This window comes from Manacus vitellinus, unplaced genomic scaffold (genome assembly GCF_001715985.3).
Source record: "Manacus vitellinus isolate BGI_N305 unplaced genomic scaffold, ASM171598v3 scaffold_25_pilon, whole genome shotgun sequence".
NCBI lineage: Eukaryota > Metazoa > Chordata > Aves > Passeriformes > Pipridae > Manacus > Manacus vitellinus.
This window is the reverse complement of record NW_021939882.1, coordinates 1,360,595-1,425,553: the sequence shown is the minus strand read 5'-3', so window position 1 is coordinate 1,425,553 and position 64,959 is coordinate 1,360,595. Positions and strand designations below refer to the sequence as shown.

The following is a 64,959-nucleotide window of genomic DNA, read 5'->3' as shown; positions in this document are numbered from 1 at the left end:
GAACAAGGCTGGGGGCAGCTGCTGCAGCCCCTCGGAGGTCTGGTGCTGGCAGAACGGGTTTGGGTCCCTGAGGAGGCAGGACCCGGCTGGGTTCCCCCATCTCCCTGCTGCTGTGTTTGCTGGGTATCGGGTGTTCAGCCACTCTGCCCCTCGGAGGACCATTGTTAAGTTTAACCTACCATCTTAACAAACATGCCGTTTGCAGAATACATGTAGGTATAGAATACATATGGAGCCTCGGATGACTGAGAATGTTGGGGGCCAAAACCAGAAGGCAGTGCCTTTGCTCGGAGTGCCAATCCACTTCTGAGTCAGCACCACATCCAAAAGGTCTTCCTTTTGGCATTTTTGGCATCTGGCTTTTCTTCAGGGACAGGTTTCCAGTCCTTCTGCTCATATTTCTTTTTAAAGCTCTAATACAGCCCTTCTGATCTACTGTGAAATCCAAACTGGACCTCTCACAGCTTCCAGAGGAACACTGCCTCGTGGTGACTGACACAAGCCCTGTATAGAACTATCTTGTTGAAAGACACTGGTGGATACCCTAGGACTGATGGAGGTCTAGATACAGGTCTAGATGTACCTCCTTGGTGGCCCTGGCAGTGTTCCTTTCCTGAGCATCAGCCTATGCTAAAACTGGACTATCTTGCCCCTCCTGGATTAGTGACCCCTCTGATTCCTTAGAGACTGCTACTGTTGCCTATGCTAGTGAGGGGCTGAGCTTGCTCCCTGTGGGTGTATGTTGACTCCGCAGGGAAGCTTGGACACCAGTTTACTCTGCAGTTCTGCTACTGTGATTCGAACGGATGCAATGGGCTTAAAGGCACCAGGGCCTGTAAACTAGAAAAGCAGCAGGACAGTCTTAGGAACTATCTTTGTTTTACAGGAGAGGACTACACCTGAAAAAATGTATTAATATCCTCTCTGGGAGTAGACCCTTCTCTCTCCTCTGAATAGCATTTCTTCTTTAGAGGTGGGACTAGATGACCTTTAAAGGTCCTTTCCAACCCAAACTATTCTATGATTCTGTGATATCTATGACTCTATCTCACCTTTGACTGGAACATTTTGTAGCCATCATTCCTCTTTTTACTATTTAATTCTTGGCAGAAAAATTCAGTAAGTGAGCACTGGTACTGCAGACACAAAGGATTTTACAGCTAATATTGCTCTGAGGCCATGGGTGAAACCAGGTCAGTTCAAGAAAACTGTGGCAACAAAGACTTCTGTGGACTGTTTTTTTGCACAGTTTAATCTGGTCCCATTATCAGCCAGGCTCAGGGTGATGGGAATTCCATTAATGTTAGGATAATATTTTAATTTTCTGCTCCGTGTTGTCTTAGCTTGTAGAATAATAGAATGAGCTTCTCTGCATTTGTCCTGCAGATCTCTCTGGAGGCTGGGAAGTATGACAGCAAGGAGCAGCCCCATGCAGCTACAGACTCAGGAGTGTGTGCATCAGCTGGCTCTGTGTGGAGGGGTGGAGGGGAGAGATAACTCGATAGTGGGAGGAGCTGAACAGAAGAATACACACGGATTTGAAGTGGCTGCCAAGTGAGATTTAGCAGAGCCATTCACCTGAATCCGTCCGCGCTGACAAGTGCAGCGTTCAGAGAGGGACAAAGCCAAACATCACATAAAAACATGTTCATTAAAAAATGTTTCAGGAAATTCTAGACTTTTATCAGGCCTGATTTTAAGGTAATTGTGTATTGACAACCCCCACTTCCACGGGGTGACTAACACATGCCCAGGAAAGAGGTTTTCATGGCTAATTCTGCCACTCTCCAGCCCCTGGTCTCCACTGAGAAGCATCAGCTGCTCCTTCTAGATGAGGTTACTGCTTGACTGCCTTTTCCTAGCAGGGACGCCAGCCTGGCTGTGCCTGTGCCTGGCCATCGCAGCAGCAGGTTGGGGACACGCTGGGATAGAGCTCTGGGCCTTGGCTCCAGCCAAGTGTGCAGCGTCAGCAGAGCCGTGCACCCAGCGGGAAAATAGGGACAAGCACAACCTCCCACCTTGCTGAAACACTTTTCCATCGGGTAAAGGTGGAGTGGCTTAAACATTCAGCAGATTGCAAATGCTTTTTAAGGAGACAGGGAAGGGGTATTCAGAGAAAGGTTACTCACTTTGCAGCAGGAGACTGGTATTCTGACCTCTACTTGGTGGGGAACGTATCCAGTGAAGCCACATGAAGGGCACCCACCTGAACTCGCCATAGGCACTGCTCTGGTGGGAGAGAACTGGGTTACAGTGCACTGACATCATGCAGTTATCCCAGTAAGGCACTAACCTTTTGAGATTTCTGAAGATCCCTGTAAATTATCATGGGGAAACACCCTCTGGGAGCACTCAAATAATACTACCCCCATTTTATGAAGATTAGGAGAATTTAAAGCCACCATAATGGATGTTTAGACCTAAAAATCTGGTGTCCATATAGTAAATTATGTAGTAAATTAATGAATTTGCAGAGATTCTGAATACTTCATAGTAATCTAATCCCAGAACACAGCCATAGTTCTGGGGAACAGAGATATTTCAGAAAGCCAGATAAAGCCTGTTTGCTTCTTGGTGGGAGGGATTTGGAGGAACAGCAAACTGTATGATTATAGTTGCATGAGGATGGTTTTTACATTTTTGCTAACATATAGTGAACCCCACTGTTGGGACTCAGCAATTTTATTGTTTGTAAAAACGAACATAAAACATCACAATATCGTTTTGTGCAACACACTCTAGCTAATAAATATTACACATATACAAATATAAATATAACCTCAGTAAGATCACCTAGCAGAGCAATATTGCTGCTACTAAATAGCAATGCCCTCAAGCTCAACAGACCCCTGGTTCCTCCAAGGATGATGAGGGCAGCAAGCCAGAAGCTTAACTTTGTGAGCCTGCAGAAACCCCTGCCCCAGTGTGTGAAGATGTATAAGGCAGGAACTGATGCCTTGCCCATATCCACATACCTGAAAAGATATTATGGCTCCTAAAAGCTACCCTAGAACCATGGGTCTGAAAAATACCAAAAATAAAGTTGCCTTCTGTGAAGAAATAGTTCAACACAGGATATGTTAGATCATGGGATTACATTATTTCCTTGTTCCATTTTTGTTGGCAAACATATTTGAACCTGACTTCTGTAATTGGAGATTCTGTAAAAGGAGATTGCTGCTGGAAGTTTGCACCTTAGAGTTTTTGTAAGCTGCTGTCACATAAGGTTTCCTTGTGTTCTCACCTGCCCAAAACAGAGAAGCATAAAAAATACATCCTGCATATATGCACATATCATCCATGAACCCTCTTGACTTCCCTAGTTATTGTTAATGCTTAACAGAAAGTCCTGCACTTTACAAATTTACAAATTCTGCAGGACACCAACACCCAGACATTTGGTTTTGGGGTCAGTTGTGCCAAAACAGTCTCTGTCTTGCAGTGGAAATACAGATTTTAGTTTAAATACCAGGAGATGGATTTTGTTTATACCTTCTTCTGCCATCACCACATAATGGAGAACTCCTTGTGGAGAAAGAACCCAGGCAGTCCATTTGCATTGGACTTTTTCTTTGATCAGTCCCTTTGTTCACAGAGGAGATGGAAAGGTCTTTACTTTTGATGATTCAGTTACTCTTTGAAGTATGAGAAAACTCTTCTCATTATCACCGGTGCACTGAGCATGTGCTCTGCATGTTTTTCCTCGTGGCTCTCTTGTGAGCCCTCCAGCTCCTTTTTTCCAAACACACCAGTTCAGCAGTAGATTCCTGTACCTTTCACAGGTAATCAGATCCCAGAACTCTGTCTTGTCCTGGACTGGAAACACAGAGCACTCTGCACTGCTCAGTCCTCCATGCTTTGTTCAAATGAACTGGATAGAAGTCATGTATTAATCTTCTGATGTAGAAAGACTGAAGAAAAAACAATATAAACGTTCAGCTTTGACTTCCCCCCCTCCAAGAATGTCTCCATTTGCATCAGAGTCCCTTTTTCTCATTCACTATGCAGTGCAATCTGAGACAATTTCAAAACTCTTCAGCACGTTGCTTTTTCTCTTCCTCTCTTACAAACTCTTGTGCACACACAGACACCTCTTCAGTTTACCAGGTATCTGAATCCTGTTCCTGTTATGCCACAGCTGCAGAAAAAATCATGCAAAGGAAAACAAAACCACCTTAAAATATCGGTGTCAGAAATGCAGTCACTGTTCCTATGTTTCCCAGGCTTATTCATGTTCAGAGCTTTCAGGTCCAGCCCACTCTGTATTAGAGAGCTGTGGAGATGTCTAAATGTTCCTCCTCAGTTAAAGACAGGTTTTTCTTTTCCCCAGGGAAGACCTTCATTTGGGAGTTCACAAAACTGGAACAGCAATGTCAGATCTCTTAGTTTTGAGGCTGTATCTTCAGGAGAAATACCTTTGCTGGATTGTGTGGTTCAGGACTCTGTGCTCAATTGCTGCTTCTGCTTTTAAGATGCAAACCACATTCTTGGCCAAACCAAAGCCTGTGTCTGTCTAGGCTCTGGAAGACCCGGGGATATCTTGTCTGTCTGGAAGTACCAGCCTCTGCCCTCTCTTCTCCCCAGGCATATGGCAAGTGTTTATGGTGAGAGGATTCCTGTTAATGCTTTGTGTGGGGAAAATCCAGTCTTCTCTTCTCTCAGGACTCTCAGCTGTGCTGAGTGAACAGTGCCATGATTACAGATCATACTCGGAGATTTCACTCAGCTGGAACAGCAGAAGAGAAAAGGGTGGCCGCTCGTCTTTCCTCTGAGCAGGGAAGAGAAGAGAGAGGAAGAACATTTTTGTCAGCTTGCGAGGAATGGCAAGGTTAGCAAGGAAAATCTTGTGAAGAAACTGAGTATTAACAAAAATACAATCTATCTCTATAGAGAAAAAGCCAATGGAAGAACCAGCTTCCTTCTGTGCAGTTTTTCTTTTTTATTAGCAGTGAATTTTGTCTCGTGGACACTAAGTACCTTCTAATGGCTTGGCTGTTATTTTTACCATCACTGTTAGAACTCAGCCCCACAGATCTGCAGCTTTCTTAGGAAGGAAACTTTTGAATTAACTAGAGTTAGGTGCACTACATGGGCTCCTTAGAGAAGTCAATGCACTCTATAGAAACAGCAGATTAAATTAAAGGCAGAGAGACCAGAGTTTGCTTGCTGGTGCAGATGAAAGCTACAGTGCTTCACATCCAGGATTTTATCTTGTGTTAGCATGTGATGTGTACACCTCTGTCTCCTCCTTTAAGCCAAGGGAAAGAGAGCTCTTGTCTTTGGGAACTAGGACTCTCCCATGACAATACTAACCATCCTCCAGCAGTGGCTCATGACATCATAAATTGCCTTGGAGGCCAGCTTGGGTTTGTAAAGCCGAAATCCTGCATTGATTTCTTCCACTACTTCTGCATTGGTGCGATTCTCGTAGGGGATTTTACCTTCACTGAAGACCTCCCACATCAGCACTCCTAAAGCAAAGAAATGAGAAAAATCACAAAGAAGCAAATAAAATCCTCAGCAGACCTGTGGCCACCTTCCACCTGTTCTTCTCTGCAGCTCAACCTTGGTGTCAGCTACTTGGAAAAGCGTTTTCACTTGGATTCTCAGTACACATCTGAAAAACCAGGCAGGCCCTAACACAGCTGTACAGTTCTACGATGCCAGCCAGGATCTCTGCTGTGCACTGGAATGTGTGGAAGTACCAGTTTGACTTCTCTGCATCCTACTTTGTCATAGTCTAGCACACAGGGATGTCTTTCCCCATGAGTCAGATGCTGTGTTATGTGTCAGAAAGCAGAGTATGTCTTCTCCAAAACTGTGAAGAGGGAATGCTGTGCATGTGCTCCATCCAGATGTGTAATCTGGGAAAGAGAACCTGCTTTTTGTCACTGATTCAGTTTATCTATTTTTGCTTCCAGTTAATCACATACAAGAGACATGTCACTGATGTTCCTGCCTGCAGTGTGTCCTGTACCCAAAGCTGTTAATTTTGGTGAGACTCAGTAGCAGTAAAGCAATATGAACTGCTCCATTCCTGTTAGCCAGCTTAGTGCAGGGAACTCCTCGCCTGAAAAATGTCCTGGGTGGTGTGATTTGCTGGGATGAATTCACATGCACTCATAGTGGAATTTCAAAGGATTGAGGCACATTTTTCCTCTTTTCCTAAATGTTTTTCAATGATTGCTGTTCAGAGCAGTACAGAAACTCATGCTTCTCTAGTGTGGTGGAAGAGAGAGAGGCAAAGACAAAAAGACTGAATACACTGCAGCTGGCCTCCAGGTCAGAGAGGGTCTGCAAACTGAGTGAATACAAGGCATCTGGGTTGTTATTAGCTTTAATTTCTTTGGTCACCTATTATGCCTCACTGAGTAAACTGTGTTAGAAAAGAGAGACAGACTATATATAGACTGTTCTGAAATAAAGTTGTGCAACTCCATAGTTGCACAGTTGCACACTCAGCTTTGCTCAATTACTCCTGCTTCCATCTTTGACATCTTCAAACAGGAAGATGCAAAGAGACTGATACTGGCCCTACTGAAGAAAAAGCAAAATAGTTGTACTCCCCAAGTGTGCAGATTCCTGCACTGGGAGCTTCTCACACCCATTTTGTTGTCCTGGGCACAGCAGGATTTCAGACCTGGCAGAAGAGATGAATGGGCTGCGGAGTAGCAGAGCAGAAAGCTGCTCACAGCCATGAGACCATGAGGAATCCTCTTATGCAAACCCCACTAGATGGGGAGATAACGAGTCTGACAGATGTACAACCCACCGTCTGCACATCTCACAAAGAAGGACTGACCAACACAAGCAAAGTTCACCTATATTTCATTCAGATCTGAAACTGGAGTAAGCCAACTTCACCAGGCTTGGCTTGACTGTAAATCAATCTGAGCACCTTCTCTGGAAGCATCTGGCTTTCAGTGTACAGGCCAGTTTCTGATTTGTGAAGCAGAAGAACATTCCTACCAAAGTAGCACCTCTCCCCATGTCACTGCCACTTCGCTGTGAGGTGTCAGCAATAGCTCCACTGACAAAAGCTGTCCCTTGTCATTACATGGTGAGTGCTGACAGCCTCCTCCACATGCCAGGGAACATGGAAAGAGGAATGGTGCTCTCTGAAGCATCTCCCTGCTGAGTTTGTGAAGGAGGCTGTGTGTGTCTGAGCACCCAGTGCCCGCCACGCTGCTCGTAGCCCACCCCAGGAGTGCACAGCTTCAGGCACAGCAGAAGAGATGGGAGCCACAGCAAAAAGCAAGGAAAGCACAGCATTCACAAGCACAGACTAGGAAAGGTTATAATCCTGCATTATTTACTGCTGGGCCTGGAGCTGAGTGGCACCCCATTGACTGTGTGCTGTGCACAGCACACTGCCCCGATTCACTGCGGTAACAGAGATTTGCATGTTGGCTGGAGAGGGGCCAGGGCCATGAGTGTGCCAGATCTACAGCCCAGGGGATAGCCTTTGTTATGGCTTTGGGGAGAAAATATACAGCGGTGTTCTTATCTGTGAGGGTCCAGAAGGGAGACCAAAGAATGGACGCAAATCATAAAACAATGCATTGGGGAGCAGGAAATGAGGTGAGAAATGGGAGCAGTGAAATTATATTTTCAGATCAGCATAAAGCAAATGGACTCAGCAGAGCAAACTTGGAAAGGCAGAGGGTTTGAGTGAGGAATCAGTGCCTAGGATTGACATGCAAAGAGATGGACTGCCTAAATATTATCCCTTTCCTCTGCTCTGTTCTCCTCTCCTCTGTAATCTTGTCAGTGGCTCTCTAACTTTTTCTTGGACACTCCTGCTATGTCAGCAGAAAACACAGTTCATTTTTTGATATGATATAGCATTGCACAGCTGTAGAACACCCTAAGAATCCAGAGGATATAGTGTTTAGAAGAGTTTACTTAAGGACTGAGCCCTTAAGTTTTCTAAGCTGGGATTTGTTGAATTTCTTCCATTTTGACAAGTTTCTTACCGAATGACCAAACGTCAGATTTGGTGCTATAGTTGCTGTAGGAGAAAACCTCTGGAGCAGACCACTTGACTGGAAACTTGGTACCCGTGGAGCTGGTATACTGATCATCAAGGACAATCCTGGAACAGGAAAAGAAGGGAGAATGCTGAGTAACTCCCCATCCCATGACAACCCTGCAGGGACCGTGCACGGCCTTAGTGGTATTACCTTGACATCCCGAAGTCGGACACTTTGACCACCTGGGATTCCCCCACCAGGCAGTTCCTGGCAGCCTACAAGGAAAGAAGGTGCAAAGGCAGCAGGTCAGAGCTGAAAGACTGACCTGTGGTGGCTTTTATCCTGGCAGAGCAGATAGTGCTTAAAAAAGAGCATCAAAGTGACATTGTGCCATACAAAGAGGACAAAACCCTGAGCTTCTCATGCTTTCAGTACATTTTACAGCATGTCCCTGTTGCCAGAAAAGTTGTTCAACCATCAATCTGACTTTCAGGCCCTTATTGCCCAGAAAGGGCAGAGAAAGACCCTAAAATATCCACAGCTATTCACAGTCCTTGCTCCCTAGTGAAACAGCCACAGTGACCAATGGAGCTTGATTGAACACCACCTAATTAAAAGTATTTGATCATCAATGCATGTTTATACATGAATTATGCAAAAACAGGTCTTTTTTTTTCCCCACTGATTTTAGACATGAAGACGAGTCAGTACCCAGGAACTGTGGCTCTTGGGAAGCAAAAGAGTCCACTCAGGAAGGAAGAAAAACTTTATAGCCTTGTTTCTTCTCTCCCAAACACAATTAAGGGAAATAGATTAATCAGCAATCCAGGGGTTGGGGGTTTTTTTCCCCCAAAGTATTGGTACTGCTTCTGCAATAAGGGCAGATACAGGATCCCCTGTAAATACGTAGGAGGAGTGTGGAAGCTGAAATTAAGGAAGGAAGAAAGCACAGGAAAACATCCACCCAGAGCAAAGAAAAAGTCTATGTGGGACCAACATACCAGGTCTCTGTGGATGACAGAGTTTTGTTCCAGATAAGTCATTCCTTCACACACATCTTGGCACATCCCCAGCAGGGTTTCCTTTGAAAAAGTGCCCCGCTGGCTCCTGAGGTAGTCGGACAAGCAGCCATTCTCCATGAACTCAAACACCAGGCATATGGGAGTGTTCTCAAAGCACACACCATAAAGCTGGACTAGCTTGGGGTGAGACAGCTTCCTGTGGGATAGGGAGGGAAGGTGGAAAAGAATAGACTCAGTGCCTTCTATTCTTACAGCAACTGGTTAATACACAGCTCCATGTGCCACCGTGCTGCACCCTGCTCTCTGCAAAGAGAGCTCTGCACATGGGTAGACCAAGTCTAATGTTAAGTAGGTCTAAGTATCATCCCTTTTCAATGGTAATGGTCACCAAAAGACTTTTCTGCATGGAAAAATCATACAATCAAACAAAAACAAAATCAATTTCTGTTTGCTTTGAAGGGAGGGAAATGCAACAAATACAAATAAAGTCAATAAAACCAAAGAGGATATAGTCAGTTGTGCAAAGCAAAAAAATTTTTACAGGTAAAGATTTTCAATAAAATTTCCCTCAAATTGTAAGATATTTCTCCATCTAATTATTTTTGACAAAAACCACTTTGCTTTCCAAAATGCACTATCAATGAACCCTGCCTTCTTCAGCAGCAGAGATCTGGAAGAACATTCTGGATATTGATAGACTTTGAAGCACAATAATTCACCTACACTTTGAATTGCCTTCCTTTGTAGCTGCCAGAGCTCACCTGCCTCTACTATTTAGATACATAGCAGATAATCAAAGTTTGAATTCCCCATTCATATTCCTGGCAACACTTTAGTTCAATCTTACAAATCCCACAGTGGCTGATTTTCTTGGTGAATCTGCTACTTACATCAAGACTTTAGCTTCCTCAATGAAATCCTCTTCAGACATTGCTCCCTCACGGATGGTCTTTATGGCTACTTTTGTCTTGTCCAGCAAGTAGCCAAGGTAGACCACCCCAAACTGACCACTGCCAATCTCCTGCACACGGGTGAGCTCAGAGGCATTAATGACCAATTTTCCTGTTGATTGTAAGGGGGAAAGAGTAAGGATTGAGCAGTAGGATGTCAAACAAAAAGCTTTTGTGGGAGATGGGACGTGGTGTGAGACTTTCTGTCTCTCCCTCAAATTGCCTGTCTGACCTTTGATAGCTCATTTGATTAGCCCATGCTGCAGGTCATGTTCAAGAGTAGGAACAACAGCATCCCCTTTTACCCCTCCTTTGTCTTGTCTATCCAGTTCTTCAGGAAGGATTGTTTCTGCCATACATATGTGCACTACTGAGCACAACATGGGGTTTGAGTTTCTTTGATGTCTCCAAGAATTACAATAAGGATGATACCAGCAAAAATTCTGTTGACAACAATACTCAAATGGAGGCATCTTTCAGGAGAGACTCAGCTTTCATCAAATTGTGCTGTGATCCCACTCTCATCCCCTTTGTTCAGCATTCATTTTAGTATTTAATGTTGACTTCATTGAGACCCTGGGATTCTCCCTCAAGGCCCTGCATTGTCGGGTCAGTCAGTTACCAATGGTAATGGCAAAGATGATAATCTAGTGAACAGTGCAGTTCTGGAGAAAGCTATTTATTATGGCTATGGTCACATGAATATTCATCAACATCCACGGGGATATGCAGGATCAGCCAGCTAACCAGGGAGGAATGTGATTCCCATGCAGTCATGAGGGTACCATACCATAGCTCAGCCCTGCAGTGATCGGGGCCTTCTTTCTCCACGAAGACACTGCATACCTGAGCCGAGTGACGAGACCTGGGGGACAGAGGGAAAGGGGGGTCCCAGTTATTGTCACAGCCATGGGCAGTGTGGCTGTCACTACCCCAGGAGGCAGTTTGGATACTCAAAGAAGGTTTATTGTATTGAGTTCTCAGCTCCACTTGAGGGCAGCTGAACTTCTGCTCAGACTGATTTCCTGCCTGTGAGAAGGAAGCCAATTCTGAGCAGTTTCAGCTTATTTTTCATTTTCGCTCTGTCAGCAAATGTGAGCTGTGAGTCTCTATTAATTCTGATGAATTTCCAAATTATACCTTTTATTTTTAGGGTATTTTTGAAGTCTAGGGTTTCCTGTAGTACTCCTGCACTGTAGGGATGGGAGTCTTTGGTGACTCCCATGTCTGGCTGTGGATCCTGGCCATGTCCCTGACTTTGTGTCAAATCAAGGTCCAGGGATATATCACCTCCAGGGCAAGAAGGCCCTGCTGTGTAATTCAAACAGGTAGCTTGGCCTGGCAGTGGTGATCCACTTCCAGGGCTCTCCATGGTATGTCATTATGGCATCTGTGTTGGCCACAGTCAGCCTTAGAAGGACAACTAGAGTGAAGATGTAATGCTAGAAGTGGAAACTGGCCTGAAATGGTCATTTTTCTGCCATCCAAGTGCCAGGATAAGTGGAAGAAGAGGTGATGCCATTTAGCACTTCATTGTGAGGACAGAGGGCTTGGGAGCCTTCCTTCACTCAAAACAGCCACCTGGCTGCACGGGGTAACCCAACAACTTCCCTGGTCAGCTTTGGCCTTCACTCACCTCCTGCGTTGTGCTGGTGGTAGTTGATGAGGTCAGGGATGCAGTCAAACACGTGCTTTTCTGCCAAGTAATACCGCTTGGGAAAGTCAGTTGTCTCATTGATGTGATAATGCTTTATAACAGGATTGTTGTCTGTGCTGAAAAGAGAGGAGGTTTTCTTTGAGGAAAACTAGGTTGCAGCACAAAGACAGGAATCTGGGGTATAAACAGAAGAGTAGTAAGTGAGAAAAGGGGAAAACCTTCCCCCGGAATGAATGGGAGAGGAGCAAGGAGTGAGTGCAGTTGCTAATTAAGTCTGTGTACTTGTATGTTTTCCTTTTCACTCATAGATGGTCTCATCTCTAGAAAGGCTGAGGTTTCCTGATAAGACAAGGTTAAGTATAAGTTTCTCCGCCTCTTCTTTGTGAAACAAAAGCTTCTGCCCCATTACTGAAACCCTTTCACTAATCTTGTGCTACCCACCTCTGATGAGTCCAGCACACAGTCCATGTTGATCCCATGGACACTTCAGCTGCAGGGACAATCTCATCAGAATTACAACCCCAGTGATGTCTAAGGCACTATTTATAGGCACATATTTAGATGCAGGGAGAAGTGGAGCCTTTAAAACACTTTGCAACTGGCAGCTGACTCTCTGCCTTTTTTGGAAGTGTTTTCCTCTATCATTTTCATGAGCCTTCTGCTCTCTCGTTATAATGCCAAAACAACTATACAGAGATTACACACTCACAGAAGCCGTTTCATTGATGTAATTGATGTGAAAAGCTGCTGAGCTCAGCTGTACCTTAATGCTTTGGTGAAAACAGAGACTGTGTACATGCCAGGCTGCCTCGAATCTCTCACCATGAAGGCGCCTTCCCTACCCTGGAACAGGAGCAAAGGAGAGAAAACCGGTTAGAGACATAATGGAAAAAAAGAAGCAGGCTGGGGGCAAAGCTGTGCTAATTTCAGCCCTGTCTACTGCTCAGTCATGAGGATGTGCTAAATGTGTAGGGAAAAAAAGAGCCTCAGCCCACTGACAGAGCTTGGGGTGTCCCACGCACAGCTCTGGTGGCTGCCCAGGGCCTGCAGGTAACCCCACTGGTGTCTCTTGGGTGCTCTGTGCTTTTAGCTCAGTTTCCTCTCAGAGCTCTCAGAGGAAATGAGACTCAGGCACTTATGTTGAGTTCATGTGGCCACTCCTAGAAATTCTGAACCCATTGATTGCCTTCAACCCTATTTCACAGAACATGTGTTCAATGAAATGTGCATCCGAGTGGAAAGGCAAACCCCTCTGAGTGCTCTCTGTTGAGCAGCTACAGAATGAGAGCACAGTTTATCCAACACCAGAGAATCCATATGGGCGTGTATGAAAGATAATTTACCAACGTACCACAAATGGGAAAAGCTTGGACATGATGCTGCCCTTTCATAGGTACACCAGTCATCCAGTATCTAAACATAAATGTGTAGGAAAGCTTCCTGCACTCTGGCACTCACAGAATAATTTTCCTTTTTAGCTTTTTGTTATGATTGTTTTCTACTCATCTCAATGCTAACATGTCTCAGGCCATGGTCCCTCAGGGCCAGACACTGATGGATCCAATGGCAGTGGAGGAGGTTTAACATAGTTTTGATAGAACTTGCTGCACTGGCCTATATATTGATAATAAAAACATGTTTTACTTCCGTTTGCAGATAAAGATGCTTTTCATCTGGCATCCCAAGTGCCTGATTATTTCATTCCCTCCTTTGCTTTACATGGTAGGTTTCCTCCATTTTATATGCCTTCTACTCACCCACAACACTTCATGGAAACCTAATGCACCAAGTGCACCCTCCCTTGGACCTCTTCCCACCTCCCCAGAGGACTGATCAGCTCCAGGATCTGCACAATGCAATATCCAGCATAGGGAAGATCTGAAAAGGGTCTCTGTGCTGCACAGTGAGGGCTTCAGGACTCATTTCCCTGGCAAGTATCGAAGGTAGGCAAGTTTTGGTGACAGCATCCTGCCTGAGTTTCTTTAAGCTATATTTTTGTCCTTCTTTCTCACTTGACACCAAGCCTGGCCAAAGATCACTCTCAAGCTTGACCACATTTTTTGGGGGAGCTGTGAGGGTTGCAAAGCTTTGAACCAGAAGCCTCTGCAGCCACATGGGGGTAGTTGCCATAGAAAAGTTGTGCTGGTAGGACCAAGAGGAAAAATAAGATTATTAAACCGTGTGTGGACATGTCCTGTAGTAGTTTATAGGAGCTAGAAGAATTTTTAAAACCACACAAAACTACTTTTATTTCCATAAAATACTGTCATTCCAAGCAACAACATCTATTTGGGGCACCTGTTAGCATAAGAGCTTGTTTAAAAACTGAGGTTGTGTTTGTGTGGAAAATCTGAACAAGAAGGTTATTCTTTATATTTTCAATACAGTTTTCACTGGAAAGCTCTGGCTCAACTGAAAAATTAAAGATGTGTGCTCACATGCACTCAGACATACAAAACTAAAAACAAACTCCAAACCCATACTTTTGGCTTTTATCCAAAATATTTCAGCATGATTTCGCTTAAATTTTCAGAGAACTAATGGCATCCACAGGCCTCCTGCAGAGACTGAAAAGATGAGCTAATATCACAGTTTTCAATTGACACAGTGTTCTGAAGCAGTGTTTTCTACTAGCCACAGCTATTGTGTGTGTTTGGCTAAAACAAGTTGGCACAGCTCTCTGCCCATGTTTGCTCAGCAAACATGGAGGTAAGGGGGTGGTGCTGGTGGTCCTTCATCTGACATCTCACACTAAGGCCAGTAATGCAGTAGGAACCCAGGGTTCAGCTCTCTTACACAGAGCAGCCCTTGCAGGCTTCATTTGTCATTAATTAATTAGTATTTCCCATCCACCTCATACATAACACTGGTTTACCTCATCCCTGAGGAGAGCTTCTGCTTTGCTTCTGCTGATGTTCTTGTTGTACCACCTGAAAACATCAGAAGACTCTGAGTCAGCGTTTCCAGGCTAGGAAGGTTTCTGCTGAAAAGCTGAATTGAGTGTCCCCAGGGCCAGTGCTGACATGTGGTCTGGAGTAGGGGCATTTGAGGCTTGGAGCTTCAAATCCAGGGCACTCAGAGGTACAAGAAAAACATAGGCACAACTTACTCATACATTTGCAGATTCTCGGGTGATTTTTCCACCAGGTAGCTGCTTGGCACGTAGCCTTCGTGCCTGTTGAGATGCAACACAGTGTGAGTGTGCTGACAGACAGGATTTTCTCTGCATCTGTAGGAGTCAGCCTTGAAAGATTTGCCTGCTCATTGCATGATAGCAGTGCTGGTTGTTATGTATTTAGCAGGGTTACTGGAGAAGAAAACAACTGATTGCACCTCTAAACTTCTGGGGAGTTTCACAATTTTTTCCCCTACGTGTATCACAGCAAATATCAGCCTGAGACAAGGACTGTTTATTTCTTTAAAATTCACTTTTCTCCAGCTGCCTGAACACAAGCAACATTAAAGGGAAGACAGTTAACCTAAATAACCTTCCATCATTTTTTCCCTGTATGTTAGAAGATGCTTCGCAAAAGTTGAACAGGGAGCCAGCATGTGTGTTAATGGAAGAACAAATTGGATTTAGAAAGGATTTGTAAACTGGCTGTTGAAAAGGGACTTACCCATTCTTATCTTGAATCAGCCACCAATGTTCCTCAGAGCTGTCAATCACATAATATTCCTCGTTATATTGTAAAGTCAGCTCCTGTGGATTCTGGGCTTCATAGTCATATATGGCTATGACCAAGGCTTCCTTGGGGTATAGAAACAATTCCTGCACAAACAAGGCAAAAGGCTCATCATATTCATAAAAACCAATGGCATACTCTCTAAAATTATATTTTCCTGGCAGCACTGGTGTCCTCTGGGCTCAAAAGCCTCAAGGCTAGGAAAGCACTCCAGAGCATCTAGTGGGGTATGGTGGCAATGTGAGAATCTTTACCACTTTCAAACAATGAATTTCATATAAAAATTTCAGTTGCACAGAAAATGCCCAGGGAATGTTATCACAGGTGAAATTCTAGGTCACTGCACTGTGGTGAACCTTAATGAGGACACATCCCCTACAGGTAGTTAATCACACAGGACAGGACACTAAGGACAGCTTAACATGCCTCACTGCACTCACCCAGTTATCTTCAGGAGTGGGAGGAAGAGGCTTCTTTGAGGCTGAAATTAAATCAAGAAAGATAATTTGAAGTTGATCAGGACAAAACCAGTGGCGAAACCATCAATGTAAAGAATGGATACAAGTGATACAAACCCAGTGAATAGCAAGCCTTGGACTTTTAGAGCAAGACATGGCAGCTGCACCTACACAGTGAATCTCAGCCACACAGCAGGGGTTTGAAACTGGGGTTCAGATTGCTTAAGGAATCACCCAGACACAAGGCAAAAGTTTATTGGGAGAGGAATGATTTACCACTTATATGTGTTTTCGAGAGACAAAGTCAGGATTACTCTTGGCCACTGAAGCCACAGAGGAAATATGGTTAGAACAAAATAGGATGTCCTGCAGCAACATGTTTCTTGATGGAAATGTAACACCGTATTTTTTGATGTTCTATACAAGACAGATTTGATCCTTCACTTTTGCTAGGAATAAGTATTTGCAAGGTCAGGATGGTCTTAACAAATCCCATACCATTTTTGGAGGGATCATACTCCACACAGCCAAGTGCCATCTTCTCTGTCTGAGCACAGCATCTCCACTTGCCATCTAACCAAAAATCTGGATGACACTTTGAAACCAAGCTGTTGTTGTTTCTAGTTTCTGGAAAACATTAGGGGAAGGAGAAGGGGGGAAATTAATTTATCTGCATCCACATCAGCCCTAAAAGACATCTAGAACTAAATGGAAATAATCTGTGCTTTAAAGAAACTTCTTATTCTTGTCAAACTAAGCTTTGGTGAACATTATCAACCTCCTCCATTAAAGTCTTCCTTTCTGCCAGAAGGAGTGAATGGCACCATTGATGTGGAGGAACAGCCTCCCAGGTGGTGGTGGAGCCCTTATCTCTCTACTGTGGTAGAACAGAATCCTACCAGTATGACTCTCTTTAAAATGATAAAACACCAAAACCAGAGAAGGAAGGTCACATAAAAAGAAATAAAACCTTTCAGGCCATATATTGATGATTCCCAGCACACTTGCTATTTTGTGTTGGTGTTCAGAAGGAGCTGTACAAGCTGGCATTCACCAGCACTAAACATTTTTTTGCACTTGTAAATACCAGTCTTGAATATCTGCACGAGTGATTAAAGTTCTCTTTTTAAACTCAGGCTCTCTATCTGTAATCATAACTTTCATGAACAGAAAAATTCTTCAGGCCTGTTTCAAGAGACTGTTCAAATTGTCCAAGGGAGGGAACAGTCTCAAAATGTTGAATGAGAAGAGGTGATGAAGTAGAAGCTTGGAGCAGGTTGCAAGAGTCAGTTGCATGAACTTCCTGACACCTCCGTCAGGCCCAATGTTTTCAGAGGGACCAATACAGCAGCTCATGCTATAAAGCAGGAAAAAGCTGTGACAGAAGCCTGGTGCAGTTTCATGTAACTAAGTAACACCACCCTTACATCAAGCACTGTGCTTCGTGTCTGCCTGCAGTGGTTCAGTGCTGTGCCTTCACTTCAGCACCACGGCAGCGAACCACAGCACAATTCAGGAGGGGAACAGGAAATGAAAGCTGCCCGCAAAAATGTTTCTTAATAGTCATGATTCTCTAAGAAGATTGTCATCAAACAAACAAACAAACAAATCTATTAATAAGAGGCAAAAAATCTTTCATGTAGAAAGGATTATTTAAAAAAATTAGCCGTAGTAAAATGCTTGTCTCTTGCTGAATAAGAAACCTCAAATTACAGAATCACAGGATGGTTCAGGTTGGAAAGGGACCACAGTGGCTCATCTGGGCAGGGTCATCCCAGAGCACAGGGCACAGGATTGTGTCCAGACTGTTCTGGAATTTCTCCTGTGAGGGAGATTCCACAGCCTCTCTGGGCAATCTGTTCCAGTGCTTGGTCACTGCACAGGAACGAAGCTCTTCCTCATGTTCAGGTGGAACTTCCCATGTATCAGTTCTGCCCATCACCTCTTGTCCTATTGTTGGGCACCACTGAGCAGAGCCTGGCTCCAGCCTCTTGTTACCCTCCCTTCAAACACTTACAGACATTGATAAGGCCCCCAAATAAAGCACTCCCTGTCCACATTTTCCTCTGCTGCTGAAAACACACCCACCAAATTTACAAGCAATTTGAGTTTATAACGCATTACCACTTTGCCTGCTCAGATACAAGACATTGACTCCTCTTGCACATTTTCTCTGCATTATAGCTTGTGAGAAAACCGGTCAGACAAAAGTAACTTCAATGAGTAGGTGTGCACAGGGGTTTTATTACCTTCCTTCAGCGTGAAGACCCATCTCTGCCGGCTCTCACGGTTGGGTGCAAACACGTAGAGTATGTAGCTATCGTGGACGATCTGGAGAGGGGAGTAAAGAAGGGAGCCAGCCATGAGAAGCAATCCCAGATACTCTGGGCACAATGGAGTCACCAAAGGAAACAGGCAGCAGCCCTCTTACCAACAAGTTACACACAAAATGATGATGTGGGGAAGTGGAGTGACAGGGCCTGTTCAGAAGCATCTCTTAAGCTCATCCACTTTTTGCTATTTAAAATGGAATGGAAATTCTTATCAAGAAAGAATTCTAGACAAGCACTGTTTTAGATCACTTTTATGCTGTTAAGAAATGCCTGTGAAATCAACAGAGATGGAGCAATTCCAGCCTGCAGAGGATTTAGCCCATTACTCACTGGCTGCAGTTTATCCTTCTAAAACTCCATTTCTCTGGGAAAATGGAGTTTTTTAGCAGTTCCTTATGAGATACCTTCACTTGAGATCTAAGAGCCAAATTTTTTTGTGTGTCAGTATAAATCTCAAGCAACTCCCTGGAGATTATTTGAATACTATTGTTTTTCAATGTATTTAATATCTTTCAGTAGGTTTATAGAGGGGAAGTAAGAAGCTGGAGCAGATGAACAATGAGCAATCCAGAAGCCATTTTCATCAACTTCGCTTAATTACAAACAAACAAATGAGAGAAATACAGAAAGCTTGTGAAGTTTCAGACCAGGGAGTAAAATCATCACAAGAACGGAAATGAATCAGAAACTGAATCAAATTACTATATTTGGGCCTAATATTTGATGTAATGCATAATCTACAGTTCTCTTTCAATGTTTACCTCAGCAATTTCATGCCAAATGGGACCTGGGCTCATTGATTCACAAATGCTTTGAAAAACTTTGACCACTGTCTTTAAACAGAGGCTTCTACAAGACAGTAGCTGATTTTTAAAGTTTCTGCAGAGGTGTAGATAAGGCAATATTGATTACTGTCTAAAGAACAGAAAACATTTTCTATCTCAGTCTGAAGTCCTTGAAGAGTGATGCAGTTGCTTTGCATGCTACAGAGCAATAAAATAGAAAAAAGGGAGAAATAACTCCCACCAAAGTTACTCCTATTGATATTATTGTCAGGTCTGTATAATGTTTTGACAATCAAAGGCAGATTTCAAAATATGCAGTAAGCAGGTCTCCCAAAGATGTAGCCATGAGCATGAGCAGCTGCCCAAAATCACTCATTTCATGTGTATTCAGTTTCAGTACCACACAGCTAAAATGAACAAAATCCTGAGTGAATTCCCCATGTGAAAGATGTTTTGTTTCTGAACATGAGTCGGTGGGACAGCTGAATGTTGTGTTAAACATGGGATAGCATTCTATCTGATGATCCTTTCCAATTTAAAGCCAATGAGTGTAAGGGTTTATGGATCTTGTAGTGACACTCTGACTCCCCTGTTCAATTCCAACCTCAATCTGCTTTTTCTCCCTTCGTTGTTATTCACCCTGGTGTTGGGTTCATTAACAACTGCACTGTGAGGGAGAATTTTATTGAAATATATAGAAGTGATATCTCTATCAGTATGGTCAACAGACAGACTCACCTGGAAAGGGTATTTATACTGACAGGGAATGATGATGTCACTTTTCACAATTTCCACACATTTAATCCTGGAAAGTTCCACAGAACCCTTCAAAGTCCTTTTTTTCTAAAAGACAGAGAAAAGCACTTGGTTGATGCTAATGATTGTGCATTAAGTGAATAATTAGACAAGACTGTCATGTCTGTGGGAGATTTAATTTTAATGGAGCAGAAGCAAATTAACTGATTATATAAGACATTTAAAAGTACAAAGCATCTCATATATGGCACCTTACATGTTTTGCTCATACTCATACATATATGCACATATATATACTTCACTTCAGTACAAGGATTCTTAGAGAACCAGTCAAAAACTTTGGTTGAAATTCAGCTTCTACTTTTTTTCTTCCAAAAAAATGAAGTGCTCTTTTAACCGAAAAGGTCTGTTTTCCTTACATGTTTAGTTTACTAACACTACTCTTTCATACTGAAAAAATAGAAAACAATAAATAATTTATTAAAAAAAGTTTGAGTAATGAGCATTTCAAAACTATGAATTTTATCAAAAATGTACATTTTTACTGCATCTGTTTTCCAAAGACCACAACACTTTTCTGTTTTTGTTTTGTCCAGCTTTTCAGCTAAGAAAAAAATAACAGGAAATTTTGAAATAAATAATATCCTCAAAAACTTTCTCACAAAGCTCTTTTTCTGGCAGCCTCTGCTGTGTTATTATTCACCATATGCCAGATACCTTGATCACAGTGTGGGCAGTTGGGAATGGGTATGAGAAGAAAAGACATCCAGATATCTCAGCTACCTCAGTACCTATTTCCTATGGGATTCTCACCCTACAGCTCCTTGGCCAGTGGCACTGAGCTTTTGCAAGAGAGGGGCGAGGTGATGCCTGCACACAGTGGGTGGGAACGGAGCTGAGGCTCAGTATCTGATGCTTCTGCAGAATTCACTACACATGCATTTGCTCTTCAGAGGCAAGCTAACCAGCTGGGTTTCCTGTTTTGATTCATTTTCAGTAGGGATTAAACACTAGCTGTCTCCCAGCTCACTTTGGGACACCGTGACGGAAATCGGTGAGACCTAAGAACACCAACACACTGCAAACCGTCTGTTTTTCAAACACAGGTGACTGTCAGTGAACTTCAGCTGCTCCACTGTACCTGTCACAGGTTAACACTCAGAGACAGCAAGACTTCAGCAACCTTCTTACCCTCCCTTGGACCCCAACCCTTTGTGTCTTTCACTCCCCAGCTCCCTCTTGCCTCTTGCTCCCTCCATCATCACGACCCTGCAGCTCTGCCCCGCTGGCAGCAGCCATCCCCATCACTGTGCCAACCCCCACTGCTGCTCCTTTGCTATTTTACATCATCACATTCAGCCTAAAATGGGGAAGCAGCTGATGCCTCTGGAGATGGGGTGAGGTTTGCCACAGTGTACTGTCAAACAGCCTCGAAACAGAGAGGCCTCAAGGCTCCTCAAACCTCATTCTTGCATGACTGGCTGGGTGTTTTGCTTTTGTATACTTGGCCTTGAGGCAAGAGAAGGAAATTATTACAGTGTGGTCTCACATTGCTCTTGCTGAACTTTGCTTGTGCATTTGGGTCTTTGTATTTGGTTTTGCTCACAGTTTAAGCAGTGTCTCTGGATTTACTGCCAGGACTGTCTCCTGCAGACAACAACTGCCTGTGTAGGTCTCTCTGGGTCTCTCTCTTTTATATCATAAACCCAAGGCTTTAAAGCTCCACAAAATGGAAATACCTATTAACTCTCAAGAGTATTGGCAAGCCTTAGAAGACCTTATTGCACCCCATTTTCACCATCCATTTCCTTTCATTCTTATCTATTCACTTTTTTCTTTCAGACTTGGCTTCCTCTGTCTCTTCTCCAAAACCTCCTCTATCATTTGTTCCGCCCCTGGGACTTCTACCCTTTTGATGAGACACAAAGCCATTTATATCCTATAAAAACCTTCAATTTTGCTAGCATTGAACCCTCCTTCATCTTATTCCTTTGAAGTCCCGGGGTTTAACCACATGCATTCCTCCTCTGAGGCTCTAGGAAGCGATGCTGTGCCAGCCACAGGCTCTGCTCTTTCCCTGCAGACTGGTTTTTGTTGATACCTTTCTGGACTCTGATTAAAGACAGGGTCCAGCATTCTCAAGGAGCTTTGTGTAGTTGTCCTGTAGCTCTCATCACCTACTGTGTTCCTTTTAATCACATACTTCAGGAATGGAACCTCCTCATAATCTGATGTTGCAGCACAATATCAGGGCATATCTCACAGCCAGGGCATTGCCCAGCAGATCCTCAGCAGATGGGACTCTGCTGATAAAAAGCAATTACAGTCCTGTAGAAGGACAAACAACTGGAATTACCACTCACAAATTAGAACCTGGGCTGGAAACTAAACATATCCCTGCTTTTGTAATGCTTGACTGCACTTTAATCCAACAAAAGTGACTGGGCCACTTGGAAGGGAAGGGAGAGGAAAAGCCTCTTAAAAATGGTTTCTGAAAAAACCTCAGAGACTTGTTCCTAAAAGGGTGAGACAAAACATGCTGACAGATCTCCATTTGTTGTTTTCAGTCTGCCCAGAGTGTAATTAGGTAGATGTTTTAGCTGGTTGGTCAGGAAAAACCTCAGTGGTCTTACTGCGTACCATGTGTAGAAAGATAACCAGGGCAGGCTGCTGTCCCATGAGGAGAAGCACATGTGCTGCAGATTAGCCCATCTCATTTTATTTCTTTTGGTCCATTATTTGCAATATGGCAATTCCAGGAAGGAGAGCTAACAGCTCTGAAGGGTTCACAAGCCATATTCATGGATGGCTTCACCTTTGGCACTTCATCTCCTCTTGCTACACAGCTCCAGCAGCTCCTTCACTGATTAATCCTTTAGTTTGTGTTTCCTGCAAAAACTAGATAACCCAAATGGTCCCTATTTGCCTTAGATACTGGGACAATTGGCCATGGGAAAATTGGCATAGCTCTGCCCTGCAACACAAGGAGGCATCTCACTGTGTTTGCTTGAGGAATAAGCTGCCTGGCATCTGTCACATGCTAAGACCAACCACCAATACTGCTACCCAACCATTCACAGCAGCTTTGCCTTCCAGCAAAATGTGTAACTTCTCACCAGCTCGTGGTTTGGGCAGGGGAAGGAGCGGGGACGTGGAGCTCATGGTGAGAGGGCAGGGGGCCGTCGGTGGCCGCTGCAGGTGACACAGATCGGCACATAATGCCACTTCCTGACCACGGCTTCACAAATGCACCAGATCTTGTAAGATATGGGGCTGTGCAGTCTGAGGAATTTGCTGCTTTCAGGCTAACACTTTGCTCTTGCTATTTGTGAAGGACATTCGTGAAATGTTCTTGACCGAGCATTGAGGCTGAAGGGCTCTCGGTGGGTGATTAAAGGTTTTGCTGAACCCCACTGTGTTTATCAAAGGGCCCTGCCAAAAAATGTAGCCATCAGTTTTGGGAGCAGAGGGAAGGGAGGAAGGCCAAATGCCAGGGAGAGTTAAGGCAGGGGAAGGCAGAGCCTTATCTCAAGGAGCACAGGAGGAGACCCAAGGCAGCATTTTCTGGCAGGAAGGCAGCATGCCATGATTCATAAAGCTGGCTTCATTCCAAAGTTGCGTAACAACTTGTATTTTGTTTCCTTTGTGCTGATGAGGGGAAAACAAAGAAATCAAGATTTATGTGGCCCTAACCTCCTCGTCAGCAGTCACTACCAAGGGCTGTCCATGTCTCAGTTTGGCTTTCCTTGCCTGGCACCACTGGTGTTTGCGTTCATCTCTGTCTCCCTGCACCTCATCCCCATCTCCTGCGTGTCCCTTCCTGTGCAATGCCAGCTGCTCCTCCCAGCCCAGCCTGGCACCTCACAGTAGAGAGGAGCACAGTCCCCTCTGCAACCCCACTGGGTCCCCACTGCATATGGAGTCCTTTTTCCCACCACGAGGCACATTCATGAGCCCATTGCTCCCCAGTTATAGCTGGACATTTTCCCTTGGTAGGAGGGTAGGGGAAAACTACTTTATAGATGTGGTGGAGCAAGGTAGGAAATTTCAGTCCTTGGTAAGCTCAACTGCAAAAACTTTTCCATCAATGAAAGCATTTAATTACCTTCTTTGTAGCATCTTTTTTTTTTTTTTAAAGAATCTAAGCCAAACTTCATTCTCTGTTTTCACTTATTGTCTTGACTAAAAGGAGCAATAATTAATTGGCAATTAAGTAGATGAAAGGTCTTTGCCTTGGACCTTGGCATGACCTGCTTGTCCTGTGTCACCTGCTCCCTGTCCCTTGGCTCCAGCTGGGCTCAGTGTGCAGCCTGGACAGAGGCAGCAGATGGTTTTCGGGGTTCTTAGTCTATGGACTTGAGGTGGTGAAACCAAACCAGGTTATTTTTTTTTTTTCAGTGCTCAGGAACAGTCCCTCCAGTGCTCAATCCCTCAGGAACAGACAGGGTTAAAAAAAAAAAGCAAAAGATTAGACTTCTGATTGCCACTAGAATAAAGGGTTTGTAAGTGTCAAAAGAACCTTGCATGCACAGTGGAGAATTTTTATAGCAATGGGAGACTGCTGTGCTGCGATAGCAGTGTCTTCAACACCTATGCAGGCACTGGCCTTAAGGGGACTAAAGTACCTCTGTAGAGGGTTTATACTGGCACAGGGAATATTCCCTGGGTCCCCATACACAGCTCTCACTAATGACATGGTAACTGCACACAGCAACAACAAATTAGCAATAACAATAATATGATTTAACCATGTCACTCTACTGTCCCATGTAGCTTTATCCTGCTGGTTTCTGTGCTGTGGTACAAATGCACTGTGGTGTGATTGAGAGGTCTAAATGGGCTCAGGACGGGGCATGAACTAGTTTCAGGGGGCAGAGGCAATGCAACTGCCCTTGGGCAGTAACTGAGTGAAGGTAGAACTTCACATATGTATTTTTACTATTTTTTTTTTTTTCATGAAAATCAACTCCCTTTCTAAAATTTGGAAACACGGTGCTTGGTATCTGCTGCCCTTTGGCTTCACTTCTGCATAGAAAAGTGGATTTACTGAACTTTAGTGCTGTAAATTCAACCTGGAATCTTCACACTTTTTTTTTCTCCTTCATGTATGTTATCGCCTGTCATGAAGACTGTGGAGTCAAGTTACACTGTCAGCCGTGCCTATGTAACCCCAATGCTTTTAAGACCAGAAACACCTGCACTGTTGATATACAGGCAGCAACAGGACAGAAAAAAACCAAGCAAAACAGAAATCCTTTCCACTCAGCTGATTAGGGCTGAGTGAACAGAAGTGAAAACAAGAGAGCGCTCTTGAGTTCCCAGCGCCCAGAGCTGTGGATGAAATGCCCACGGGGTGCACCTCTAAAGTAACAAAGCAACAATGTAATGATGTTGCTATTAAGAGCACAGTAACTTATTTTAAATATCCCCCTCAGCTCTGAAGAGCAAAGGGACAGTCACTGCTGGGAATTGGAGTGGGCTGCTCCTGTCTTAGCACATGTTCTCGGACAGCACCTGAGAACAACGAACTCAGGGTGACATAAAAACCCAGCAAATCCCAACGTAAAAATGCTCGTCTTCAGAATAATTCAGGGTGATTTCAAAATGATTTATAAAAAAAGAAAAGTTGAAGAGTCTCTGAGAAAGCTATCTCTCAGCTTAAAAAGGCTAAATAAGTTCAAATTATTCCCTATCAGCTTCCAGGAAAACATTTGAGCCTATTTTTGTAGTTTTACTCTAAAGGGCAGGTACTGACCACTCCTGGAGACAGGTCACTTGGCTTATGGACCTCTGATACAGTCTACAGGCACACTTTTATACTCTCATGTACTTAAATTAAACTCTAATAATAATATAGGAACACATATCCATTGCTTGCTGTGATTTCTCTCCACATAACTCCGTAAGAAAATGTTTACCCCAGACATAAAGTGTCAAAGTTCTACTTGAGCTATTAAAATATCATTTTATGGACAATACGAGTACAGGGCTTCAAGGCAAAGGGCACCATCACAGGTGTAACCACTGGTATGAAAAAAGGAGCCAATGAGCAGAGCACTTCAACAGGCCTGTCTGTCTCTCTGCAGACAGATGAAGATCCACGTGAAGTTGAACTGGTGTGAAGGTGTAACACCTTCCAATGGCAGAGAGCTCAGCTGGCACAGGCAACTTCATCTTAAATCAGTGACACCTTCCTGCCTTTCAGAGAGTTTTCTTCAGGCCTTGATGAGCTTCTGAGGTAATTTGGAAAAACAATTTCTTGATGTGCTGACAGTCCAAATTCTGCTTATGGCTCTGCTATTGCAGGGCCTCCAGACACTACGGGTGTCTCACAGCCCTCTGTTGGACCTCAGAAAACAATGGAGAATGACAGAGAAAATAGTAACCAAAAGCTTATGAGATATCACTGGAACAAGATGGAATTATTTTTAATGGTAATTCTCCTGCTAATGTATTTTTCCACTGATTAAAAGACTTCTGCTTGAACTTGAACCTCCTTGAACACTGTGTTGATACAATTACTTTCTATCTTTCTATCTTTCTTATCATATTCTGTATCTATACACTGTGGTATGTCCTGTTTTTCTCATAAATAGGGGATTAAGAACTGTTGATTGGTGGATTCTTAGCAACTTTGCCTGGTCACTAGCATCATTCAGTATTTTGGGAGTTTTCTCATTAGGAACACTGATAGTTTGAGGTTTTATGGGAAATAAAACAATTTAAACAATTTTTAAATTAAACTTGAAAACTAAATTGAGCAAATTGAATTTTAAAAGAAAGGTGTAAGGGATTTTGCATTTCCTGCCATGCTAAGTGCCCCAAAGGAAAACTGGAAAGAGGGGATAATTGATAATATTAGAATTTTCTGTAGATCTCAAGCTGTTGTGTTATATTTTAATACCTCCAATATAGTTCATCATATTTGATATTTAAATCTCTAAATGTATCTGCTTGTCTTAGCTCTCCATCATGAATATTTTGTCCTTCAACTTGAATTAAAAGAATAAATAAATTTGTTTTCTTGCCATTTTCACATCTAAGGAACATGAAGGTATTTTAGAGGTAGCCATGCCCTGGATGCAGAGTGCTCTGAATTGACTTAAATAACAAAACCATCTGCAATTTGTGCTTAAGATGCCTCCATTCAGTTGGGCATTAGAGATGGAGAAGCACATGTAGGAGGCTGGGGAAGCAGCTGAAGGGCTGTGAGCTGAAAACAGGAGACATGCAGGGAAAATCGAAACAACAGCCTTTCTGCAAGGTTTGTATGGTACAAAGTGTGCATTTTCACAGGGTGTGAGTATTTAAGGTTTAAGTAAAGAAATCTGGAGAAAAAACATGCTTGGCCATAAGGGTATTTTTCTCTTGGCCCATCACAGGCCTTCACACATCATTATTTTCACTGAACTCCCACTTTGAGATCGGACAAAGCTCATTCCAGTTCAAATTGCCTCAGGTCTCATCCGAGATGGTTATCAAGGTGCACATCCCTACTATCAGCACAAGTGGTTTGACAGGAAAATCAATGTCATCAAGAAACAGAAGGGGAAAAATGGGAATATTCTTGGCTTTCAAATGAGCTTTCTAATATGATGGAAATAAGTCTTTTATGTTACATAAAAGCACATGGAACTACTACTGAATACTGTATTAGTTTCTTCAGAGCTATTCTTGACTCCAGCAAAGACTGGGAGGAGTGGATTGCAGTGAATGAGAGATTCAGTGAAAGAAAGGAAGTTAAATTAACTATATGACAGGACTTTTTAATTAAAAATAGTATAAGCTTTAAGGTTAAAATTAAAAATCAGTCGGAAAGGATGAAAGAGTATAAAGCAATGGGCAGGCATTGCAGTAATATAAGTTATAATGTTGATTGCAATTTAAAGCAAAATCAAAGGCACTGGAAGCAAAAAATGACCACAATAGAAAAGTCTAATAAAAAGTAACTATTGGGAAACCACATATTTATTGTCATATATTCAAATTAGAAGTAATTTCTTCCTTCCTAAAGATATAAAAGAAAACACAGGTTGAAGATTTTGTTGTTGTTCTCCAACAGAAGAAAGATTTGAGCTTTGTAGCTTAAATAAAATGGAAGTATCTGACATTTGCTGTGAAAACATCTCTCAGAAGCAATTTTAAAAAAAAATTCTTCAAAAATTAAAGGACAATAAATACATAGACAAAGATCTAGTAGGAGCAGAACTGGACAAAAAGAAAACCGTTAAAATCATATTCTGAAAGATAAAATTAGTTATTCCAGCAAGAAGGAGATGTTTTTATTACCAGACTTTAACACACATTTGTAGAGTTAAAAAGGCCATAGACACCAGACAGACAACCTGCACTTTGCTTATGGCAATCCTGTCTAGACATTTTCACCACCCTGGGTCGTGCTGCAGCGGTGAACGAGAACCGCAATAGATGGGAAATATCCAGAAAAGCACTTGATAGGATGCATGGGAACAGGTTGCCAAAAGATGTGAAATCTCTGTCTTTGGCTTTGAAGCAGTGGCCAGTCAACATTACAGCCACCTTGTTCTGGTGTTGGCGACAGTCCTGCTCTGAGTGTTGATCTCATCCTGGCCCGGAGCAAGAAATCCAACTAAATCAATTTAAGAAGTGCTCTTCAACCAGTATTACCAAGATTCTGTGATTTCACGATAGAAATGAGGCTGATTGTGATAAACAATATCAACTTTATCCTCCCTCAGCACCAACAGTACCATTTGGGTTATTAAAAAATTAATTTTAAATTTACAGATATTTACTAGAGGATTCTGTTAGGATTCATTAGACACATGTTTGTACCTTGTCTCCTTCTTATTTAGAGTTGTATTGACTTTATTACATAAAAATTCATTGCAGGCAGATGCCAAGCCTGACTTCTTTGTGGATGATATGTCTATTGTTAATAAATTAGCTGGAGACACGCATCAGAAGACAAACGGTATTGCAAAATCTGGCAATCAAACAGTACTAGCTAATAAACACATGACAAGTTATGAAGAATGATGTATCTAGTCAGATGTATTTATTTGGAAGGTAGTCTTTTAAACCGTAATTAAATTCACTTTAGATGAGGATTGTAGCTTCGTGACTGCTCAGGTATTCTGAATACACAAAGCAGTGAGAAACAGTATGAATGGTCACTCTGACAAGAAGACCAGAATGGAAATCTTCAGAAGAAAAGTTTTAGTCTGTTTACATTAGAGTCTTAAGGAAAAAAACCAAGTCTTTCCAGGGCAGGATGGACAGGTTGGATTCTGTGTAGAATAATCAATGTAATAGGGTCAGCAGGACCAAGGAATAATGAGGGGCTTTTCTTCCCATGGGTGGCTGGACTGCTGCAAGCAAGCAAAGGTGTAGATAATGCAACAGAGGAATTTTTGGGATGCTGATAAAAGGCTTACCAGCCAAGTTTATTCGTTTGTTCTCCTGGAAAAGAGAGAGCAAATTTCAAGGCACACTAAAGTGACGTCTTTATATCTCAGTATCAAAGATGTGAATGAAAGAGCCCAGGACAAGGCTGACTCATGCTATATGACCTCCTGAGCATCTGACCACTGTAGGAAGAATAGTGCTGATGTAAATGAAAAGAGAACTTGGTCTTTTCTGTGGGGACCTTTCATTGCTGCCTTTAAAAGTTGGACTAATAATAATCCACAAGTGCATGAAGATATAAAACTTAAAAATATTTATGTCCCTGACTTTTCCAGGTGTTAGGTGAAATTTTCCCAGCCCTGAAATACTCCTCAGAATGCCTGTATGTGGCAAGATGCCCATTTTTGAAGAGGAAAAACTGTGGTGTAGGGACATGGAGCACTTCTCCAGAGTTGATGCAGACAGACCCAAGCACTCTGCCGGTCTGAGCTGTGCCAAGATGAGCAGCTCTGATGCAGAGATCATGTAATGGCAGAGTACTGGTGTGGTACCAGCTCAGCAGACAGTGGCCTATTCACTGAATGTGGCATCAGCCTCAGACATCTATGCCACTTTTAGACTTCAGCCAGCTTGAAACACAGGGAGAGATGCTGATTACTGACTGTCTCATGTGACATGCTGAACACTATGGAAGAACCTCTATTTAGTGTCTGAAATACTAAACTACCTCTCTTCACTCTCCTGTCTGCTATCCTGAAAAGTTTACCAAACACCACAGGCTGTTGGGTGAATGGGATACAGGGAACTCAACAGCTTAAGTGCTTTTGCTAAGTCTAAGTAAGGACACTGGAATTCTGTCCTAGACAACTTTCCAAAGGGATTGACTTCTCTGCTTCTTTTGCAGTATGGCAAGTGTACCAGGACCTCAAGAGTGTCAGTGTCTGCATTATCCATTATTCTAGTGAGGATCAAACTCATTGGAATAGTTAAAATTATTAGTCCCATGTGCTGGTTTACTCATATGAACAGTAGCTATAAAACCAGGCCCTGGAAACAAATAATTTTTGCCTTTGGAATTGATTTGCATGCTATAATAGAGGCAGTTCTGATGAATTTTAGTAGAGGCGGGGGTTGAATACATGTGCCTGTTATCAGGGCTTTGCTTTATGTTAAGACAGCCCTGCATTGTGCAGTGCATAATGAATTCCAGAAAACACAGCTTCTTATTGTTGTCAGTTATTGGGGGCTCATTCTCCTAATGAGACATGTAAATATCTTTCATTAATGTTAAGGGTGACTGTGTGCTTGGCCCCTGAGGAGAACAGTGCTCTCTGTCAGCTACAGCAGAAAGATGAAAATTACAACAAAAATGCCATTATAATTATTGCAAAAATTTGCCTTTATGACATCAGTAGCCTTGACAGCTTTTGGTATCATTTGCAGAATTATCCCTCTACCCTTTTGGCCTGTTTACTTCCTTGTTTTGGACTGCTACGATAAACTCTTAAATGTCTTTTTATACCCACAATTTCAAAATGCAGAGGAAGGGACTGTTTGATAAACCCTGTTAAATATAGGCACAACATGTAAACCTGGGCTTAATGCATAAGCATATGCTGTACTTTAGGTCACCCAACTGAAATCAATGGGACTTCTCAAACTGTTAAGCAGTTCAGTACTTGTTTTACCTGACCTTTTGATCAGGGATTGGAGAGGTGGGTACTGTATAGTATTGAACTTTGAGTACAGTAATCCACTGGACAGGCTGGTAAGGGGTTCTTAAAGAAACTCATTGAGAACTCTCAGAGCAAACATCCACAGAGATTTGCCTTGAAAAATACATACGTTAAAAGCCCAGACACCTGCTGGCCCCATCAGTCCACATGCTTGAGGATCCTCTCCATCACTGCAGCTGACAGTTTGCTGACAGAGAACAGTGATGTCCCTACTGCTCTGCCTAAACCTCCAGAGCAGAGGACCATACACAAGCTGCCTGCTGGCAATGGTGGCAGCCTGTGCTGACCCCTGCCAGCCCCATAAATCATCTGAGAGTCCCCGTGGAGCAGAGACAAACCTGTGCCAGGGCCTGCACCTGAAAACGAGCACTACAGGTCATTGATTTGAACACCTGCACATGGGCCCTGGCCCTGGTACACTCCTGGGGATGGGCACAGCCCATGTGCTGGACAGGGCTGATCTGAATCTTCCTGGCACTAGCAGTGACCTCAAGTGCTGTGGGTTCACGCTGTTCTCAGCACAAAATAAGATGGTGCATGCACAGGCTGCCCTAAGCTTTCCTCTCCAGAACAGCAATGACCTGACCATGCAGGGGTCTCATTGGGATGGTCTAATTTTAGGGAAGAGGCTAAGGATCAGTTCTGCGATTATTTCATAGGACAAATTCTTTTCTCCCTATTTCATGTGAAGTTCTATTCATGTAACAAGCTGATTTTGAAAGTTTGTGTCAGAAAAAAATTAGCATTTAATGCAAAATCAGCCCTGTGATTACAAATAGACCCACCATCCCTTAAATGTGCATGAGGTTCTAAAGTTACATGTGTGTTTACATACACATGTCCACACATGTATAATATGTGCATGTTTAAAATACATAATATATAACATAAAGTGGATAATACACCAAACTCTCATCTCACCTAGCTGACCTTTTGAAAGACTGGAAGGGAGAATTTCCAGAGACACTCATATAGTGTGTGAAATCTGTGCCCCACAGAGTCAGATTTTCCAAACTATTTCAGTGCCTAAAGATGCTGACAGACACCTACTGTGACTCCACAAAAGTATCTAGGCAGAGTGTATGGTGAATTCATCTCAAGTCCACCAAGAATCAGAAAGCACCAAAGAAAACCAGTTATGAAGATTTCTCTAAATACCAACAGCAGAATCACCTAGATGCTTTTCAGAATTTAACCCAGAATAATTAAGTGTAATATTTATAATGGAATTTTAAATCTTAAAAAAAAAAGACATTTGAAAAATAGTTTGGAGAGTGGACAAAGATAGTCTCAAACCATATATAGTCACAGTATGCAGCAATGAATAGTGTCCTACATAAAATGGAGGTAAGAGAAACACAGACTATAAAATAAGAGCAAGAAAAACATTTCACTGGGCTATTTGAGGGAAACAGTGTACAGGTAAAAATGGCTGTTAACCTTTAAAGCTGGTATCCAACCCCAACTAGGTTATGATAAAATATGAGGGCACATCATACTTTTTATTGAGTTCTGTTTTTACTTAATTTTCTGCAACTGAGCAAGATTAGATGGTTTGAAGTTGCCAGTGCTGGATCCAAGGCAGAACAGTCCCCAGTTCTGCTCTGCCCTACAGTAACAGTTCCTAAACAGAGTGGATTAACAGCATGTTCAGTGACTGTTGGAAAACAAGCGATATTATTTACAATCGTAACAAGGCTCAGTAAACATCCTGCTAAATAGAAGAAGGAAATAATTCCCACTTAACCAGAACACTTAGCACAATGGGGTGCACAGACTGACTTCTAATTCTTTGTATTTAGCAAATCAGGGAAATGCAAACTTGAGGAAACAAACTCTGAGCGTGGATCTCATCATTACAGCCTTTCCAAAGCTAACTCCAAAGACTAGACATGTTACACGTGGCAGCTGAATTTATTTTAAAATGTAAGACTTGCCTCCTACCAGCCATTAGTCTGATGCCCTGAAGAAAATAATGAGACTGAAGATCTGTGGATGACTTTTTTCACAGATGCAATCAGGGCACACTTGTGACCTTCTCATTACACCTCTCCAGGTCATCCCTGTTCCCATGAGAACTGCCAGGCACAGGCTCATGCAGCTCTTACACACATTGGTAATAACAGCCCATATAAATTCCTAAAACAAAACTAGATCCTTTCTATAAAACAGCAAAGTAGTCTTAGTCCTCCACGCACACCAAATACCGACTGATCAGAAGCTCTAAATGACCCATTTGATCACTTTGCAATTTTCACTGAATGGTGCTGAAGCAAGGACCAGGAAAGTTAATAAAATCTGAGTGAGGATCATCCTTCCCCCCATTACCACCCTTCCCTTCCTTTAACAAATTTCATCCTTCCCTCCATTACTCTGAGAGAGAAAATGAGGGACATACCCCGTGGCGCTGTTCGTAGTAAGCCAGCTTGGATTTGGTTAAGACAAAGAAGCGCACTTTGAAGTTGGAGGGTGAAGTCCTTCTCTTCTGCTGGGATTTTTTGATCAGCAGTTCCTCCAGGAGCACACAGTTATTCATGGCTGAGCCAAGAATGTTTGTCTCCCAGGACATGAGAAGTCTACCCTGTGTGCCCGTCTAAGAAAGAAACACAAGAAGGAAGACAGTTAATTAAAAAAAAAAAAAAAGTTGTTCAAAAGGCAGCGTAGGTGCTTTGAGCTTTATCTTCCCATCTACAGCAAAGCTTCCTTTCTGCCAGACCATAACCACATCCTCTATGAAGTCATAAAAGCAGCACAGTTGAGATATACCCTAGGGTAAATGTTGTGGAAAAAATAACACTTGATGGACATTCAGAAGGTGTGAATCAATGATTAAGGATTAATTAAAGGGGTGTGGCATGATTAAGCATCTGTCTCCTACTTGCTTATCTAGTAAATACAGTTATAAATGCACACACCAAACACGTATGTATGGGATGAGTGTCCTTACTGTCCTCTTAGAAGTAGGTCATGCATCCATATTTATTTTGTGAAGGAATGATACCGTCCCATTTGCAGTATTTAACAGTTGCCTGTGAGCCACAGAGATTTCATACAATGGATTTTGAGGAAGTTCTCCATATGATGATTTAGCTGACAAGGTGGTCTTTGGTCAAAGGTTGGACTTGATGATCTTGGAGGTGCTTTCCAACCTTAATATTTCTATGATTCTGTGATAACATGAAAGTTCCTACTATGCAAGCAAAGAAATTATATCCAAGGAGATACTCAGAATCATAGAATATGCTTGTATAAGCAATAACTTGTATAAGGAATAACTTTATAAGGAATGTTAAATATATAATAGATATTTAAACTGAAGACAAACAGGTATAATAACTGATAATTGATTAATTATCATTGATTACTCTTTACTGATTACTGACTGTTTCAGGTGCAGTCTGATGAGACTGTGGCTGGATGCTGCAGGAGGGAGAGGCACAACGTGCCCTCTGTGGATGGTATCAAGACCATGTCATCAGCAGTGAAGTGAGCTCAAACATCCAACCAAATCCAACTAGTTTCCTCAGGCCTCCAGGGTACCACTCAGGGCAGTTTGCACCAGGCTAAATATAAAATTATAATAAAATTAGTATGCATCTAATGCAGTCAGTACAACAGCACTGTTGTATTTTAAAGCAAGTGCAATCCATTTTTCTCTTCTCTTTCATTCTTAGTATTTTGTATATTTTTTTATTATTGATGTATATTTATTATTGATGTATAACTCAGCCAGTGCTGAGTTTTGGCTCTATTTTGATGTCGTACCAGAACATAAGGAGGCAGCTCCCTATTGCTGCTTTTTATAGCTGTTTGCAAGTTCAAAAGAAAATATTTCATTATTTTAAACAGAACTTATGAGGAAAAAAATTCTGAACAAATATCAGAATTGCAAAAAACCCCAAAGACTTAGATTTTATAGCGCAGTTCATAGACAGACTTGGAAACAATATTCTCAATAGAATATATTATTTATTTCTCAAAAAAAAAAGAAGTGGCATATCCCTTCCTTTCTGTTTCATGATATGTTCTTTAGGCAGTATGTTCCAGGGATCATCAAACTTTCCCTACCAATTTTGTTCATGTTAACTAAGAAACTCCATTTTCCATAAAAATACAATTTAAATAAAACACTCGATGTACAGATTTGTAAGAGAATTTGCTTAAGACAATGCAGTACCATGGGACAGAAACAAGGACAAACAGAAGCTGTTGTGCAGCTGATGCCTATATAAATATAGATAGTCTTGGTAGTCTTGCTGAAGATAAAATGCAGTGTATACTGAAACATTTGTCATGCAGAATTCTGTTAAAGCGAGGCTTTGTTTCTCGGCAGAGTGACTGAGTACCAAGGAACTCTTGTGGTGAGATGACACAAGTCTGTGATCTCCTGAAAAACCGTCACTGGTGTCAAGGGGAATTTCATACCTATTTGTAGACTAGGATCAATGCCCAGGCCAAATTTCCCAATTCTTCTACAAACCCATTTGCCTCATGCAGTACACATGTATGAAAAATGGAGAGTTTGATGAGAGTTTTCAAAATTTAGCCCTGTGTTAGCAGTAGCTGGATAAATTACAGACCTTGAACCTCCAAAATATAGGACCACTTTTGCGTGCGCATAACTTCCCTTATGCTTGAGAATTTGCTGATTTAAATTATGCTCAGAGATCCTTTCTCCTAATTAATAAACCAAAACATGCACAGGGACAAACTGCATGGATTCACTGTGCAACAATGAATTTTCCCCCAAAAAGGCTGTTGATCTTGATCAACAAGCATTTTACTTGATTTGTGTCAATACAGATGCATTTATAATGACAGTTTGTAATGGCATTGCATTTTTAGCTAATAACACTTATTTAGGACTATGTTATTTTTTCTAGTCTCTTCTTCACACTTACTGTAGTGTGTTAAGGACTTTATGAAAAGTCTTTGCAGCTTGGCCAAGGGGGGTTGCAGTCTGCTGGCAGAGATGCACATGTTGTCTTATCAGAAAATTGAGTATAAATAGAAATACAAGGGTATGACATTGCAGCTCTGCAGAAAAAGCGAGGAGTACAGGATAGCAGAGAGGTGAGACATCAGCGCTCTGAGGGGAGTGAGGCTGCTGGAGATGGGAGGATGTGGGGGGAGAAGAGGTTGAGCAAGGGTGGTGAGTAGTGGGGGGAGAGCTAAGAAATTCTTTGAACATAGTGACTGGCAGCTTGATTTCTTCATGAGATAAGAGATGAGTTCTCAGAGGGGCATGAAGAGGGGAGCGATTTGATCAAATACACAGATAAGGGGCTTGGCAACTGCGCCTCATTTGGCGTAAACATGGTGCGATGGACCACAGGAGGTCTGACGGGAAGGTGCTGCGAGGGGCAAGGTAAAAGAGAGAGAAACAAGGAGCAACTGAGAATACAGATTTGATACAACACATGCAGATGTAAGAAAATAATCCCAGATTTTGGCCCATAGTGATAGAGAATGTCGTAGCTGTGTTAGAACCGGCAGGATTTAGCAGGCTAGATCGGCCGTTTGGAGTTTTCCATGTTGAGCTCAAACTGATGGTGGGCCAGCTAAGATATTAAGCAGGGAAAAAAATAAGAATGAGCAGGAGGAAGGAAACAAGACAACACAGTCAGATTTGGGTGCCATTGATTTAAACATGGAAGCTGTTTCAGTGGGAGCTGCTAACTAGCTCTGTTTTGCAATACCTCTATCAGCTGATAACTCTTCATTGTTGAGCTGGGGAGTAAGGTAGAGGCTGACATATTTTTGTATCCAATCTTGCTACGGATCTAATCCTTCATTTTTATTTTTTCACTTTAAATCCAAGCCCCACGTGTAGCAAACACAGAAATAGTTGAGTGTTACAAGCCAAAACCAGAATATGAATGCTATGTTTAAAGGATCTATAGCCAGATTAACATGTATAAACTGAAATCATATGGTCTAAGAATTGTATTTGTATTTAATTATACATTTAGGAGAGAGTAACCTGATTATGTATATTTGAATTTAATTTCAAAGATCATGGTTTCCTGACTAATTTTTAAATAAAATTGTTTTAAATAAATTGTTTCTTTCAAAACATTAACTGTAGACAAAAATCATTTGTCATTATCTATCTGGGTGACTAACAGGTTATAACCCTTTTAAAGAAAGCTTCAGACATTTAAAGGGTTCAGGACCTTTCTACAGTAGAGTAGGATGTAGGTATATCTGTCCATATTTATTTAAGTAGAAATACACCACTTGTCTAGGACCAAGTGGGCTGCAGAGCTGGAATATGTGAGGATATTTGCAGAGCTCTACACACAGAGTACAAAGTCTTCCTCAAAGGGCTCTCCTTAGGAGAGCTGGAATATCCCATTAACACAAGTATCTCATTTCTGGAAGCTGACACTGTATTATGGTACAGTTTTACACCAAATATATGAGCACGCTCCTTTGAATACTTCTGGCACCACTATATATTTGCATGGTACAGAAATTCTGTATCCTTAATAGAAAATACTTAAACATAACTGTCCTAAATATCTTAGAACCACTGTAAGACTATCCTTCAAGGGATGATGAATTTTTTAGGTATCCTAGATATTCTCTGCTTAAGTGCTTTTATAAAGCCTGCTACCATGTATCCTTTGACACTTTTTCATCCATATTCAGGAAAATCTGAAATACTTTAAATGATTCAGATTTAAGTTTGAGCTGCTGTGTGCTCTAAATACTCCTCTGTGTTGGGTAAGTTGAGGTTACAGATAAAGTTATTCTTATCAACTGTGGCCTCAGTGGACTCCTTTTTTTTTCTTTTAATCACCTTTGTTCATTCCTTGCTACCTCCTGCAAACTGCTCTATTTCTGCTTTAAAAAATGTTATTTTAGGGATTGGATTTTTTGTAGGGGATTTACCCAGATTATGCAGTTCACACTTTGATTACTGCCGACTGCGAAAATCTCCCCACCCGCACATCCTGCTCTGATACCAATGCTTATGTCCTGAAGGCGGCAGAGAAATGTATCAAGTTAAATATAGATTATTTTTGTTTTTGTAAAAAAAGAAAAACAGTCCACAAGGCTGCAACTCTCTCTTCACTCTCATAAATTGACCTATATACTTCTATCATGTGTAATATTTAGGTAAGTTTTACTGCCTGGGTGCCAGCTCTTCCTTTACACCAGCTGCTCAGTATGATGATTATTACTCCACTTCTAAACTTCCATAATTCCACCCATTTTGCTACTTAGCTTAGAGCATGAGAAACTCTTATTTAGGTTACTCAGCTGTCTTGCTTCTTTGGCAGTTCATTATCACCCCAATAAACATGTCTCCAGTAGACCCAAAGAACAAGACAGAAAGCTGCAGAAAAAAGGAAGAATTAGCCTGGTCTTTCTGAGCCAGATGCATCCAGCTTTCTCCTAGGTCTCACAATTGCACCTTTGAATCTGCTCACACTGCTGGTCCCAGTGACCAAGGGAGTTGCTCTTGTAGAACCAGAGCAAGATTCTCCTGTGAACTGTCTGGGACGCCTGGGAAAGCAGATGCCTTGTTCTGAGCATTGCTAGGAGGATGTAGTGAATTATCCATCATTTGAATACCTGAAGCGAATCACTCCCAGGCTTACTGATGTTGGCAGTAACACTGACAACATGCTTTATACTGGAGAACTTGCACAGGGTTAGGACAGGCTCTTCTGTGATGAAGGGACAATTAATTCTGTCCTCAGCTGTTCTCTTAGGGAAAAATGCAGAAAGGGAAACCTAGTTTCATGGGGTTGTACCCAAACTGGGAATTTGTTCCAGCTCCTTTTATCGGTGCCTGCCTATCATGGTTTCTTTCTGTTACTGTCTCCCTCTGAAGACACAGGCATGACACACACTGCTGGCAAAATGGCAGTGCCAGGGTTTATTCTGGCAATATGACATGTTTGCTGCTACCCAGGTTGCTGATGGATGGACAGAGATTACTTCTTCATGCCATGCAGATGCATTTTTTGAGACATGTTCACTTACATGTCAGAATAGGTTGTCACTGCAGGCGTGTGACCAAGAAAACACACAGCATTAAAAATCAGGCTGGGGAGCTGCTTTCAGAAACAACATTATGACTATGAGCACAGAAAAGACTATTGGATGATTCTGTCAAAATGTGTGTGGATTTTGAAGCATGTCAATTTATTAACCAGTAGTGAGATACCTGTTTTATTGCTAAATATTCATTCAAGCTCTGTGCCGAGCTTTGAATCTGTTTGAATCTGCTAACAGGCTGTTTAGTAAGAAACAGGTCAACTGTCATGTGCAACTCCCATATGCACTGCCCAATTTTTACATGATAGGAACATTAAACTTCTTTCCTACATTAGTAGGTGTGCCAACAGGCTGCAGTTGATATTTTAGTCTGAGGAGTCAGGAAGAAAAAGCTGCACAGTACTGCACTGCAAATTCATTAATTCCCACAGCCACAGCAGGAGACAGGGAGATGGGAATTAACCACAGCAGATGGAGACATAAAGCTTGTTTAAGTCCCCTTCACCACCAACAGGTTCCTTTTCTCTTCCCCTCCTCCCTGGTATATTCTACAACAAAGCCTGTAACAATCACCAAAAAAGGAATTCCTGAGCTCATTGCTTAAGCAGATGTAAGATATAACACTCACCTAAACCCAACAAGAGACTGGAACTGAGTTTCATTTTGGGTTTACTTTTTCAGACAACATGAGAAAAGCACACACACATTTATTTATTATTCAGAGTGAAGTAGCAGTCAAAAATGGAAGAAATATGTTGTACCACAGAAGAGAGCAGCGCTCTTCTAAAAAAATACTTGAAAACGGGGTTTATATTTACTGTGCTTCCACAATGTTTGGATTCAAATTGTGCTAAAATAACAGCATACTGCAATGGTACACACTGTACACACTGCTGCTGAATTAATAGAACCGGAGTGTCTGATACTGAAACATGCCAATTTGCCTAAAATTAGTTATGAAGAAAACGAACATAAACGTAAGCAGTAAATTAAGATGTTGTCTCTTTGGGGTGAAGAATATCATTGTACTGATTCACCATCTGCTGAAGGGGTGTCCAGATTCAATTCCACAATCTGGAGATGCTGTAGGAATTGTGATGCTTTATCAGTGGTAGGTTTGTACTGGACAGCATCCTTATTTTGGAAAAGAGCTGAAATGTAGCAGAAAGCAAATTGGAGAGTGCTCCTCATAACACTCACTATCACTCTTAATTTCTCATTTAGAACCACTGTAAGGAGAAATGTTCACAGCTTCCCATAGGCTGGAAAGGGTCATTCATGGGTCTTCTGAGAACCAGCCATGCTACCAAGAATGAGACTGAAAAACTTTAGTTGACATTATATCCCCTCTGTCTTGGCCACTACCATACAGACTGAGAAAATGAGTCAAGAAGATCACCAAGATCATGTAAAAAACAAGTGCTTGGCCCTCACTGTCTTCTCCTGTTTGAAGTCAGGGTGTTTTACATCCTTGCTGCACAGTTCACTGAGTGCAAGGCACTAGAGAATCAAGCTCAGCTCCTGTTAAAAGAATGTGAAATCAAAGTCTGGAAAGTCCAATAAAACCAAAGGTGTATTAGTACCTCCTTCTACATGGGTTATCTCACGCATGTCTGGAGGTGATGCTGTTTATTCCTTGCCTGTCTTTCAGAGTATGATGTAACAAGATGATTTAAGAGCTTGCTGCCACAGAAATGAGGAGAACCGTTCCCCTCCCCATCTCCCCAACCTCCTCCTTTCCTCCTGCCTATGCACTCTTCTCTCTTAAAAGCTCACCCTGATGCTCACAGGGTAGATAACACACGTTGACTTAACTCTCTAGAAGAGCTGAAAACTTAATCCAGAAAAATGGCAGTAAGGTTTTCTGTGTGGTTTGGAGCTGCATCTGTTTACTTTGCAATCCAATGCTTGACAGTGACAATACAAAGTGCTGAGAATAAAGGACTGCACAGCCAGAAGTGGGGGACTGGAGGAGCATTTCCAAGGGATGGTTAGCCCAGATCCAGAGCTGAAATGCTAAAAACTGAACATGACATGTGCAAACCACCTTATCCTGTTGTGTTTCTTCTGCATTGTGTTGCCCACTGTGGCTTCCCATTAGGATATTTATGCACAAAGGATGAGCACCTTCTGTACCCAACCTCTTGGGTCTGAGCAATCCATTCACACCTAAGACACTTCCGTCCATATCAATGTTTCTGAAAAGAACACTAGATTAACTCACATCTTGGGGCACCACAAAATCCTTAATGTAAGGACCTTTGTTTCATTTTTTAAGTCAAAGTAATGGCACCAAGGGCAGAAAATGTGAAAAACCACTTCAAATATCAGGCAGTATCAGATCTGGCAGTCTAGAAATTATTGATAAACACAGATTGAGCCCAGCTCAATTTCATTACCAAATGGCAAGGATACTCTCCTTTGGACAATATGCATAAATTGAGCCCTAGTTACTTAAAAAGAAAATCCTCAGCTCCATGTTTGAAAACATAACATAGTCCACATCCATATATACATGAATGTGGATAAATACTAAACTATGATGGCATCAGTGAAAAGGAAAACTTTTAACTCAGACTAAGGAATGAAACAATACGAGATTAAGAAACAATGTAATAATTAAAATCAGCAGCAGCAGAACGTAAACTGTGTAAATACTGTACAGCACTGTCAGAGAACAAGGACATTGAACTTCACTTAGGGTAAGACTTCTTCAGCAAGTTCACTGAAATTCCCTGCTACGTGACAGACACTCACTGAGAATGAATGTCTCAAAGGGGGTCATTTCCTCTTCAAAATATATTTTGCTTACAAAAGAAACCAGATCAGCCTATTTCACCACCAGGGCTGTACTCACTGTCAACTGTAAAATATATTTGGTTTGGAATATATAAATATTCAACTATTCTGTAAAATATCTGTACATCATTTCAGGCTTTCTAGTCAAATAAATCTATTCTAGGTCTTCTTTGAATCGTTTTAGAAATAATTAACAGGATCCAAGCTAATTATCATTCAACTGAAACTTTTTCGGTGACGTGATCGATCTCGAAGCGTGGATCTGTAAATGACAGTGCGTGTGCAGGCGATGGGTCCCTGTCACACCAAGGCCATTGCTGCCATCTGCTGAGGGAGAGAGGACGGCACAGGAACGACCAAGTGCCAAAAAAATACTCCCTGTTGGCCATTCCAGGGAGAGATTCCTGCAGAGGCGATGCCAGAAAGCCCAGCTCCTACAAGGTGAAAAACTAAAATCCACGGGTTTTACTTCAACTCCCTTTAGAACAAAACTGAAAGAAGAGCGACGGAGCCGAACTGTTTATTAGAATATACTCAGGAATGCAGGACTGCTGGGAACGCTTCCAGAGTGATGCTGTGATTCCATGGTCAGTGTTAATGCCCGCGGTATATTTGGATGCGTGGAAACTCCTGGTACCGTGTGATCACCCCACACGTGGTCGCATTAAATGCAATCACTGCGTAATTCAGTGTTTAATGCGCAACAACCGCGCTGGCAGAGCCCGATCTAAACGCGCCCCTCCAGCTCAGCCCGTGGCTGCAGCCGAGCGGCGGTCGGGTTCTGCTCCCAGCAACCAGCGACAGGACAACAGGGAATGGTCTGAAGCTGCGCCAGGGGAGGTTCAGGCTGGACATTAGGAAGAAATTCTTCACAGAAGGGGTGTTTAGACATTGGAAGGGAGGTGGTGTGGACACCGTCCCTGGAGGTGTGGAAGGAAAGGCTGGACGTGGCACTCAGTGCCCTGGTCTGGTTGGACCTGTGCCACAGGTTGGACTCGATGATCTCAGAGGTCTTTCCCAACACAAGTGACTCCGTGATTCCTACGATTCTGTGTCTCCCAGCAGCGGGGCCACCCTCACCCAACCCTGTCCCCGCAGGGACGCCAGGCCGGTCCCTCCCCTCCCCTCCCGGTTCTTCCGCCTCAGGAGCGGTTTCTGGCGAGGAAGCCCCGCAGCCCTGAGGGGTGACGGCGACGGGACGGGACGGCCCCGCAACCCCCTCCATGTTCGCCACAGCGTGCACACCCCGGTGCCCAATTCGCGCTTGGCACCGCCCCCTGAGGGAGCTGAGTGGAGAGAGCGTCTGACTGATGTTCGCGAGAGCCAATCAGAGTGCGGCACCGAGAGGCTGCGAGCCAATGGAAGGCAGGGGAGGGGCCTCTGTCCGGAAGCGGCGGCGCTGAGGGAACGCGGCGGGCGGTGAGGGTGAGTGAGGGAAGGTGGGGGCGGGCGGGTCTCCGCGGGCCCCGGATGGGTTCTGTCCCCTCTGCCAGTACCTGGTCACATCTCTTCTCTCCTCAGCACTGGTCTGAAGAGCCCTGCGGCCCAGAGCCCGGCCCAGCCCGGAGCAGGGCAGAGAAGCTTGGCGCGGGCGGGTGTGGGCCCGGCCCAGTTTCTGTCGTGGGTCGCGTGTGAAGAGGGGAAACCACACGAGGAGCGGCTGAGGGCACTTGGTCTGTTCAGCCTGAAGAAGCAGGAGACTAAGGGCAGACCTCACCATGGTCTGCAGCTTCCTGACGAGGGGCAGCACCGATCTGTGCTCTTCGTGACCAGTGACAGGACCCGAGGGAATGGCTGGAGCTGTGTCAGGGCAGGGTTAGGTGCATATTAAGAAAAGGTTCTTCACCCAGAGGGTGGTCGGGCACCGAACAGGCTCCCCAGGGCAGTGGTCACGGCCCCAAACCTGACAGAACTCAAGAAGCATTTGGACAACGCTCTCAGGCACATGGTGGGATTGCTGGGTTGTCCTCTGCATGACCTGGAGTTGGACTTTGATGATCCTCGTGGGTCCCTTCCAACTCAGGATATTCTGTGGGGTTCACAGACTGGGCTCCAGCTAGGGAAGGGGTCTCCCCCTCCCTGTGGCTGCTCAGTTTACAGGCTGGTCTTTCATATTTTGGGAAATGAGTGTTCTGTGTGCTACTGTAGTTGATCCTGCTGTAAGTAAACCTTAGTGAAAAGTAACATGGATTTATCAGTAGTTTCCTGTATTCTGCACATTGGGTTGTCTTTCTTCTGGCTCATTTTCTCAAGGCCACTTCTCTTGCATTGTCTTTGTTTATATTTATCTATTAATCTTGTGACACAAATTGTTAACATATGTTTCTTGTTAACATATGTTTCTTGGAACATTCCCATAGGTATTTTCGTCTGGCAAAAATGGGTGAACCTCAGCAAGTGAGTGCCCTTCCTCCACCTCCAATGCAGTATATAAAAGAATATACTGATGAAAATATCCGTAAGGGCCTGGCTCCAAAGCCACCTCCCCCTGTGAAGGACAGCTACATGATGTTTGGAAATCAGTTTCAGTGTGATGACCTGATCATTCGGCCCTTGGAGAGCCAGGGTATTGAACGGCTGCATCCCATGCAGTTCGATCACAAGAAGGAATTAAGAAAACTTAATATGTCTATCCTGGTCAACTTTTTGGACCTCTTGGATATCTTGATAAGGAGCCCAGGGAGCATAAAGCGAGAGGAGAAACTGGAAGACTTGAAACTGCTTTTTGTCCATGTCCATCACCTTATAAATGAGTATCGCCCTCACCAAGCCAGGGAGACACTGAGGGTCATGATGGAGGTGCAGAAACGTCAGCGCCTGGAGACCGCGGAGCGATTCCAGAAGCACCTGGAGCGGGTTGTGGAGATGATCCAGAACTGCCTGGCTTCCTTGCCTGATGATCTGCCTCATGCAGAGGGAGGACTGAGAGTGAAAGTGGAGCCCATGGATACTGATGATGGCAACAACTGCATCGGACAGAGCGAAAAGCAGAGAGAGCGTTCAGGTGGCAAGAGAGATCAGGTTTTAGACAAGGATGCAGCGATGTGCAGCATTATTGACGAAATGACATGAAGAAAACACCTTGCTTTGTTAATGCACCACAGGGAGAGGCAGCGTGTATTCTGAGGCTACACATAGTTTGTTTTGCTGTTGTACAAGCAGATAAAGCATTTCTTGTGCACATGTTGGAGGTTGTGAGTGAGTGGGCAGATGAAAGTGTTTGATATTTTGTGACCTGTGTTTTTTTTGGTAGAAAGAAAAAAGTGTAATTTTCGTGAAATGTACCGTGAGGTGGTAGGCACAGATTAAAGTTGACTTTTTCTGTCATACTTTCATTTGTCACTTCCTGCGTATTTTGGGTTCATCTCTCTGATTTTTGGGTATGCTATTCTATGGTTCTATGTGCTCTGAGTCAAGAAAAAATTTCTACAGAAGTGGTGCTTGTTTCTTGCACAAGCAGAACACAGGAACTTGGAAAACAGGCACATAGAAACTCAAATTGCACCAAGGCATTCCTTATAGTCTGTGTTTGAGGTGAAATCTAAAGCCAGTGGGTTAACTGTTGTCCTGTAGCTCTCCCATTCTCTTACTATGTGACCAGAACAGCTTTCCTGGGATACAGATAGCACTCAAACAGCTGTTGACTAATGTGTGAACAGAATAGCCTGGGTGAAGTGAGTAAAATAGACACAGACAGAGCTCTGGGATAAGAGTTCCTGTATTTTCTCATCCTGTTTATTTATTTCAGAGCTCAGATGTGGCTCATGCAAGGGAGGAACCAGTGCAGACCCGTGCACAGCCCATGTTTTGCTGGGGACTATGGGAAGGGCCATGTCCTGGTGTGCAGGTGGGTGTTTGCTGCACACTGAACCACCAGAGCTCACCAGCCCGTGCCAGGCACTGTGGGGAATGCAGTCACCCGCCTCCTGCCAGAGCCAGCTCGCCAGGATCCTGCTGGCCATTATCAGAATTGTTCCTTTAGCAGCTGTCTGCAGTTTCCTGTTTCCACAGAAACACCAGGAGCGAAGAGGAAGCGCTTTTCTTAGTGTCCTGCTTCCAGCTGCTGCACGCAAAAGTCACCCTTCATCCCTCTTACTCTCACTTCTCTCCTGCAAGTGTGTTGCTAGTGTTTGTCTCTCAGCTGCATTAATCCCTTGGTTTTCCTAATTTTCACTTAAAGAAACTGTCACTTTGGTGCCTCTGCTCTCTAAGGTATCCAGTGTGAGACAGCTCTGTTGGTTCTAACTCCTTAGTACTTAATTTCATCTGTATAAATCACTGTGAGGTAGACTAGTAGCTTCAGCAAAGAACACTTCTTGGCTCTAGATCAAATACCCTTGATCACAGCTGCAGTTCTAGTCCAAACAATATAAAAAGACAAGATATCCTTGAGAAGAGTTTGGTGATCCAGGGACACAGGGAGAGTGGTCAGGGAACAGCCTTTCTCAAAAGCTGTATTTCAGAATTCTGTCAGAGTGAGCCTTGAGTCTGGGATGAGACAGTTTCCACACTACTTTTTAAAGTGATTCTGCATTCTGGATGTTTTGTCTATATTGCAAAAGCCCAGGTGCATATGGAATTTTTAAGAGTCAGATGAAAAGAGACTGCAACTCTATTTGGCTCAACTGTGTAACAGTAGGACAGTTTTCCAATACTACCAAATTATTGCTGCCAAAGAAAATTTGCCAAAAGATGCTCTGAGCTGCTTCTAAGTATTAGAACCAGAAATTTATAATTAAAAGCTTGAGTAGTTCTTCCTAGGAATCTTTTATTTTGCCAAGTCCTTTCTACTTACCACAGCGCTACATATCCTATGTAGTCTTTTATCCAGTTGCTGTCTACTATGGCAAAAGCAGGTGTGGGAAGCAGTCTGGGGCAATGGTTCTGGTAGTTGTGTGAGCTCAGTGGTGCTGACAAGTTTTACTTATGGTAATCAAGCAGATCTGGAAAAAAGAGAACTAAATTTCTGTGGTACTGCAAAGTGCCGCCTCTCAGTCACACCCCGTCAGCGGCAGCTCAGCCCTGTACACTTGTACCTTGCCTGCAGCTCTGCCTCTGCTGCAGGAGACAAACAGCCCAACCACGGGCAAAAAGATCAGATTGGACTGAAGGGCACCCACAGCTGTGTCTGGACATGGTGTGCTAAGAAGCAAACAAAGAAGTTTACCTAGAAGATAAGTTTTCTTGAATGAGGAGGGTGAGCGGGAGTGTTCCTCATCTTCAGCCACAATGTTGTCTTATGTCTGCATGAACTGGATTCTTCTGGTCCTATTTACAGGTAACTAAGTGGGCCTAAACAACTAGATGGAGGTGGATGGAGGTATCATACATCAGTGATTCTGAGAAATTTTATCTTACAACAGAAAGAGTGGTCACATATCACAGAAACTGCAGCTTTGTGTTAGACTTTTATCACAGTGACTCAATAGTGTTCTAGTGGCCTTATCACCTTTTTAAGATAAAATCATGTTTGAGGGTATGATGGTTTTAAAGATGCTCCTTCTTGAGGTAGTCTTGGCTTGTCTGATTAGTGGGCTTTTAAAAACAATGATCTGAGATGAGCAAAGAACTTTAAATCATTTTAGAGAAGTTGTAAAACAAGGATATTTCACTTTGGCAGACTTTGTGAAGATGAGTGCTTAGGAAGACAGGGAAAAGGCCAACTGTGGCTTCTGGTGGTCTTTAGCTAATATGAAATTGTATTGGAACGAATTGGTAATTGCTCCTGTTTTTTTTTTTTTAATCTGAGAAACCAGTCCTAGATTTTTAAAGGCAACAGCACTGTAAACAACAGGTTGTAAAGTGGCACTAATAAAGACAGACATTAAAAACTTGGTGGTAAGATAAATTCAGCAGAAAGAAAAGGGATATTACAGATACTGTTTCTTGTAGTTCTTTATACAGTCTTTTATGATGAGATTAATTTCAAACTTCCTTTTTATATTAAATAAAAATTATAGACCAGACTGGACTTTCAGTAGAGATAATTTGTTGCCTGTTCTTGCTGCACAGAACTCTATTCCTGAAATGTTAATATGGATGGATCAAAATATTTACACATGTGATCCCATGTTACTGAATTTGATAAGAATGTGCAGTAGTCAGTATATAGAAAATGGTTTTCTTTGAAGTACAAACAGCGTGTGCACTTTGGGAGCCTCACTGCATACCCTTTTAGAAGAAAGTGGTTACAGGATGACTGTGACTGGATCCCCAGAGCACAAATCATTTTGACTGGTACTTAACTAGCTTTTAATAAAACTCTTCTAAAGGGAGTATTGACTGGAGTGATCTAGATACACAAAAGAAACTATCTCACTGTAATGAATGAGTGCTAGGGCTCACTGTGTTCACCTGAGTAGTGTGACACAGCCTTCTGGAAACATGAAAAATTACCTTTAAGGGGAACCAAACAACTTAGAACCTGCCTAAGAGTGAGAAGAGAAAATAAGGTAGTGAAAAAAAAGAGTATAAAATTTCTCAGAAAAGCTCTGAAAAATCCCTTCTGATCAGAATGGGCAAAACGTGACTTTGGGAAAGAAAATCAGAAATTCATTCAGCAGTAATCATTCTGATGAAACCTTCCTTTTAGTGGCTCTTCATTAAAAGGGAAGAAGAGTTTCCCACAGTGGTTTTGATTAAAGTCAGTGTCTTACTGCTCCCCTCTGTGTGGCTTGGATTAAATCTAAAGGAAGGAAAAGAGCTGACAGACTGCACCTGGCTCAAGAGAAGCCACAGAGTTGAGCAAATCCAAACACTGTTATCTCTTCACCTCACTGCCTACCTGCAGAGGCTGAAGAAAGTGTATTTCTTCTTTCTGTGATGAGAGACACGTTCTGAACATGCAATTGGCCTGATCGTTATCCCTCACTGCATCATTCCTGCCGGGACAAATCTATTTGTGGAAAATCTGCTCCAGCAATGCCTGGTGGTGGTTGAGAGCTGAGAAGTGTCAGGACAGGCAAGATGCACAAGAAGCCCCCCCTTGCATGCCCTGTACTCAGCAGCTCTGTTGTTTTGTCCACAGGCCCCACAGTATCAGAAATAGTGATCGGAGAGGTTGGTCAGAACGTCACCGTGCCCTGCTTCTACAGCGTCCGGAGGACACAAGACATCACATCCATGTGCTGGGGGCGGGATAGCTGCCCTAATTCACGGTGTTCTCGGCCCATTGTCTGGACAGATGGATGGAGGGTGACAGAGCAGTACAGCAGCAGGTACCTATTGCGAGGGAACCTGACGAAGGGCGACGTTTCCCTCACGATTGTGAACGCCGAGGAAGCAGACAGTGGGACTTACTGCTGCCGTGTGGAGCACCGGGGGTGGTTCAACGATCAAAAAACTAATCTCAAGGTTGTGATAAGGAAAGGTGAGTACAGAGGTGTGCTCTTGTCTGAGTACCCTTGTGGTAAATCTGCTCTTGGGTCTGGGTTTCAAAGCTTGTGGTCGAAATAGTTTCTACGATCATCCATAAGGCTGATATTTAGGACCTTGCGGGTCTGCTGTTAGTGGTGTTCAAATTGAGCTGTCTCTGGCAAAGTTCTTATCCCAGCACAGTCACTTCAATTAACAAAAGAATGTGGTACTTTGTTTCACGGTGCACAGCACTACTGAGCTTTCTTAGAATAACTGAAGAGTTTAAGAGGAAGGGCAGCACACAGTACTTAGTTCATCCAAAGCGTTATCGCTGCACTCATTTCATAGAAAGCCATGTTTGATTTTCCCTGCTTGATTCTAGAGTAAAGCCCAGGGACACAAAATTGATATAGAGAAGTTTTTTATCAACTCTTCCTTTGATTTTTAGTTTTTCTCTTGCTTGTGAAAAGCATGATAATATATGGAACAACTGGCTGACAGAGGTACTTGTGTAGCTGGTGCTAGCAAATCCTTACTGTAGAAGCACTGTCTCTTTTTCACTACATAAATGCACACTAAGGTTAATTATAACGTGTTGGTTTTGTTTTATTTTTTAACATCAGCTAGGATCTCTACTGCAAGTCCTCACACTTACACCTCTGAACAGACATCAGGTAACTTTTATCCAAGTATTAATCTCAATAGTATATATAAGGCATATTGCAAATGGGGATCTTAGGAAGGAAACAAAATGATGCTGGATGATAGAAATGTCTTGGCTAAAATTTACTAAACATTACCATAGAATGAAAGATCAGAACTTGGATTTAAATTATACCTGATATTATATAAAGAGTCCAACAGAAGGAACATGTATATGTGGGAGGAAGCTTGCTTCCAGGTGTGATACTTTAGAGGTTTTAATGGTGCTGCAAACTTTGCTTTTATTGTGGCTGTTGTTTTGGTTTGTTGGTTTGTTTGGGATATAAAATCTCACCTCTTCTTCTAGAAATGCATTCCCTGAGAGTAAAACTCAACTTTTGAGGAGTTGGGTGTACCCACTGCTTAATCAGCTAATTTGTTGCTCAGTAATATAGAACTGTTTTATTGGAGTAGCTCAAAAGCACATCTAATCCAGGATCTTGTCTCCAGTAGCAGTCAATAGCAGATGATTAAGGAGGATCATAGAAACAGGGCAGTAATTTTGTGATACAGTGCCAAAGTATTCTTCTACCTTGGTATATGATGTGTCTCAGAGGTTGCCCACATCCTCTGTAGCCTGTGAACATTTAAAAACACGAGATCTCTCATTGTAGTAGAAGGGACAGTGCACAACTGTTCCCTACTCAGTTTCTCCATTCCCCTCACAAGTGGATAAATTTCTATCACATACCCGCTCAGCTGCATCTTTTTCAGTCTGAGAAAGACACCTTTAATTTCCATTACACAAGAGAAAGCTCATGGTGTAACAATATTTTCTGGATTCTGAAAGAAAAATCAGGGATGCCATTTGTATTTCTCCCTTTGTCTTGGATGTTTCCAGCTAAGCAACTCTAAATTAGATTGTTACAACAGTTGCATTTCCTTTTTGGAAAAAGAAGTGAAAACTTTCTCAGATTGTTTCTATTCTAGTTGCAAATAATATGGCTTTCCATCTTAGAACTCATGAGTTTTCTTAACCCTGTGACATCTTTGTTGGCTGATGGTGGAACAGTGTTTTAAGTTTTCAGAAGACAAGTTCTGAATGGCAGAGAACAGTGAAGCCAATGATCCTGTCCTCTTCAAAATAAAGCTTCTGGGAATAAGGGTAACAATGTAAAACATTAAAGCAACCAGCTAATGTTGTCATAAAGTGAACAGGAGATTTTATTTTTAGGAGGTTTTTGTATCATCCGAGAACTCGTGGAGAAACCGAGACTGATGATAAAGAAGTCAGAAGTTTGTAGCTCTTAATTTTAAATATTGCAAACAGCTTTGCTCTGGGAAATTACCTCAAAATATGCTGCAGGTCCTTATGCAAATATATCACTTTTTTTGTCAGTCTGTTTACTGCACAGCTGTCTGGGACTTTAAAGTATCACTTGCTTTTTGACTCTGCATCAGTTGCTGTTTCAAGGCCCTGGGATAACCTTCATCAGTTTTCACCAGATAACCTAAGTTCACTTTAGGCATCATTTTTTGCTTCAAGGCCAGGTTGGATGGGGCATTGAACCACCTGGTCAAGTGGAAGGTGTCCTGTCCTTTGGCAGGGGGATTGGAACTGGGTGATCTTTAAGGTCCCTTTTAACCCAAACCATTTCATGATTCTATAATCCACTGCTTCTTGGCTCCAAACCCAGATGGCTACTTTGATAACTCCTTCCCAGTGTTCACATGACAGCAAGAGCCAAGTGTTTCCTGGAAGGAATTCAAAGCTCTGAAAAGGGCAGCAGAAACTCCAATATTCAGAGTTTTGTGCTGCCCTGTGAAGACACCAACCTCTTTATGATATACAGAGCCCAGACTACTGATAGACATTTAAGTTCAGTGGTTCCAAGTCAGCAATACAGATTCCTCTGTGTCAAGGCAAAATGGTTCTTTGTGCAAGTGATGTGTTTGTCTTGTCTTTGCTCAGCTCCTGGAAGCACCAGTGGATCCTCCTTTACTGTCACAGAAACGTGGCCAGCATCTGCCTCAGAAGCTCCTGAGAATGTAAGCATCTCCTTTGCTGCAGCATAGCTGGGCAGAGTGGATAGAAATGAGAGTTTATGGGGTCATCCCTACAGGCACTTCCACTGCTTTTTTTTTGATTGCAACAGAATATTGTTGTTTATAAGAAAGAGTTCTTATAAAAGAGGAGGGGAAAAAACCTGCTTAGCATGCATAAAGTACTTCCTACTAATGGAGGAAGAGCTTTAGCAACATCTGCATTGCCTTTCAGGCCTCTGGTCCCTGCTCTGACACCTCAGACTGCTCAGATGTTACTGCAAACCTGCAGGTATGGCAGGATGTGGGGGAGAGTGGAACTTGGACCACGTGGGAGCACAGGGATGCCCTGCACTTCCTGTGCAGTGGGGTTCAAACAGGCTGTCCTGCCAGACCTCTTCCTGTCCTGCTGAGCCCTCCAGCACGTATTACAGGGTGACAGGCAGCAACAGCACCCAAATTTTATCAGGAAGACCAGCCAGCCAAACCAGCCTTTGGGGAGGCCTGCTGTGATGTACAGTCAGACAGTCTGTGCTGTGGGAGTTCATGCTGCTGAATGTGCAGGATGCAAGTCAGGGACCATACTGTGCTTCCAGTGTCTTTCCAGGCCTGAGATACCAATGGCAGATTAGATACTAACAGCTGGCATCAGAAAGAAGTTTAGCCTAAATAAAAAACAATGCAAAAGAGAAGGTGCATTTACTTATTGATATAAAGCCTTGAATAATTGCTGAATAAGCTGATAAGAAGGTGGGAGGGTGTGACATCAGGAGATATTTTGATCATAGAAAAATTCACCAAATGGTATTAAACCTCAATAAATGAGATTTGTCATAACCTCAGGTCATTTGATAATCTCAGAAATTTGTTTAACAGCATGGGTCACCTAAATGTTGCAATGATTCTGCTTGAAACTTGTCCTGTTTCTCAGATTAGGCTTTTGGTCTCAAATAGACTTTTCCTGCAGAGTCGCAAAACATATAAATGGCCTTTGAGTGCTGTATGGGCTTCTTGCTGCCAGTTCCACTGATGCTCATCTGCCTTGTGTTTGACAGAACACCTCTGTATCGCTTCCCAGTCAGCAGTATGCAGAAAATGGTCTGTACATTGGGATTGGGTCATGTGCAGTACTTCTGGTCATCCTGATTTTGGCTCTGTTCCTCACTAAACGTAAGTACTTTTCCTGGGCAGTTATTCAAGGATTGCTCAGGTTTGTCCCATGACAGCTGTGGCAGATGTCACACGTCTCCCGCTTCGGGGCAGTGAGCTGAGGTCTCTGGATTCCTCACTCGGTCCCTGTGCTGTGGCTGCTCAGTCAGCTCTCTCCCTGTGGCCTCTGGGGCCCTGAAGAGCAAGGTGTGAATGTGGCCTCCTCATTTTGTGACTCTTCAGCAACCAGACAACCCAGGCTGTGGTTGTGCCCTGCTCATTTCCTCCTACCCATTCCGCAGTTCCTTGTTCTCCCAGTTCCTTCCTGAAGATAATTATTTATTTTTGAACACACTGCTTTACTTGCTTCTAATTGTTTTAAAAAAACTATTTGTTTTTCTTTTTTTTCTTTATTTTTATTCTGGATGGTCCTTAGAATACTTATACAATACGAAGAAGATGGATGACTTTGCAAAGTAAGTATTCTGTTCCTGCCTTTGCTGATAGGACAAATGAGGTTGCAGAAAGAGAATGTCAGTATGCTGACCATTCCATCACATACTTTGACTTTCTTTTTTTAATCTCAAGTTAATAGAAAGCATTACAAAAAGAAATTAATAAATTCTGCTACTTTTCATTACTTACTAAGCAAAAATGAGTAATAACTATCAGTTGATTGCATTAGGGAGCATGCAAACCTCAAGTGTGGAAAGATGATTCATTATCAGTCATGATAATAAGAGTTTATTCATGTTTCACTCTTTCCAGTGAGCTGGTTGATCTACTCTTCTTGGTTTTATTGTCTGTTTTTGTTTAAAACCATTATTTTTACTCTTTTGTGCAGCTTCATTGCATTTCAGAGGCCACAAGGTGTGGGGAATCACAATGCCCTGGAAGATGAGATCCATGCAGAGGAAAATGTTTACATCATACACTAAGGACTGTATTAATGCTTGCCTTTGTCACTGTGGGGACATTAAATAGTTTGCAAAATGTTAGCTGCTCCCTCTGCTCAGCAGCTGCATGTGTCTGCACTACTGAAGCATTACTCACATCGTTCTAATAAAACAAATAAAAGCTAAACTTGCAATTAAAATCTTTATCAGCCTGTTCCAGAAAGAGAAACTGAAACCCTACTGTTTTAAATGGAAATTTTCATTTCCTAAAGAAAGTTACCATTATATTTATTATCTGCTTCAAATTCTCGCTTCCTTTTTGGAAAAAAGAGGAAGTGCCAGAAGGGCAGAATTGACTTCGCTGTGGGTTCTGTCTGCCACCTACCACAGAGCTTGTGCCATCAGAGGGCAGAAGCAATATCAAAGCTGCTGTGACAAACCTGTCACATGGGAAAACTTGGTAGTATTAGTGATTTAATGTACATTTAGTTGGATTTTCAGTGAAGACAAGTATACCCAGTCCTGGTAACAGCTCAGTAATACAATATACTAATTCCTGTCCACCTGCAGTTAAAGCTGGGGGAGCTATGGATGCTCACCCCTCATGGGATGACCTCGGAGCCTACAGCATCAGTACTTCAATGTACAGAATATTCACACCTTGTGTTAAGAGAACTATGACTAAATGTGTTTCTCTCTACAAAATACATCTCTTTTTTTCTGTGGTTTTCTCCTCAGGCCCACCTATACCCTGAGAAGCCCTTGGGGTGGAAAGTCTTACTTCCAGGCATCTAAAACAACTGAACAAATAATACCCACCTTGTAAAGTTAATTAAGTCCTCTTCTTAGCTTATGGAGAAGTCATGGACATTACACAAAATATTGCTTTGAAGTTGGCCTGCCTTCACACCCCTCTAAATAGCAAACAACTAATTCATAAGAATGCTGAATGTATTTGATGGATTTTAGCCCATAAATACAGAGAATCTGTGGTTGAAGTCTTTCCTCCATTGCTCCTCAGTTAGTGATGTGTCTCAGCTCTTACCCTCTGCAAAACTAAACTTTGGTTTACTTTAAATAAAAAAAAATGGAGGCAGACCCATGAGTATGAATCAATCCCTTAAGCATTGTTAAGCAGGAGATAAAAGACCAAAATCATCTTTGAGTGGAAGAATAATTTTCTTCAATTGTTTTTAAGAACACATTTTAAACAGGGGCTGGGGACTGAAAGAGCAGAAAAGTAGCAGAGGCAGGAGAGAGACCAACTCTTACCAAATATTGTTCAGTACATTTTGCCCTGAAGCCCATCCCAAGCAGCAGTGTGGAATTATCTAGTGCAGACATTGCTGTCACAGGAAAGATTCACAGATGTACCACAGAGTTTCTACCATTGAGTTAATTTTCAGCTTCAAAATCATTTTCAACTATGCAATGAGGCATAAAGGTGGAGTAATGAAATCAGCAGGTATTTATGTCAACAGCTGAGATGCTTTGAGGCCACGGTCTGGTTGTATTTAAGGGGAGCTGGGGGTCAGTGGAGCAGTTACCCCTCCCTCTCCCAGCTGGTAGAGAGGGGAGGGCTTGGGTTGGCTGGGGAGGGGAGTGGTTCCCCAAGAGCCCTGGCTGAGGTGGGATCTTGCAGGTGAGTGTGCTTGCAAATAGTCATAAAGGAGGGAAAGGCTCCTCATCTTGTTGAGGAAGGAAGAACTGGAAAGCAAACTGGAACAGGTGACCCTGGTGTGCTCTGTATTTCACTCGTGCTGGGCGTTCTCTTGGGGCTGTCTGTTGCAGCAGGGCTGAAAGTTTGAAAATGTGGAGGTGGGTTCATGGCTGACTGAAGTGCTCCATGTGGGAGCAGAGCTATTACTGTTCCCAGGGGCAGGAAAATTATGGACAGCACCAGCTCTGCCATCTTCTGTCTTCATGTCATGTGTAGCTTTGTGTAAGAAGGTACCGAAACTAGAAAGCACCTGCTGGTGTTAGACTGTATTTTTGCATTTGACTATTAATAACAATTACTAACCTAATATCACTGCCTCTGCTGAAGACATTGCTTTTCTTCTACCTGGCAGAACATGTTGCTGCTGTGGGCTCTAGCCCGTGACTGGAGATAGAGGAAGTCTGATCTGGTCTCTGAACTAGATCTCAGAAAACATCTTCAGCAATTTCTGCTTTCTGCAATTTTATGAAATTGGTCTCTGCTGGGGTCAGAGTTAGACACTTGTAGGGTTTCCAAAATCATCTGATTGCAACCACCCCTGCTCTTACAGGGTTTGTGGGCCAGCTTTAAGACTGCTAATCATGAAAAATGCTTGTCCATAAGGGTTTTTTTAATATAAGTATTTCAGACTAAATCAGGCTAATTATTATATCAGCAACTTTTACAGGTAAAATAAAGTTCTAGAATATCTGATAACCAAAATCTTGAATAAAGTCTCCTTTCTCCTGTGCAGTTACTTGGTAAACAGACTTCGCAAAGATTGTGCAGAGCAAGAAATTTGCAGTATAATACACACAAATCCATGCAGGCAGAAGCTCCCTGTGTTTTTTCATTTCTTCCACTTGTGCCAGTGGATCTTGGAACAGGCACTTCAAAATGAGTCCCAGGTGGCACTTGGAACCTTTTCACACATTAAGAGATTGTCCAGCTGCACAAACTGGCAGCACACTGAGCTGATGAGGCTGACGAGCTGCAAAATGATTTTTTTTTTTGAGACAACTCTCTGCCTGTCCTTTTCTGCCTGCAACAAGCCACTAGATAGCAGTACAGAAGCAGAAGGCAAGCCATGTTTTTCTGGTTCTTCCCAGCACACTTGGATTTTGGATGGCCCTTTTCAATGCACTCTGCTGCATTTAGCCCAGTCTTGCTATAGAAACAAAACTGATACAATGCCACGTTCATCCTGCTCCTTCTTTAGTTTCCTGGAACATATGACTGATTCTGTTTGGACAACCTCCATGGAAATTTGTCATTGAATAAAGACCCAAATTTGTCCCCCAGGTGAGATTGAGCTTCTCCCTGCATTGGCATTAGCTGGACATCAGCTCACAGCCACTGCTTAGTGGTGAGTAACAGGAGAAACAAGGGGAAAAGTCTCCAGGATATTGGATGCTCCAGGTTTCATTAGTTCTGTTCACAGAACAGCTGGGGCTGTGTGTAAATGACATTGTATGAACTGTATCTGGTAGAATATAGCAAATAAGGTATTTTACTCATTGCCTTAACTGCAAAAATTTTATTTGATTTTTTTCAATGCTAGCAAGCAGAAGAGTGATATTTTCATGGGCTTGACTGCTCATGATAAGCCCAAAATCTCGTTACTAAAGGTGTAATGCCTGGTTAAAAGCCCATCATTTTACTGTTTGAACTTGGAATTGCATTCTTGTTTTACACCGTGCTATATTTATTTGCACTGAATTTTGTCTATCTGAAATTCTTCAATCCTGAACTTAATGTCTTGAATTTTTGCTTTAGTGCTAAGCTTGTCCAGAGAAGAACTTCCAGAGAAGTTCTTTATTAAGTGGGCAGAAAGTTAAAAAGCAGCCAGAAAGAGTAGAAAATATTTCTTGAAGATGATGTTGCAAATCTTTGGGAAGGATGTGGTTTTGGCAAGGAAACATTTGTGAGATTTCCTCCAAGGCTGTCTTTGCAAATAGAAAATAAGAACCTGGGGAAAGAGAGGAGTCTTCAAGCAGAAATCAGAATCAGGGGAAAGGAGGGATTAAATGAATGTAACTGAAGACAAAGTCAGAGGTGGAGACTATGCCAAATGTTTAGGAGTGCAGGAGCACAGAATGTGTGCTTGCTACTCAGCACTGTGCAACAGTAATGAGCCTTAAGAGATCTATGGGATGGCCAGAAAAATTCAGTATTGAAGTTTCTGGTGGTAGTACCATGCTGAGTGTCTCAGAAGAGGAAAGGAGAATAGGATGGCCTGTTCCACTGTTTGACCACCCTCTTGGTAAAGAAATGCTTCCCCATGTCCAGTCCAAACCTCCCCTGATGAGCTTGGAATCATTCCCACGTGTCCTTGACTGGGTACCAGGGAGAAAAGATCAACATTTCCCTGTCCATATCCCCTGCTCAGGAAGCTGCAGGGAGCTGTGAGGTTGCCCCTCAGCCTCCTTTTCTCCAAACTAGACAAATCCAGAGTCCTCAGCTGCTCCTCACAGGATGTGCCTTCCAGCCCTGCCACCTGCTCTGTTGATCTCCTCTGGGTGCATTCAAGTGCCTGAATGTCCTTCCTAAATTGTGGGGCCCCAAACTGCATACAGTGCTCACACTGAGGCTGCACCAGTGCTGAATACAGCAGGACATCCCCTCTTTTGACCAGTTCCCATCCGGAAGTGTAGGAAAGAAACAGTTGCAGTGTGTAAAATCTGGAAATGGAGAAATGAGACTCCAGTGGGGCTCACTCAGCGTCTCTGGAAAGGATAAGATCTACTTTTCTCTTCTTCCACTTGCTGCCCTGGAGTCTCCATCAACTAAAATGACCCATTTTGTGCTGTTTCACTGGATTCTGATACAGATCTTTATAGGTGAGTCTTCACCTGCTTTTTTTGTGCTTGCTAAAAACCAAAAAAAATTTAAAAATTAAAATCAACGACACTTGTTTTGTGAAAACAAAACATTGAAAAAGACCATAATTGTATACAGAACTTCGAAAGTTTTCTTAATTTACTGAGTTAATACTGGTTGAGGTTTGATTTTTTTTTTTTCACTTTTTAAAAATGTATACAGATTCCTCTGTGTATAGGCTTGATTAGTTTCCTTGTTCTCTTCCCTTGCAGAGCTCCTTAAGGATGAGAAGGGTTTTTGTTACCTCCTTTTCATCTTGGCTCAGTGCTGAGAATAGGTGGCCAGTGAAATGCTTCTTTTCTGTTTATCAGTTGTATCCTCTGCAATTGCATCAGTATAGAACCTTCAATAAGAAAAAAAAAAGATAGGGCAAAGATGCCAAATATCTTCTTCAAAGTAGGAAAATTATTCCAGAAATAGATCAAGGGGAAAAAAATTCTTTTTTCAGCCAGCTGTCTTGGCTGGAGGATGTATGTTTTTGTCTATCCAATGACTAGTTTGTGGGAGAGAAGACCACTACAATAGCAACTATTGGGGTTACTGCTTAATGCCAGCTGTCACTGAGGATGGGTTCAAGAGACGCTATATACAAATATGTGTGTACTTGTATGATCTGAACAATTGTGAATACCCCTTTCTAATTTGAATGATATATTAAACATCTGGAGCCTGTTTCTCTCTCACTGATGAAGGACTTAGAGCAGGAAACCTCACAGACTTCAGTGGGACCACCCAGGCAGAGCTGATGCTCAAGGTGCTTTGGGTCAAATTTGGAGGCCTAGAGGGTAACTGCCATGGAGAAGGACAGGATTCCTCTCACAGTAGGACTAGGGTGTCACAATAAAACCCTCTCCTTATTTCAAACATGTTTATTCAGTCCTATTAACTATTTACTATTTCCTTGGGAAAAGGTGTCTGTGGAAGAGGCTTTGGTTGAGAAATAAGTTTTTCAATCCTTGCAGAGGTTCATACTGTTGAATCCAGGCTGCTGCAGTACTGAAGCTTTCCACAGCAACCTGCAGTGCAGGCAGATGTTGGCAACATTTGCTTCACGGAAATAAAAAGAGGATTCGAAACTGCAAAACCTGTAACTTTCTAGCATAACACTAGTGGGAAACTGCACTGGAGACACTCTGGTGCCTTGTGTCTTCCTTATTCTTCTTTTAATTTATTTACTTAGTTATTTGTTTACTACATCCAGGGCTCTGCTCCTTTCAAAGGGAAGAGCAGGCAAATTTTCATTTGTTAAAGGGCTGCCTAACAAAGCTTCTTTAGTACTGTGCAGAACCGGGCTGAAATAAGAGCAGAAGATGAACCCATTTCTCCTCAAGAAGCAGCAACCTTTATTCTAGCAACAGTTTTAGCTGGTTTTGCATGTATCATTGTTGGGCTGACTTGAAAATATGTGTTAACTCAGTGACTAACCCCTTGCTCCCATAGAAATACTTTCAAGGTCAAGTGAATGCTTTGTTCTGTGATCACAGAAAGAGGCTGTTTTCTGGTTTTTTGTAACAAGGCAAACGAACCTCCCTTTTCTAAGGACACTATCTTGCACAGCTTTATCCTGTTTCTGGCATATCCTACCATCATTTCATTGCAAAAACTTCTGCCCTTCACACCATATTGCGTGTTGTTTTGTCTGCCTCTATTCTTCTAGCATTTGGAGCTGTGGAAACCTGAACAAGTTGGCTTATCTTGCCAATGGGATAAGCAATAATGAATCTGAAATGTCATCCCAATAACGAGTCATGAGGCAGCCTGCCACAGACTAAAACCTCACCTAGGGAATAGTCCCTTAAAGACAAAACAAAAGAGACATGGACACAGTTGGAAGCATCTGTTTGCTATCTGGGAGTCATGCCAAGTAGGAAAGGTATTCAAACAGCTGGCAAAATAGAAATGTTTGGCAAACCAGGGCCAAAGCTGGAGACAGTAGCAGCACCAGCAACTGTAAGTCCTCTTTGGGGTAAGCAAGCTGGCCATGAAACATCAGATCTGCAGGATGATCCTCTTGCTGAAGCAGAGGACAGGTCTGGTTGCTCTGCAGATCCCTCAATTCCTGCTCCACCATATGTAAAGGATAAAAGGGGGAAAAAAGGCAGAAAGGTAAGATGACTAATACAGACTAGATGAATGTAAACCAGAAAATATTTATTCCTATATGGGAATCTGCTTTGTAGAGTGCTTTTCATGAAGAAGAAATCTGTTTTAGGGCAATCTGGGAACTGGATAGGCAGCTAAGAGGGAACAATCTATAGTAAAGATTCCAGCCAGGTGCCACGTTGGGAATTGGCTATTAACACCAATTAAAGCTGGCCATTAAGAGTAAAAGGACAAGGAAAGCATGTATATGCTCTTTTAAACATCAGTGTAACACTGGCAGCTAAAGCTTCTGTGTACACAGTGCTTAGCAAGGTAAGTGGGAGGGTTGGCAGTGCACTTTCTCAGAATAGGTTCACATAGACAGATCCCACTGCTCTGCCAGCTTAATTAGGCCCTAATTTCACACATGAATAGATGTTTTGGACTCTGCTTTTGAGGCTGTCAATGAAAGGCAACTGTGACAGCATTTCTTTTTTGAAGGAGATGATGGTGTGGACTGAGAGAACCAGATGTCTTTCACACCATGTTTCTGAACAACTTTCAAACAGCCTCCTAGGTGAGGAGATGGGATGGGAGCAGAGTTCCCAAAATCCACTTGCCTAGGTCCTGTCTATGCTTGGGCTGCCAGCGACAGACCTCAGCTTCACTCACCACGTCTGATGTGAGTGATGTGCTTCATGAGCCTCCCTCCAGCAGCTGGCTGGGGCCAGAGCATGGAGCCCTCCAGCAGCAAGCAAAGCCTGTGGGCTCCTGGCTGTTGCCTGTAGTGCCCAAGGCCATGATCTGCTACAGGCTCCAGGAGAAGCCTTGGGGGATCAGCAGTGTGGCCTGCCCGCAGGCAGGAGTGTTTCTTCACCTGCCTCATTGTGTTGTATAGGTTGAGTCACTCACCGGAGACTGACAGCACTCACCTTTCCTTGTTCTCCCTTGGCAGCACACACGGCATCCCAAACTGTTGTCAGAGCAGTGACAGGGCAGCCTGTCAAGCTGCCTTGTGACTACCAGGTGACTCGGCGTACGGGCATCTCCGATGTGTGCTGGGGCAGAGGCTCCTGCCCAAATTCAAAGTGCAAGAACACCATTTTGGAAACCCATGGAAGTACGGTGAGATCCAGAAAATCTCAGAGGTACGACCTCCAGGGCTCTATTTCCACCGGAGATGTGTCTCTCACGATTGGGACAGTGGAGGCAGGAGATGCAGGTGTGTACTGCTGCCGTGTGGAGATCCCGGGCTTGTTCAATGACATCAAGAAGAACATACGGCTGGAGGTGGCCAGAGGTGAGTCTGGGGACCCTGGTGATGCAGCCAGCAGGGAGAAACCTCTCCCTGGATAGTGAAAATCAGACCTTATGTGTACTTTGGGTGGTTTTTTGGCCAAAAATATTTTTCCTAAATTACATAGTTTTCAAGGGAGATCTGCAACTAGTTGCCAATTTGAGTCATATTTCATATGCGGTTTAGATGAAAACAAAACAAACAACTTTACCCTTTTTTTAAATTTTTTAAAATTAAATATTTTATTTCTCATTCTGTAACTGCATTTGAATTTTTAAAATATGATGGAATTATAAGAGGAACTTACAATTGGAACTGTTCTTGGAATGAAATTCAGTTTTTCATTTGGGTTCCACCCAACACTGCAAAGACTTCTGTTTCATTCATGTCATAAGGAGACCCACTGTGACTACCCACCCTTAAGGGTGCTTCCTTCCCCTTAAGGGTGGGTTGTCACACCCACATATTTGGAAATTATGTCTCAGAATCTTGAGGGATTTCTTCCCCTTCCTACTATTTTTCTGAGCTGCAGGATAAAGCAAGGTCTTACACAGGAAAAAAAAAAGATACCCACCCTCCATGCTGCAGAAAGACAATTTTTTGGGGACTTTCAGAGAGTGCAATTGGTGAACACAGCAGGTTTGCTTGTCTGTTCTAAGCAATACAACAGGAAAGTGGGTGAAAAGTGCTGCAATTGCATGTCTGTCCCTGAGTTTGAAGGCAACAGAATCCGTTAAAAAAAAAAGGTCTGGTTGCAAAGATTAGCAAGAAGCTCGTAGCTGCAAAATTGAGCTATTTTATTTATTTTATTTTTATGAGGACATTGGAAAGCAAAATCACAAAATTTGCAAGGTTTTGGGTTCTACCATGCAAAATTCTGGCCCTTCCATTTCTAAAAGAGGGTCAAGGGGTGGGTGTTTGAGACCTGCCAAAAAAAAAAAAAAGGCAGATCTCTAAATCTGTGAAATTCTCTGGTGGGTCATGTCTTCTGCTAATGAAGCTTTCTGAATAGTGACTCTTCCACCTCTATTCTCAATGCCTGAGTAGCTAGGGAATTTTCATTCTTTTCTGGCTTGCTTTCCCTCAGGGTTGGTTGTGACTGCTCTGATCTGGCTTTTCCCTTGTCTGTGTTTTTTCCATGCAGCCCCTCCAGTGACAACAACCACCACGAGAAAGGCTCCTGTTTCCCCCAAAGGTGTTAGAAAAACAACTTTTGCTCCCCAGGCAACCTCTGGTCTTCAACCAACAGCAGAGACTGCTGTCCTCCTGACAACCACAAGCACCGAGTCTCCAGCCGTAACTACACTGGAGAGCGTTGCTCCTCCAACAATTCCTATGACAGAAGATTATACTTTTCCAGTAACCGTGGTGACAACCAGTGCTCCCCTGGATTCTTCAGCTATCTCCCATGAAGATGACATGTTTTGTGTCACAGAGCCTGGTCCCCTTCCTGGAAGTACAGAAGGTAATCAACACCAATTTTTCCTTTTTCTCTATAGCAGAGGTGATCTGTGTGAGCATGACTGTCACTATAGACACTCTCCAAATACTTATATTTGTACCTGGAAAGTTTTCTCTGAGATGCCTGTAGGTATGTCTAAGTGGGTTGAAGGAAACATGGGCCAGGTGTTGTAGGTAATGCTAAACTGGCATGAACAACCAAGACAGCAGAGGGTCAGACTTCATTCAGAGGAGTTTTAACAGCCTAGAGAAATAATGTGACAGAAACTTCATGAAGTGCAACAGAAATAAATGCCAAGTCTGGCTCCTGAGGTGGAGTAAGAGAGATTCACCTAACTATTTTTTTCTTGATTTGGAAAAGACAATTGAAATGATCTGGTGAAAAGGTTAATTTAGAACATGTTCTGCTGGAGCAATAAAGTCATTGAGAATTTAAAACATGTTAAAATAGAAGGCTGCTTCTATTAGTAGTCAGAGTGACCTGTTATCATCCTAACCATTCCTAGGTTGCTACTTTATCCTCATTAGTGACTTGTTTTCCATGGATAGATAACTGCACAATTTTGAATGCCATATGGAGACCCTCCTAATCAGTAATCTTTATAAGCATTACTTTTTACTTTGTTTCAGTGACTACTGAATTCCCAAATATACTTCTGACTGAAGAGGGAAGTACAAGTGCTGACACCTCTGTCATGATGGAAGAGGTGCCAAACGCAGGTGAGTAGGATACATTGCAAGGTCAGAAGTTGCTGGTTCAGAGAAATTAAGAAGTTGGCATAAATAAAAGTATTGATTATTCCTAAGAGTGTACTAAACAGATACTGGTAGTTATTCATTGCATCTGGCAGTAAGAAGTATCTGGGATCCACACAGAAATTGTTTCAAATCAGGATGTAACAACAGCTGAGAAAAACATGTTTTTAAGCCTCCAAAGAAAGTAGATTTTGAGTCACTCACTATTGTTGGGTATCTCAGGTATGAGAGAAGTTAAAAACTGAACTTTTCAGCATCCAAGCTGAATTTTCAGATATCTGATTTGTCATCTCTGTGAGTCCTTTGAGCTTTCCATTTTAAATCCTTCCTGAGTGTTCTGAGCTTTGAACCTCACTGAATGTATTCAGCCAGATATGGCTGCAAGCTCAGCTCTCCATGCTCAACACATCTCCTTGGTCATGATGGAAAGCAGCAGGCAATTACCACAACTATCAATCATGGGAAAAAGAACTGGAACACAAGATCATACATACCTGAGAAATTAATAAACTTGCATGAAGTTTGCACTTTATGTCTCTCAGTCAAGTATTCAAGTAGAATGGCACAAGTTATTCAGGTCTGATAGTTTGCTCACCACATGCCCTCAAATGAGGACCTAAAAAATGAAAACTAAACTTCAAGGATGACACATTTGGCCTTTCAGTTTCAATAAGTGCCAAGAATCTCTTAATTTTTAAAACCACAGCATTTAGAGTTTTACAGGTCTTCTTTTGTTAGACCTAGAGACTTGCAGCAGAAATAATGTTCTTTAATGCCCCTGGAGAGGGCTCACAGAAGAGACTAAATTGGTCTCCTAAGCATTTGTGAGGGTTTCTCACTCCTGTCTCACTTGTCGTCCTTCTGATATAGGACTGGTTAATGCCTGGATTCTGCAATAGTAAATAGGAAGCTTTGCAAAGGGTCTTAGCTCTGGGATTCTTGTGTGCTAGAAAGAACCACCACAAAAGCAATAACAGCAGAAGATGTACTGAGCTGATGTGAGTCACCTACACCCCCACCCATGTGAAAACTTGTGTCAAACTGTCACAAGGTGTGAAAATGCTGAGGCACAACTGACTGCTGTCTAGCAAGAAAAAGTGCATCATCTTCATAGAGCTTTCTTATATCTGAATATAAAAATGT

General features: G+C 42.6%; 4 protein-coding genes across 8 annotated transcripts in view; 3 read left to right on the top strand and 1 right to left on the bottom strand.

Moving 5' to 3' along the window:
* Nucleotides 1–4,665: 4,665 nt before the first annotated feature.
* Nucleotides 4,666–33,323, bottom strand: ITK (IL2 inducible T cell kinase). Its single transcript, XM_018073528.2, has 17 exons — nucleotides 33,142–33,323; nucleotides 19,603–19,707; nucleotides 17,996–18,077; nucleotides 16,245–16,373; nucleotides 15,729–15,769; nucleotides 15,223–15,374; nucleotides 14,712–14,777; nucleotides 14,478–14,532; nucleotides 12,366–12,445; nucleotides 11,582–11,718; nucleotides 10,736–10,810; nucleotides 9,886–10,057; nucleotides 8,975–9,191; nucleotides 8,184–8,248; nucleotides 7,977–8,095; nucleotides 5,314–5,471; nucleotides 4,666–4,768 (listed from the first exon to the last, which is right to left on the bottom strand). The coding sequence occupies exons 1-17, from the start codon at nucleotides 33,310–33,312 to the stop codon at nucleotides 4,697–4,699; spliced, it is 1,896 nt and encodes a 631-aa protein (XP_017929017.1). The 5' UTR covers nucleotides 33,313–33,323; the 3' UTR covers nucleotides 4,666–4,696.
* A 9,632-nt stretch (nucleotides 33,324–42,955) lies between these two features.
* Nucleotides 42,956–44,884, top strand: MED7 (mediator complex subunit 7). Its single transcript, XM_008931809.2, has 2 exons — nucleotides 42,956–42,980; nucleotides 43,916–44,884. Exon 2 carries the CDS (start codon nucleotides 43,935–43,937, stop codon nucleotides 44,625–44,627), a length of 693 nt encoding a protein of 230 aa, XP_008930057.1. The 5' UTR covers nucleotides 42,956–42,980; nucleotides 43,916–43,934; the 3' UTR covers nucleotides 44,628–44,884.
* Nucleotides 44,885–46,120: 1,236 nt separating this feature from the next.
* On the top strand, nucleotides 46,121–54,687 carry LOC108639896 (hepatitis A virus cellular receptor 1 homolog). Of its 4 annotated transcripts, XM_018073687.2 has the most exons (8): nucleotides 46,123–46,833; nucleotides 48,583–48,924; nucleotides 49,535–49,585; nucleotides 51,526–51,602; nucleotides 51,832–51,888; nucleotides 52,652–52,766; nucleotides 53,182–53,221; nucleotides 53,590–54,687. In XM_018073687.2, exons 1-8 carry the CDS (start codon nucleotides 46,785–46,787, stop codon nucleotides 53,681–53,683), a joined length of 825 nt encoding a protein of 274 aa, XP_017929176.2. In that variant the 5' UTR covers nucleotides 46,123–46,784; the 3' UTR covers nucleotides 53,684–54,687. The 4 variants fall into 4 exon arrangements, with proteins under 4 accessions (XP_017929180.2, XP_017929177.2, XP_017929178.2 ...); XM_018073688.2 differs by lacking the exon at nucleotides 49,535–49,585 and having other exon boundaries at nucleotides 46,122–46,833; XM_018073689.2 differs by lacking the exon at nucleotides 51,832–51,888 and having other exon boundaries at nucleotides 46,122–46,833.
* Nucleotides 54,688–58,000: 3,313 nt separating this feature from the next.
* Nucleotides 58,001–64,959, top strand: part of LOC103764917 (T-cell immunoglobulin and mucin domain-containing protein 4) — a 9,971-nt gene continuing 3,012 nt past the window's right edge. For both annotated transcript variants that reach the window (XM_018073686.2, XM_018073685.2), the window contains exons 1-4: nucleotides 58,001–58,180; nucleotides 61,258–61,602; nucleotides 62,744–63,064; nucleotides 63,691–63,780. In XM_018073686.2, coding sequence (XP_017929175.1) covers nucleotides 58,036–58,180; nucleotides 61,258–61,602; nucleotides 62,744–63,064; nucleotides 63,691–63,780 — 901 coding nt within the window. In that variant the 5' untranslated portion in view covers nucleotides 58,001–58,035. The remainder of the gene's footprint in view (nucleotides 58,181–61,257; nucleotides 61,603–62,743; nucleotides 63,065–63,690; nucleotides 63,781–64,959) is intronic.

What these genes read in the sequence shown, in the direction of transcription:
- MED7 (XM_008931809.2), top strand. Translation starts at nt 43,935, where the DNA reads ATGGGTGAACCTCAGCAAGTGAGTGCCCTTCCTCCACCTCCAATGCAG.
- LOC108639896 (XM_018073687.2), top strand. Translation starts at nt 46,785, where the DNA reads ATGTTGTCTTATGTCTGCATGAACTGGATTCTTCTGGTCCTATTTACA. An exon ending in ATGTTACTGCAAACCTGCAG is followed by an intron (nt 51,889 to 52,651) that starts GTATGGCAGGAT and finishes TGTGTTTGACAG; the next exon opens with AACACCTCTGTATCGCTTCC. An exon ending in GGCTCTGTTCCTCACTAAAC is followed by an intron (nt 52,767 to 53,181) that starts GTAAGTACTTTT and finishes GATGGTCCTTAG; the next exon opens with AATACTTATACAATACGAAG.
- ITK (XM_018073528.2), bottom strand. Translation starts at nt 33,312, where the DNA reads ATGTCCTGGGAGACAAACATTCTTGGCTCAGCCATGAATAACTGTGTG. An exon ending in CCACTCCTGAAGATAACTGG is followed by an intron (nt 15,375 to 15,728) that starts GTGAGTGCAGTG and finishes TTGTTTGTGCAG; the next exon opens with GAATTGTTTCTATACCCCAA. An exon ending in TCCGACTTCGGGATGTCAAG is followed by an intron (nt 8,096 to 8,183) that starts GTAATACCACTA and finishes TTCCTGTTCCAG; the next exon opens with GATTGTCCTTGATGATCAGT.